The sequence below is a fragment of the Hippopotamus amphibius genome, chromosome 3 (assembly GCF_030028045.1).
Source record: "Hippopotamus amphibius kiboko isolate mHipAmp2 chromosome 3, mHipAmp2.hap2, whole genome shotgun sequence".
NCBI classification, from domain to species: Eukaryota; Metazoa; Chordata; class Mammalia; order Artiodactyla; family Hippopotamidae; genus Hippopotamus; species Hippopotamus amphibius.
This window is the reverse complement of record NC_080188.1, coordinates 138,149,062-138,215,629: the sequence shown is the minus strand read 5'-3', so window position 1 is coordinate 138,215,629 and position 66,568 is coordinate 138,149,062. Positions and strand designations below refer to the sequence as shown.

The following is a 66,568-nucleotide window of genomic DNA, read 5'->3' as shown; positions in this document are numbered from 1 at the left end:
AGACATTCCTGGGACATAGGACCTTCTGTTTTATTTTATTTTATTTTATTTTATTTTATTTTATTTTATATTGGAATATAGTTGATCAACAATGTTGTGATAGTTTCAGGTGTACAGCAAAGTGATTCAGTTATACATATACACGTATCTATTCTTTTTCCAATTCTTTTCCCGTTTAGGTTGTTACATAATATTGAGCAGAGTTCCCTGTACTATACAGTAGGTAGGAGCTTCTGAATTTTGGTTTTTGGTTTTTTTTAAGGGTATTTTATTTTCTTAAAATTTAAAAAAATTTTTTAAGAACTTTTATTGAGATACAGTTAGCATACAATAAACTGCATATATTTAGAGCATACAATTTGGTATTCTTTTTCTTATTACTAATGTATATATGGCAATCCCCATCTCCCAATTCATTCCCCCCCAACCCTCCCCACTTTCCCCACTTGGTGTCCATATGTTTGTTCTCTACATCTGTGCCTCTATTTCTGCCTCGCAAACTGGTTGATTTGTACCATTTTTCTATATTCGGCATATATGTGTTAATGTACGATATTTGTTTTTCTCTTTCTGACTCACTTCACTCTGTATGACAGTCTCTAGGTCCATCCATGTCTCGACAAATGTCCCAGTTTCATTCCTTTTTACAGCTGAGTAATATTCCATTGTATATATGTACCACATCTTTTTTATCCATTCATCTGTTGACGGGCATTTAGGTTGCTTCCATGTCCTGGCTATTGTAAACAGTGCTGCAGTGAACAGGACCTTCTGTTTTAAAACTGGGACAGTTCCAAGCAAACTGAGACAAACTGGTCTGCAGTATTTCTGACTGTCTCGTTTGCTTGTATACTCTCTTCCTCCCGGACCTGATTAGTAATTGTCTGGGAGTAAAGGCTTCCGGTCTGCTTCATGACTGTGTCTGTAGCATGTTATGGGGTGGGGTGGGGGTAGACCAGGAAGGGAAATATTATGCCTTGGAGTGTTTCAGCAATTGTGGCTAACACCCTTCTTTTATTGGCTTCGAAACCCTTCTTCTATTGGCTTCGAAACCCTTCTTCTGAGACAATTTCCCTTTGTATTACGAGGCAGCAACTTATTGTCCCAACATTACCGTGAGAAGCCCAGGACTTTGCCCACCTGCTAAGTGGAGGGAAAGCATGGGAGGTAACTGAGAAGGTGGAGAAGGTTCCTGTTGGGGCCTTTGGTGGAGTGGGTGGAGCAGGAGTCCTGTCCCACAGGAGAGCTCATCTGTCAGTCCTGCTGGCGGGGTGGAGCGTGGGGGCCAGGCTGGGCAGAGGTGGACAGGAAAGGTAAAACCACAGGGACCGAAGTCCGGGCTGAGCCAGAGGCTGTTGTCGCTTTAACCAGTCAGCCCAGACTGGTTAAAGTCGGGGGCCCACCAGCGCCAGGCCAGACTCGGGGCAGAGAGGAAGCAAGACAATGGAGGGGAAGATGCGGCCTGTGCTGTGGATGTTCTGTGCAGGTGAGTAGTGTCCAGGGGTGGGCAAGACAGGCGCTGAATGCTGAGGATCTCCCAGAGCACCCCCCGACCCCCCACCTGGGAGGGCCTCCAGTGACACAGCTGTATTCCTGCTGGGCAGAATGACACCTTCTGTCATTCAAAATGCGGGTTCCAGGCCAGCACCCAGAATCAGAGTGATTTTTATTCTCATACTAGGAAATAAAATTCCAGCCCATTTCTGGAATAAAGAACTCATAATACTCTCAAAACTATATTTTCTGATTCCAAATCAGATCGTTGGGTCAGATACAAGATCTGACAATTGGGACAAAAATATTTACAATCAGGGCTGTCCCAGAAAAGGCAGGATGTGAGGTTCCAGGATTTGTGTTCACGGCCTGAGATTTTCATCATTGCCTAAAATCAGAGAAAGAGGCAATGGAAACTGTGATAACATCTGTATCACATACAGGGAAACCGTGGCAGAGAGATGCTGCAACTTACCCAATATCGTTTACGGAGCAAGAGAAGACTCAAACCCTTCGTAAAACAACCAGTTAGAAAGGCCCTTTCCAAAGGCCAAAGCTCTTAGGTTTCCTGATACTCTGGTCCTGAAAACTAAAAACACAGGTAAACCCCATGGAAACCCCACAAAATAAAAACCAGACATTCATTGATTATAATGGTAGACTCCAAATTAAGTGCTAAGTAGCAAATCCTTGTGTGAGGACCCATAGTGTGTCCAAGGGTTAGGATGGAGGTCTTGGCATTGGAGTCCTGGGCACCGACAGGAAATAGGGTGAGCAAGGAATTTGAGAGATGGGGATTGGGGGGATTTTAGGAGTATCTTTAATTCAGTGTATTTGACCATGCTGAGAATCTCATCAGCTTGCAATTTATTTATTTATTTTAAAATTCAGCCACACTTTTTAAAAAAATTTTTTTCCTTCAGATCTTTATTGGAGTATAATTGCTTTACAATGTTGTGCAATTTCCGCTGTATAATAAAGTGAATCGGCTGTATTTATACATATGTCCCTATATCCCCTCCCTTTAGAGCTTCCCTCTCACCGTCCCTATCCCACTCCTCTAGGTCATCACCAAGCATCCAGTTAATCTCCCTGTGTTATGCAGCAGCTTCCCACTAGCTCTCTATTTTACATTTGGTAGTGTATATATGTCAATGTTACTCTCTCACTTTGTCCTAGCTTCCCATTCCCCATCCTGTGTCCTAAAGACCCTACTTTACATCTGCGTCTTTATCCTTGTCCTGCCACTAGGTTCATCAGTACCATTTTTTTTTCTTTTAGATTGCATACATATGTGTTAGCATATGATATTTGTTTTCCTCCTTCTGGTTTACTTCACTCTATATGACAGACTCTAGGTCCATCTACCTCACTACAAATAACTCAATTTCATTCCTTTTTATGTCAGCCATATTTTATTTGTTTTTTTTAAATTAATTAATTAATTTATTGGCTGTGTTGGGTCTTCGTTGCTGCACATGGGCTTTCTCTAGTTGCGGTGAGTGGGGGCTACTCTTCATTGTGATGCGTGGGCTCCTCATTGTGGTGGCTTCTCTCGTTGCAGAGCACGGGCTCTAGGTGCGCAGGCTTCAGTGGTTGTGACACACAGGCTCAATAGTTGTGGCTCATGGGCTTAGTTGTTCTGCAGCATGTGGGATCTTCCTGGAGCAGGGATTGAACCCGTGTCCCCTGCATTGGCAGGTGGATTCTTAACCACTGCGCCACCTAGGAAGTCCCTCAGCCACATTTTAAAACTAAAAATATTTTTTATTGAATGAAAGATTCTTTAAATTCTGTAGTGCTTTACAATTGTCAAAAGTTTCACACATATGATTTCATATAATTCCATAATAACCCTTTTTTCTCTCCTACCCCTATCTTGCCTCTCCCTTCTTCCCCCTCCCCACTGGTAACCACTAGTTTGTTCTCTGTATCTGTGAGTTTGCTTCTTTTTTGTTTTATTCACCTGTTTGTTGTATTTTTTAGATTCCACATATAAGTGATGTCATATAGTACTTGTCTTTCTCTGTGTCAGCTTGCAATTTAGAAATTGTTGTGGGCTTCAGGGATCTGGCAAGACTGGGTCATGTTGTCAAATCCAAGGCCACGTGCCCCACTCACAGTGAGGCCAAACAAAACGAAATGTTGGAGTTTGGAGCAGAGCAATGTTTATTGTGATGGCCATGCAAGGAGAACTGGCGACTCGTGCTTAAAAGACCCGAACTCCCCAGTGGGTTTCCGGGAAGCATTTTTAAAGGCAAGATGAGGAAGGGGAGTCACAAGGTGTGTGTAAGCTTGTGCACAGCTCTCGGATTGGCTGATGGTGTGGTAACAGGGCAGTGTTACAGGGGTTAACGTTGTCAGTCCTCAGGCTCCAGCAGGTCTGGGGGGCGGCATGCTCATGGTCACCACATACTTAATGTCTTCCATTTTGGGGGGGTTTTAGAAACTGTAAAATATCTCAGGAAATGTGCATCAGATACTGCTATCTAGGTACTTCAGGGTGGAACTAAACATTCTGTGACTGCCCTATGGCTGATTTACTATTTAAATTCTTACTGGTTCTCCTGGCCCAACTGCCATTTTTGCATTAATTCTTGATCCAGACCTTTGTGACTCTGGGGAGGCCTGGGAGACTACAGCTTTTCTACAAACAAGGGACAGGCAGGGGACGTGGGGAGAGGGGTCTGTCCTGGGAAGTCCCCATAGGGTCCTGCTTGGTTATAGGAGGAGGTGAAGAGTTATACCAGGAAACTTGGGAGCCCCAAGGCCTGGGAAGCAGAATGGAGGAGGGTCAAATTTAGAGCTCACTTTTCAGCTCCTACAGGCCAGCTGGCCTGCCAGCAGAGGGTGGTTCTCCCAGGGCCCCAGGCTCCCTCCTCCTCCCTCATCTCCCAAAACCCAATCTTGAGGCTCTTGGGTGGAGGGTAGCCCAGTGTTGCAGAAGGATTGGGGCAAACTCAGAGGCCCTGCTAGGAGGCCCATCTGACTGGGGCCGACAGGTCCTCCTCATCAGGTTCGAGGGCCTACTTTGTTCATTTCTTCATCCAAGCAGCTCTTTGCTGAGCACATAGTTTGTGCAGTCACCACAGGAGTGAGGGATCTGGAATGACTGCAGTCATAAGAGACCTGTCTCAGCCATCACATCCAGACTGGAAGGATGTGCTTCAAGCCCAGAGGGCAGGATGCTGAAGGGAAATGACCATCCTTTCTGGGTTGGGCCGGTGACCTCTGATCCTCTTCTCCAGAACCTAGAAGTCTCCCCCATGCCCCACCTCCTCCCCCACCCCCAGCACACACCGCTGCATTTGTGGTCTGGCTACAACCCAAAACCCATGCATGAATAAAAAGAAGGGATTTGAGCTCAGGGGAAAAAACCCAAAACAAAACGCACACCCAGCTTAGAATGAAAGGTGGCCTTAACTGTGAACTGCCTGGAGCAGTACATTTCTCCTCTTCCTGTGAGAAGGCATGTGACCCCTGGGTGAACTCATCCAGTGGAACCAGTTCTTGGGTTTGTGTTCAGACACAACGATAAAGTGTGTCTTCTACCCCTACCCGCTTCCCTCCACCTTCCTAGCCGGCCCTGCCTGGCACCATGGGCTCATCACCTTTGCCTCCATACTTTACACTAGGGGGAAGGGCTGGAGCAGTGGGGCCGGGGAGGCCGGGCTTGGTGGCTAGCTTGGGGCATATGTTTGCCAAATGGAAATATTTGGGGGTGAAATAGCTACTGCTGTGTACAAGTGAGCAATGAAGGCCTTCAAAGGTCAAACCGAAAAGCAGCGGGGTGGCCCTCCCCACCATGACTCAGGAGAGGATGCCGGAGGAAGACCAGGGAAATGAGGAAGGGTTTCCTGGAGCTTAAGTTGGGCTCCAGAGAATGTACTGGCTGTCCCCCTTCTTCCATTCTTTATGTGAACTTGCCCAGTAATAACTTAGATTTTGCTGATGTCCTGGGCAGAGTAATATAACAGAGTTGATGAAAATAGGCCCCAGGACTCATCAGACTTTGGGGAGTCAGAATATAATTGCATAAGGTCATAAGAAGGAGACTCAAACAGAAGGCGGTGCATTCAAGAATTTAAAAACAGTCCTTAAACTGACTAAGAGTCAGCCTGACCACTTCAAACAATGACAGGGACACAATACCTCTCCCTCCCTGCAAGACGCTCCCACACCCTCCTCCTCAGCCGTCACAGGCACTTGAGAAGGGCAGGCTCTCTTCCGTAACTGACTTCAGTGTGGGGCAAATTAGTTGACCTTGATAAATCTCAATTTCCTAATCTGTGAAATGGAGAGGGTAATCTATAATGTGTAAAAAGGCACATTGTATCTCCTATTCGGTTATTAGGGATAGTAGATGAGTTTGTCAATGCAAAGACCCTGGAACAGGGCTGCCACGTAAGAAGCATTCAGTAAATGCCAGTTATTATTATTATTGCTGTTGTTGTCAGCGTGGGCAAGTGTAAATTACAGGAAAGTAACTAGACTTTGCTGATCAAGGGTCTGATCACTCCGAGCTGGCAGAAATGTGCTAAGAGAATGAGAGTCACTGCGGATGAGGGATTTTGTTACCCCTCCCAAAGGCTGCTAGAGAAAACACTCCAACTTGTGTGCAAGACCAAGGCTCTGCCACTACGGGAATTTTTTCAGCCACCAGACTCCATGAAAGACGATGTGATGGGAGGTAGAGCTGCAAGAAAAGAGGTGGGTAAAGAGGATCCCACTGGTGGGGGGGAAATAGAGTCTCTGAGAAGCTCTGCCCAGAGTCATTAAAATCTTTGAGGACTTGATAAAAAACATAAACAGACAAACAAACAAAAAGAGCTCCATCTTCCTAGAACTAGAGGAAATCTTGAAGCTTAAATTAGAAAAACTTAGGAAAGTACTGCTTTTCACCGAGAAATAAGGGAATACATCATCCCAAAGTATTCCAGAGGACAAAATATATTTTTTTCTCCCCCATTTAAAAAAATTTCAGTAAGCTCATGGGTGCTTTATCCATGATGATTTTCTTCAGGAACTAAGTTTCCAAGTTCCTGTCTTTTTGAAGTTGACTGTGCCATTTTAGAATCCTTCCCCAGGGGCCTTCATCAGAGCCACAGTCCCCAGGAAGATAGTTTTCCCTACATGCCTTAGACTCGCCCACTCTGAAGGGCCCTGCTCCTGTTAGTCACGCAGGCTCGCGGAGCTCCCTGGGATTGTCCTGGTCAGAGTGTGGCATATCTGAGCCCGGTGTCATTTGCGTTTCTAAGTCCACTCGGTGACCTGGTCCAGGCTGTAAGGTTTACAGGGCTCAGCCTCAGACACGTACATCTGATAAAAATCAGATAAGAGAGTGGCCTCGTGCCCAGTTCATTCTGACCCTAGAGGGGCGAGAGCCAGAGTGGTGTCAGCCAGCAGGCGCACCACAAGATGGGCAGCCTGGTCTCTCATCTGCTCCGTGGTTGTGAGGCTTGTTGCCACACCCGTCCTTAGGGCGTGGCTCCCACGAGGCGCCTGAGCACCAGTCAGAAGCCAGTGCTCACAGGGAGGGCTCATGTGCCTGGGAAAGGACACTGTGTGCCTGTCAGAGATGAAATCAGGATTAAAACCCTCCAGCCTTGAAGGGGGAAGGATGTAATGAATGGTCAGACCAAGGGGGGTATGCCTGCAAGGGGGGAGGAGTGATGGTTTAGGGCAGTGGCTGGCAACCGAGACTGCCCATCAGAATCCCCTGGGGAGTAAAAGTACAAATGCCCAGCCTCCCCCAGATCCTCCCAAGCAGAATCCTGAGGGCCAGAATCTGGGCATCTGATTGTGAAAAGTTACCCAGGTGATTCTTGTTTTTTTTAAAAATTAATTTATTTATTGGCTGTGTTGGGTCTTTGTTGCTGCACGCAGGCTTTCTCTAGTTGCAGCAAGCCAGGGCTTCGGCTTCTCTTCCTTGTGGTGTGCAGGCTTCTCATTGCAGTGGCTTCTCTTGTTGCAGAGCATGGGCTCTAGGCTCGCAGGCTTCAGTAGTTGTGGCACGTGGGCTCAGTAGCTGTGGTGCAAAGGCTTAGTTGCTCCATGGCATGTGGGATCTTCCCAGACCACAGATCAACTGCACGTTCCCTGCACTGGCAGGCAGACTCTTAAGCACTGAGCAACGAGGGAAGTCCCTACCCAGGTAATTCGGATGTGAAAGTCTAGGTTCAGAGTTGCCTGTTGGACCTTGAGGAAAAATAGGTTTAATGAACAGCCATCCCTGTGACTAGGACTGACACTCTGAGTGTGACTTGCATCTCGGTTTTGCACCATCTCACCGCTTCCCTGAGTTAATGCCCAGCCTCTAAACTGGTGTCTTAACTTTTCACATTTTCACGTGCATAGAAGTCACCTGGGGATTTTGTCAAAATACAGACTGTTTCAGGAGGTCCAAGGTAGGGCCTGAGATTCTGGGTTTCTAACAAGCTCCCGAGTGATGCTGCTGGTGCTCCGGGGAATACAGCTCGAGAAACAAAGCTCCAGGGAGGACCTGACTCATGGACATGGGCGTTGTCCGCCTCTTGCCTTTTTGCCCTCTTGAGTCCCATCGCGGGGCTTCTTGGTAACCCAGCCACGCTGCTCACTGTGGTGCTGGTTAGCAGGAAGGAAGCCTGGTGGCAAGTGTGCCTGGCTCAGCAGGTGCCCCTACTCCTGGCAGTGCCTGACCCTGCTCATCCCGCCCTCCTTCCTTCCTGACACACTCTTTTCTGTCGGTTCCCATGATCCACCCTCGCCTGGTTCTCCTCCGACATTCCTGGCCCGACCCTCTTGGGTCTTCTTTGCAGCTTCAGGCTCCTCAGCCCACCATGAAATGTCAGCGCTCCTTCCACTCAGACCCTCTTCTATATCCACATCGACATTTTTAGTTGACACCCATTCTAGTTGACTCACAAAATTTCCGTCTTCAAACCCAACCTCTCTCTTGAGTGATAGACCCATAAATTCAACAGCCCACATGACTTTTCAGCTTAGATATCTCAGAATCATTTCAAACTCACAAGCTGAAAAACAAATTCATCATCTTTGTTCCCAAACCTGGGCATTTTTCAGTGATGTCATCAATAAATGACATCTCATCCATCCAGGAATGAAAGCCAGAAGCCTAGCAGGGATCTGTTACAGTTTTCTATTGCTATGTAATAAGCTACCCCCAAACTTAGTAGTAACTTAGTAACTGAAAACAATAATAATAAACATCTATTTTTCTCACAAATCTGCAGCTTGCATGGCGCTTGGCAGGCACAGCTTGTATCAGCTGGGGTGACTTGACTGGGGTTGGAAGACCCACTTCCAAGATGCTGGCTCACTGGCTGGCAAGTTGGTGCTAACTCCAGTTCCTCTCTTTGTGGACGTCTTCACAGGGAAGCTTGGGCTTCTTCACAGCATGGTGGCTAGATTCTAAGAGCAAACATCTAAAGGGACAGAAGGTAGAAGCTGCCAGTATCTTAAAGTCTGGGCCCAGATACTGACCCAGCATCTTTTACCATACTTGCACCATATGCTATTGATCAAGTAATCACAGAACCCAGACTCAAGGGAGGGGATATGAGTCTTATTAATTAATTAATTAATTAATTTTTAAATTTTTGTTGGGTGTAGTTGCTTTACAATGTTGTGTTAGTTTCAGATGTACTGCAAAGTGAATCTGTTATACATGTACATTTATCCACTCTTTTTTAGATTCTTTTCCCATATAGGCCATTACAGAGTATTGAGTAGAGTTCCCTGTGCTGTACAGCAGGTCCTTATTAGTTATCTATTTTATATATAGTAGTGTGTCTATATCAGTCCCAATCTTCCAGTTTATCCTTCTCCCACCCTTACTCCCTGATAACCAGAGGAGTTTCAAAGTATTTTGGGACCATATTTTGATACCATCATATCACCTTTGGCAGCTCCTTCTCCTTCAGCTACAAATTTGTCAGCACTACGTCCTGATAATTGTAGCCCTCCAACATCTCTTGAATCTGTTCACCTTTCTCTGTTTCCTCTGCCACCTCACTGAAGTAAGCCACCTCACTGACGTAAGCCACCTCTCCTAAGCTACTTCCATAGCCTCCAACTGGCCTTGTGAGCCTGTTTTAGCCCTTCTCCTATCTGCTGTCCACCCTGAAGCCAAAATGATCTTTTAAAATGAAATTATGACCATGTCGCTACCCCTGCTTAAAGCTCTTAAGTGATTTACCGTTACTATTAGGGTAAGACTCATATTGTGAGAATAGGTTCTCCCGAGTCATATTTAAGCTCTATAAACCACTGAAATGTTCCCCCACATCCCAATAGTTCAGCACCTAGACTGCCTCCTAAACCTTGAACATTACAAAAATGTTTGTCATATCACATCTTGCACTTCTTGGTCTGGAAAAATATTATCATCAGACCTACCTGTAGTGTCAGTACCTTCCTTTTTTCCTGTCTAACCTTGAAAGATCACAAATCCTTTCTCTCCATAAAGCCTTCCCAGATAAATTTGAGCCCCACTGATTTCTTCCTGGTTTGAATTTGAGGTCTCAACCACTTTTTTTTTTTCCATCTGTTATACTGCTGTTTAACTTTTCACCCACTTTGGGACCTGTTTTCCTAAGTGGCTTGGGGACAAGAACTACTGCTTATACTTTTTTTTTTCAATATGTGTTTGGTTTCCCACTGTCAAGTTATAACTTTCCAGTCCTCTTTTCCTCTCCAACTCTTTTCATTGAGCTCTTGCCTCAAATCTAAAACTGCCTTTAATCCAACTAGGGTATCCATCTTACCATGCATTCTCAGAGACTATTCTTGACCTTTAAATTGTGAGATTCTACAACATGTGCTAAACAAACAATTTAGGGTACAGATTCTTGCCCTTGGTTTTTTTTTTTTTGTTTGTTTGTTTGTTTTGCATGAGGGAGGCTGTACTTCCTGCTTATCTCCTTTATAACTTTCCTCTTCTCTTCTCAAAATCTAAGTTAACTATCTGGACAACTTCCCCAAACAAGGCTTCTTTCCAGCCAGCACCTGACCTTTAACCAGCCCCACTGCCTCCCCCCGGTGCCCATTTCTAAGCCCTCGTTCTCATCTCTAAGATGGGCTCCAAAATGCCCAGGGAAGGCCTCCCAAGTTCCCCTCCCACAAGGCCACCAGCGTCCTGGGGACCAGGGGAGGGCGGGCTAAAAGAGCATGGGCGCACGTAGGGGGACACTAAGGAGTGGGAAGGGCCGGAGAAGGGGGCCCGAAGAGGGTGGGTACCTTGATGCCCACGGCCGAGCCCACAGCCCCACCTCCGACCGGAGCCGAGACTGCCAGGTGCAGGAAGTGGGGGCCTCACGCCCAACATCAGAAACCGGAAGTGAGCGTTGCTGGGACACGGAGGTAGGGTGAAGGCCACTGGGGAGCGAGCCGTGTTTGGACCACGCGCTTTCTGCCTCCTTCATTTCCAAATAGGATTAAACTTACTAACTGTGCTGATGTTGAAAACAAATTGGCTCCTTATCCCTTTATGCTCAACACCAGGTTCCTTGGGCTGAAAGCAGTCATCATCCTCAAATTGTGGCAGCAAAAGTCGCATTGAGCAGGATGTTATCAACCAAATCAGGAAACTTGGACAAGAGACGGTGGCTGAGACCAGAATCCCATTTGTAGGGGCCCAGCCAACAAGTATAGTAACAACAGCCCTGCAAGCAACATAGCTATGGAATGTAAGCCTAACCTGGCTTCAGGCACCCGTGTTCCCAAGTCTCTGCTGTATGTTGTGCCCCAGAAAAACAATGGAAATGCACAGTAACTGAATATGCAGCTCATCAAATGCCAGACCCTAGAGGACTCTTGCTTCTTCCTGCTACCAGTGGGTTCTTCATTTTAATCCTAATTTAATTATAGAAAGATAGACATCAGTGATGTTCAAACTGACAAGTACATTTTGTCTCCCCACTTTGAGTGCTCACTCATTGGATGCAAGAAAGGACCCTCATACTCAAAAGAACTGCTTCAAATAAACCATAGATTGTAGATAGAGAAAAAAAAAAAAAAAGACTCAAATCGCTGTCACGGCCTATTAGACTTGGGCCCATCCCACATTTCTGGCCGCGCTGGGAGTGGTGTAACTTCGGAACTGTTTTGTAGGAGAGTCTTGAGGGGTGAAGTTTGGCAGATAGGGAAGTTTGTCCCAAACTACCCTGATGGCACACGTATGATGTTTGTACTTGGCCTCTGTGTTTGCTTGGAGTCACGATGGGGGGCTAAAGGATATCACACGGGGCAATCACACACCCCTACACCACCCCTTTGGTTCCATTGTTACACAATGGCCTGTTTCAGTTTCTGGAACACAGCCCACCTTCTCCTGTGCCCTGACCTCTGCACCGTGCTCTTCTCTCGCCTACTCGCCTCTTCCCCCATTTTGTTGTGGTTCCCTCTTGCTCATCCTCCATTGTCAACTCCAAAGGCCTTTCCTCAGGCCAACCTCTCCTCATCCCCAGATCCTCTATTATATCCTGTCATTGAATGTGTACCGGTTGTTGCTGTGCCGGCTTCCTACTTATCTCTGTGATTATTTACTGTCATTTGATTCATGCAGAGGATCAGACACCGTGAAAGCGGGGACTGTGTCGTTCTCTGCTTTGCCATTCTGTGCCCAGAGTCCAGCAGAGTCCCTGGAATGTGTGTGTCCAGCAGCCGTTTGCTGGGCGGGTTTAATGACCAAGTACCTACCCTTTGGAACCTCACCAGGCGGCAGGCTGGTTTGCTCTCAGTGTCTCCTACCCTGTCTCTCTTCCCTTCCTTCTTACTCCATCCCACTTCTCTCCAAGCCTCAACTTCCTAATCGCATTTGTTTCTATCAACATTTACTCATCCCGAGTCCCTTTCTAGGGATTGATGGGTGAGAGGGGTGAATTAAGGAAATGGATTTGCCCTGCAGGTTAAAGGGAGTCACTCACTGTGTCTTCCCTCCCTCCCAGACAGCACTTGTGTCTTAGCAGGGGCTTCAGCGCCTTCACTCAGCAGTGGCCATTTCAGTACTGAGACAGCCAGTGGAGGACATATGTAACTTGAGGTAAAGTTTAGTTGCTCTTCAAACCACCCCACCTTGGCAGCATTCAGGTTTCATCCCCACATCCTCTCTGCCTGCTGGGCTTGTCTCTGTTCCCAATTCACCCTGTCCCTGGAGCAGCTCTCTCTGCCCAGGGCACCAACTGTCACACTTGGAACCCGCCTGCTTCCTGAGGCACCTTCCTCCCCTGCCACCCAGTGACCTTTGGGCTGCTTCCTCGTTTTCTGCCCTGATGAATCAGGGAGGCCATAAACACCTGGCATAGGCAGAACATGGTGACAGACAGACGCTCCCACTTGGGACTGTCACAAAGTTCACTGGGAGAGGGGCATAAAATGTGGAGGGCAGGGCCTCCAGTTAGAGCTTGCGGCTCCACACTTGTCTGCCAACTTATCTCTTTCTGCACACATGGGAACAGGCGACTCTTGCTGTGGGCAAGGCTAGTCCTCCGCCTATGCCCCTACCCAACCAGCCGGGGGTCTTGCTCCATTTAGCTTCTGCTCTGTTTTCAGTCTCTTCCTTTCCAGGAGCTCCATCGCTATAACCTAGTAGCCTGCTCAAGTCTCTCCATCTTCCATCCCAGAGGGGATGAAAGAAACCTCCTCAAGATTTTTCATGGCCTCCTGGCTCCAGCTTTCCCATCTCCCTGTGTTAGGCGAGCTCCTTGACAAAATAGGCTGCCCTCACTTTACTTCCTAACTTCCTGCTTGACTAATAAACTGTAACATGCCTTTATGGTTACCAGGGTACCACATGTCTGTTTCAGAACATTCGGAAAATAAAAATACACAAAGAAGAAGCCCATCGTCCCAGAATCCAGAGATAAATGGTACTAATTCTGTATTTTGTGATTTTTTTTTCTGGAATTTGCTTCCTCTCTGTAACTATGTGGAAGTGGGATACTGTTGCATGTACAATTTTTCATCCGGCTTTACTCACTTATGTAAACAAGTTCAACACAGTGAATTGAATCCCTTGGGGGCTGTTTCAAATCCCACCTCCTCAATAAGCCTTTCCATTAAAATCCTTCTTCCAGGTTCTCATGCAGCCCCTCTCCTTCTCCCTTCACGCTTTACTCTTTTAACACTTGCGCTTAACACTTAATTAGGCTCTGTTAGGATGCTGGCTGACATTGCCCTCTAACTGCTTCCTGGGCAGGGACCGTGTCATGAACCACTCAGCCAACAAGGTCTTATTAGCACCTAGCTCGGTTGGAGCTGGCAAACGATGGGCACAAGAGAAGTCCGAGGCACAGACCCTGCTAGAAGGAGCTGCCACCTGACGAGGGGAGGCGGCCCTCACACACAGACCCACATGGACATGAGAACGACGTGTGCGTGAGATACACGTTCCCTGCAGTGTTTCAGCGAAGCCAGTAAGGGTTGGGGTGGTCCTGGTGGATTCCTGGAGGAAGTGGGGCATGAATACGTCTCTGATCATTTTCCCAGTGCCTTGCGCTAAAATAGGGCCTCAGGAAAAATTCACTAAATTGACCAGAATTTATAGATTCTTAAAGATTCCTGTTGAACAAAGAGTTCCACAAATGTCCACTGGGTTCTAACTCCCTCCCCACCTCTCCATCCCTCCTCCCCCAGCTGCTAGTCTGAGAGCCTACAGGAATCATTCCCACGTGGGGAGACAGTTCAAACCAACACACACATGCATGTATGAGCTGCACCCCCTTCCCTAGAGACCAGCACTTTCTTACTGTCAGAGCAGGTATCTAGCCCCGGGGCACAATGGGTCCCTTTGGGCCTCTGGCACCTCCTCCCTAACTAAGAATGTGGTTTCTCTGAGCAAATGGATTTTCCTAAGTGGAGGCATTACTGCCAGCTTCCCAAGGGTTCCCATAATGTGCTGTGTATGCCTCAAGCAGCCAGTTCCATCAAGCATTTCATTATCCTCCTTGGATGTATTGCTTTCTGGTTAGCTCTTAAGAAACGCTTTATTATCTTCTTAACAAACCTTAATTATTTACAAGCAATCCTGGAGGCTTCAAGCTGGGTCTTCACACCCCACCCACTTAGGGAGGTTAAATGACCTTTCCTGTTTCCATCTGGGGCCACTTGCAGACTTGGTGTCCCTTCTCTGCAGTTCCTCTAGTTCTTTATTCGATTTTTTTTTTTTTGACATTTTTTAGCAATGTGTAAGATAAGTTCTTCAACCAAGTTTCTCTGGTTGTAAATCCTACCCATCTTTTAAACTTAAGTACTCTAGAACTCATTCATTTTGCTGTCAAAGAGCACTTATTTGAGCATCTTCTATGTGTTGAGCACGTTGTTGAGCCTCGAGGGTATGAAAATGACAGAAACACAGTGTAGCAGAGGAGAAAGACATGACAATACAGAATGCTGACATAGTTCTTGCTTGTGTGCCAGGGTAAAGGCTGTGTGTGCTAAATATGTTGTCATCCAACCCTCACAACAACCTTGAGTTAGATGATATTATCCTCATTTTATAGTCAAGAAAACTGAGGCACAGAGAAGTTAATTGAATTGTGCAACGTTGCACAGCCAGGAAAGCTAAGAATGAGGATGCCAGCCTGGGCGGTTTGGCTCCAGCATTTGTGCTCTTGGCCACTCTGCCATACTGTGTAATAAACTTTCATGAGTGAGTACTAGGATGAAGGTCCTCGTAGGCAGTACTCGTGGCACAAAGGAGAGTAATCTACTGTTTGAGAGCCTTTGTACATTTTCTCTAGGATAATGTATGTGCTTAAAACTTCTTCCTCAGCAGATTTCTATAGTTCTGTGAGATTTTGATACTTTCCTTGCAGGTGAAATCACCTGCTCTTCCAATTTGTATACCCTTGGGAAGGTTAACACATCACTGAACTATTTGTTTTTAGCACCTTATGGTGAATTAGCTTATCAGACAGATGAGCTTCGTGGATTTCAGAAGAACTCAGCCTTGAGAAAAAAGGAGAGTGGGGAGGGAGGAGAAAAGAAAGAATATTTCTGGAGCATGAGGGACACAGCTGCTGGCAGCAACAGGATGGGAGAACTGCAACTACTGGGGATCGGGGGGTTCTGGGCAGCTGGAAAGCAGATATGCAATGTAGACCTGTACAAACAAGAAGAAAGGGAGGTTGTCGGAAGCCTCTAGAAATGAACTTCTCCATTTCCTAGTTTTCTGATCATGGATCAGATGTCCCACCTGGTACTTTTTTCTCATCTGCTGAGTAGGATGAAAAGATTCCACGGAATAGGAAAACGAGGGCCACAGAGCTAACGAACAGTAAGCCTATGGAAAGAGGAGAAAGGAACTGGGTTTATTACAGAACTGGGGGTGAGAAAGCTGGTGATTACAAACATCAGAAGCCTCAGAAGTATATGATGGGAAACTAAGAAATTAAGCCAGAGGTCTTTGTTGCCAGTAATGTCAGAACAGGAGGATACTGACTGAATCAGCGAGAAGGATTTAGATAAGCTATGCAGGATTCCCGGGATGGCTGTTGGCATGGTCTTAAATACAGGATAAATTCTCATCTAGGATTACGGAAAGTGTAGGTGTGCCTCAGGGCACAGGATCAGCTTTTAAAGATCTTTCTCAGGTTTATAAATAGCGTTTAAATAGTGCTCTATATTTGTTCAAGATTTTTTTCTTTTCTTTATGAGTTCTTTCTCATCCATTCATTTCAACCTCTTCCCTCACAAATTAACATGGAGTGACTTTAACTTGCTGGTGCAATGATCTCTAACATTGATCTATTCTTTAGTTATACTCATTAGTAATTATTATTCCTTTGTGATAGTTCACCCATGGTGACGGTGGGTGGTTATTTCTTGTGATTAACTTCTAACTAAGGATGTGCCCAACAAATGACTATGGGATGAGAAAGTGGAAGTTATTCAATATGAATATATATACATAGAGAGAGGATATATTGAACACACATACACACACGTGTATATAATGTAACTGTCATATATCGAGCACTGATTATGGGTCAGGAGTCATTCTAAACAAAGTACACATTTCATTTTACTTAATTTTCAAACAATCTATTTTTCAAGTGAGGACTGTGGCACTTGTAAGTAAGTAAAGGTTGTACATTTAGTAGATGAAGGAACTGGAATTCCAATGGAGGCATTCTAGCTCCTGGAGGCTGTGCATTTAAACTCAATGCTATGCTACTTCCTGAAGTGTCCATAGAGAAGTTGTGTATTAAACATGGACTGGTACGGGGGCGGGGGGGGGGTCCAAGATGGCCGCATAGAAAGACCCTGAGCTCACCTCCTCCCACAGACACACCAAGTCTACACCGACATACAGAGCAATTCCTCCTGGGGAAGATCTGAGGGCTGATTAAACAGCTGTTGCACATAGAAGGACAACACAGAAATGGGTGGGAAAGACAGAGATGCTGTATCCATGGGACCCCAACCCCCACCACAGCAACCAGTAAGGAGGGACATTGCTGACGGGCCCAAGTACGGACTTGCCCACCCTTGGGAAACACTATAAAAATCAGCAGTTTAAAGGGCACCCGGACTATGTGGGAAGGAAATGCATTCACTAGAGCTTCTGCCAAATGGGCCTCAGTCACACTGTAGTCCCAGGCCCACCTGGATGCAAGGGGTGGGGACACAGACCCTGCCTCTTGATGGAAGAGAGTCAGTATCACATGGCGAGAAGAATGCATTTAATGAGAGATGCTGATGTGGCCACACTCTTTTTCTCACCTTTTTTCTGATAAACTTATACAGAATAAATGCCTCTGGGAGTACCCTCTCTCTCTCTTTACCTTGACTTGATCTTATTCAGTAAATTTCTTACCACAGTTACGTGCTCCATAAATATTTGTTAAATAAATGAATAAATCATCATCATTACAACAAAAAAGATGGTGGGAAATATTTATCGAGAGCATTCTATGTGCCAGGCATGAGGCAAAGCATTTACACCTATTATCTCGTTCAGTTCTCCCAACTGCTCTGAAAGTATTATTGTTCCTTTGTATGGGTGAGACCTGAGGCTGAGAAAAGTTTTCACAGTGGGTAAGAGGTGGGGCTGAGGCTCAAAGCCAGGCTTGTATCCAGCACACAACGCACTTAACTTTGCTGAGGTGCTGCGGGACGGGTACAGGGTGAACCAAGGTACACGCGTTTGTCTTCACCCCAGGCCTGGAGGAGAACAGCTGTATGCTGTGGCCAAGACTGCAGTTGTCATGGTCTAAATGTGGTTGGAGGAGGAAGGGTGTCACTGGGCTTTCCCTCAGAAGTCCAGTGGACAGTGAGTGGGTGTGCCCATGTCACTTGCTTCCCACTTTCTTTCTAGTCTGGGTGACTGTCCATGCCATCTCTGTGGAAACCCCCAAGGATGTTCTTCGGGCTGCTCGGGGAAAGAGTGTCACCCTTCCATGCACGTACCAAACTGCCTCCCTCAACCGAGAAGGATTTATCCAATGGGACAAGCTTCTAAGGACTCATACGGTAAGGATCTTTAAAAAGTTGGAAGCATCATGAGTATGACCTGACCATGAGCTCTTGGAGGACAAGCACTACACAGCCTTTCAATAAATGCTAGACAGAATAGACCTAGTTAGTGCCCAGGCTGGGCTGGGTGGGGAAGGAGCAGTGAGTATTGGACCCAGGGAGGGCTGTATTGTGCCACCTCTAGTTTGAAAGAGTCACCTTCCCCAAAACATCTTTCTGTTGGCCAGTCTCAAGTGACCTAAACAGTATCACTTGAGTCAATGATTCCTTTTGATTAGCATAGAGCTCTCCCTTGAGGCCAAATTTTGTTATAGGTTTTTTTGTTTTTGTTTTTTCCTGTTTAGGTTCTTTTGAGGGAGTATGGGGAGATTTTATTTTATTTTCTATTTTGGAATAGATAGAATCCCATGGTTCAAAAATTAAAATATCATGAAAGTGTACATTGAGAAGTCTCCTTCCCATCCTTGCCCTTCTTGTCCCATCGACCCAGTTTCCACACCCTAATCCCTCTATCTCCCCATCCTCCCCAGCAAGGCTAATTTTCATTGGTACTAGTTCCTTGGGGGCAACATTCATTCTGATTGCTTGATATCTTTGCTGCAGTCATTCAGGGCTGTGAATATCACTTTGGGCTAAGATTTAGTTTCTTGCATTCCCTTCCAATGATTCTTTATGCCAATTAAAAAAAATGTGAATGTATATATTCACACACATGAAACTACATCTACTTTCCACCCTAGAATCCCAGTCTCCTATTCTCCTCAAGAAAGGCAACCATTATTATCAGATTTTGGGGTGGACATCTGTAGATGCTCCACACATATACCACGCACATACAAACATAGACATATATTTACATATACTCACATATACATATAAGAATATGTATGTTTGTATAAACTACATGCACACTGTCCTCCACTTGGCTTTTCTTCCTCTTAATATACCTCTTTCCATATGTCAGTACATTTATATCTATCTCATTCTTTTTAAATATTTGCATTAAGTATTTCATTTTACGAAAGCTCTATATGTACCAACAAAGGACGTTTGGTTTTTTCCCTATATTTTGTTGCACAAACAGTGCTGCAATAAATAGCCTTATATGCACGTCTCTAGGTATATATTTACAACCATTATTGTCATTAGTTATATATTTATATATAAGATAAATTATTAAAAATGGAAATTCTGGGTCAAAGGCTATGTGAATTTAACGTTTGGATAAATAATGTCAAATTGCTTTCATTGGATGTCAGACCTATGTTCACGTTCACCAAAAACAGTGCAGGCACCTGTTTCTCTAACTAAGGATTCTCAAACTATTTGATATTTGCCAATCTGATGAGTGAAAAAGTATCTCATTATTGATCAAATGTACATTTCTTTAACTGTAAGAAGAGGAACATCTATTCGTAAGTTTTTGGAGGAAGGTGGGGGCTGTGCCTTGCGGCATGTGGGGTCTTAGTTCCCCAACCAGGCATCGAACCTGCGCCCCCAGAGGTGGAAGTGTGGAGTCTTAACCACTGGACCTCCAGGGAAGTCCCTATTCATAAGTTTTAAAATGAGTTCTACTTTTAAAACGCAAACATGCCTGGCGTTAAATCCCCAGCTACTCAGAGTGAAAGCATTTAGCCTTTTCCCTGACAGAAAAGAAGGGGTGACAAGGACACCCAAGTCCTAGAGCAGCAGGGCCAATGAGGCACCTTATTGTCTGTTGCCCAAGGGACCCTGATGGGCCAGAGCACATGTCCTATCTGTTTCCAGAATCCCAGAAAAAAACCTAGAGAGGGCAGCTGCTGCCTTGAGCTTGCAGAAAATGAAGACACATCCTTTCAGCATCACATGTATTCAGGAAACCAGATGTTAGGTCTCTGGCAGGCACGTTTCTGAGTGCTGAGATAAATGCTAAAGATTTTTTGTGGGCTGGTGGGTCCCTTGCTTCCTAAGGGACTTGAGGCGATCCCCTTGAGAGCAAGCAAGGGTGCAGAGAAAGGGATTACACCTGTGCCCTCAAGGGGATTATTGTGACAGGTCTAGCAAGGGGCGGAGGGTGGCCTGGGGGGAGATCCAAGGAGGGGGAAGCCTTAGGATAGCTGTGATCAGGAGGAGGGCTGGGGCATGAAGAGTCCTTGGCAGAGCCAGTAGGTCAGAAAAGAGCTGAGCTGGGAAAGACCAGCATCCACAGTTGGGACCACAGCCCAAGACAGGTCCTCATCTCCCGCCTCGTTGCTCATCCCCTTCTCAGCCAAGCTTCCTGAGAGCTGCCTGCCCCCACCAGGGCTGTCACATGTGCTTGGGCAGATGATGCACTTGGGTACCCAGCCCAGGGGGCCTGATCGCCATTAGCTTGGCACAGATGCGTCTGTCCAACAACTAGAGTGCCTTTCCCTGATATGCATAAAGACCAAGCGCAGGCATCAGACCTGACACTGTCTCCACACTCTCTTCCCTACTCAGCATGGTCTACCTGGCTCCCCTAACACTCCACCAAAATCAGCAGCAACTTCTCTTATGTTACATTCAATGTGCTGGTTCAGTCCTCATCTTGTTTCATTTCTCCCTAGCTTTTCCGACTATCAACCACTTCTGGAATCTCCCTCCCTTGGCTTTCTGGTAGTCTTGTCTTGGCGTTCCCTTTTATCTCTCTGACCTCTCCCTGACCCTTTCCGAATGAAGTAACTTGGGGACTTGCCATTTCTCTACTCATTTACCTGAGGAGACGTCATCAAGCTCATATACTATCTACTATAACCCTCACAAAAATCCTATGATACAAGTGTTATTACCATTACCTCCGTTTTGTAGAAGAGGAAATGGACTCATAGAGAGGTCAAGCATTTTGCTCAAGGCCATACAACTAGTAAGTGGCAGAACTGGGATCTGAATGGAAGCAGTCTGGTTCGAAAGTAGTGGTCTTAGCTAGTACCATGTTCTGTTTGATAAATGAAGAGTATATCAATGAATACATAAATTCCCAAGGCAAGAGTCAGACAAATAAAGGGGGCTTGAAGCCAAGCATGGCTGCCCAGCACAATGCCTGCACATAGTAGGTGCTCAATAAATATTGGTTGCCCGAATGTTACAACTCCTCTCTTTTTCATTCCAAACCTACTAAACAGAAGAACTAAAGTGGAATGGGTAAGAGGTGCCAGAGGTTACAAAAGGTGAAAGCCTCACTTACTCACATGCGCTCCTCTGGTATGAACTGTTTACCTGCCTCAGGCTTTCAATATTTTCTATATATATGTATATACATATACACACACAAACAGTATAAGAGGAATCCACAAATGGACACCGTGTGTAGAGCTCTTTGTTCTGCGGGGTTGGTGTGTCCGCACATCCGGGCCTGGGAATGGTAGATGAGGTGAATCAGGAGAGTCTGGAGCATCACGCCAGGGCCTTAGGCTGAAGACCAAGTGTTGCTTCTTCCTCCTCCCAGGAAAGGGTGCTCATCTGGAATTTTTTGACCAAAAGCTACATCTACGGTAGACTTTATGAGAACCGCGCCAGCGTGTCGAGCAACGCCGAGCAGTCAGACGCCTCCATCACCATTGACCAGCTGACCATGGATGACAACGGCACCTACGAGTGCTCCGTCTCGCTGATGTCAGATCTGGAGGGCATCTCCAAGTCGCGCATCCGCCTCTTGGTCCTCGGTGAGTGTCTCCTTCTCCTTCCTGGGGTGGTAGAAAGAGGCTGGGGGAGAGGGGGTGCAAGGAGGAGGGCACCCTAGTGGCAAGATAAAGCCAGGGAGCGATGCCTGACCAGGAGCTGAGACCCCTCCCCTCACCCAGTCTGTGTGTGGGGTGGGTGGGTGCTGCTCCTCCCCCTGGAACCAAACACTATTCTGTCGGGGCAGACAGCTCCCCAGGGCCAAAGTCAAGGCTGATTTGGAGAGGTCCCTGGGGGTCAGGCTTGGAGATGCTGTTCCTGCTCTGTCCAGTGCTCTCTCCTTCACATCAACTTCTCTCTTTTTCATTCCAAACTTACTAAACAGAAGAAAAAGGGAAATCTCAGATCCCACTGTAAAGACTCTCACTGCCTTGCTTTGATGCTGGGGCCAAATCATGACTCATATAGGTCAGGCGTCTTTCCCAGCCCTAAATTCAGCTAGTAAGTAGAAGCTTTTCACACCACCATCTCCCCACCCCTCAGCTCCAACATACCATTGATCAGGTTCTACTGCCTCTGAAATATGTCCCATGATAACATTCTTTCTACACAAATAGCTTATTATTGGAGTTTATAGTCTTGGGATGATTGGAACAGTCACCTACTTTCAGTATCTTCATTTTATAGATGAGGCCCGGAGAAAGTAGACACCTGACTCAAGGTCAAACAGTTATTGGAAAAACTTTAGTGAGGACCCAGCCTGTGTTCACTCTCAGAAATGGGACACTCTACCCCGGGAGGTAGCAATACTTTAAACCAAAGCAATGGATCATGTTTCCTTCGTGTGTGGGTGGGTGCATGTGCGCGCGTGTGCACGTGTGTGTGTGTGTGTGTGTATTCTTTCACTGTGTTGCCCTTGTTTCTTTTGGATAGATTTTTTTAAATTAATTAATTTACTGGCTGTGTTGGGTCTTCTTTGCTGCACCTGGGCTTTCTCTAGTTGTGGAGAGTGGGGGGCTACTCTTCATTGCGATATGTGGGCTTCTCATTTCAGTGGCTTCTCTGGTTGTAGAGCACGGGCACTAAGCACGCAGGCTTCAGTAATTGTGGCTCGCGGGCTCTAGAGCACAGGCTCAGTAGTCGTGGCACGTGGGCTTAGTTGCTCTGCGGCATGTGGGATCTTCCCGGACCAGGGATTGAACCCATGTTCTCTGCATTGGCAGGCAGGTTCTTAACTGCTGCGTCACCAGGGAAGTCCCTGGATAGGTTCTTAAAGGTAAGATTTTCATTACTCAACATCATTAGGCATCAAGGAAATACAAATTTAAAAAAAGGAGGATTTCTAGGTCGAGGACTATGCCTTCATTAAATGTTACTCCACACCGGCAAATTACTTTCCCCCAAGCTGCTTACAACAGCCATGAGCATTACGTGATCGTGCCTGTTTTCTTATAGTTTTACTGAGTATTATCAATCTTTTTAATTTTTATAAATTTTGTTAATTTGCCAGGTGAGAAATGAAATCAGTTCAGTCCAAATCTAAATTTTAATCTAGCATCCAATAAGCTTCACACCTCTCCTTAACTTGGCGCTGACCCCCTAAGGCTAGGGGACCCGCAGCGGAATAAGGGCTGGGTCTGTTTCCTTACTCTCCTTAGTTCACCTCCTCCCAGCCCCACTTCTGGCTCCCCTGAGCTCACGGCCGAGGGAGAGGAGTGGTAAAGGGAGAAAGGGAAGGCCATGTTCACCTAGCCGGGCCACTTACCATTTTCTCATGACTATCCCATAATCCCAATCATAGCAGACATCCCACTACTGCTTATTGTGTGGAGTGCACTGGTGGATTCTTCAGCACCTCCCAGGGATCCACCTGACAAAGGTGGTGTGCGCACCTGTTGGCTGGACTCTCACATCCTCCATCCTTTTCCACCCTCCCCTCCTTATGGCAACTCGCTCCTGCTCTCTGCTGAAGGGCTCCCCTTCATCCAGCAAGCAGCTCTCTGGGACCGAGTCCCTTCTGTATGACAAGCATCAGCCTCCACTGTTACCCTGCTAAACCTCGCCCCTGGGAGGGCAGACCCCTCTCACTGCTGCACATTCCTCACCTTGCTACTGCAGTCTGCTCCAGCCAGCTTTTCTGGGCAAAGGGTCAGAGATCCCTCAGGTGGGTCCTCAGATATGCAGGGACCTCTTTAAAGCCCTCTATCATCACACTCCAGGAGGAGCACTGTAGGAACTTCCTGAGGTCTGTCACTCAGCAAGCCTCAGCCAGGAGTGAGAGATGTAGCTCTCGGCAGCAGACAACCCCATTCTCCATGTGGGAATCTCTTGGTTCCTCCCTGGCTAGGCCTGAGCTGAGGGGAAATAGCGCCTTTCCTTCCCCTAAGAGAAGGGGGAGGGACTGCTCATAGATCCCTATTCCTGAGAATCTCCTTTAAAGAAATCTCCTCCCAGATGAATCTCTAGCCTTCTGGGTGAGGGTAACTGTTAATCAGAGGGTTTGCTCTTGGGAAGGTCACTGGGATGTTTCTCGCGCCTCTCCTCAGTCTTGAGGACACTTACCATTCAGAGCCTCAACCTGAAGGTTTTAGTGGAAATTCTGAGACACAGGAGAAGTCCCCTCTGTATCCTGTTGATGTTTTCTCTTATAGATTTGGGGTCTTTCGTCTTGCACAAGGTCTCTTGCACTACCACCTTTGAGGTTGTAAAAATGAACTTAATGTTCTTTTCTTATGTCTGTATATCTTATTTTTTGTCCTTAGATTTTGTTTTATCTGGAATTTATTTTTGAACATAGGATTCTAAAGGTCTTTGTTTTCTTCCAAATGGATAGCCAATTACATCAACATCATTTATTATATCAAAGAAACAACTATTTTCCCGCTGGAATCCCAGCTTTGTCACATATTAAGCTCTTACATATACATAGCTGTTTTTTACTCATTTTGTTTACTTTCCTTTTGATTATTCCTATGTCAATATCATGTGATTTTGATTACAGTATGTGTGTAGTCAGTGCTAAGATTCACAGATATACAGACACATGGACACAAAGACACACACACACACACACACAGATATGTATTTAGAATTATCAGTATTTGTGTAGATGGCTTTTAAGATCTGGCACTGTGTAATACCTTCTTACTAAACTTTTCCAAAAATTTTTGTCAGTTTTTACACATTTATTCTTTCATGTTAATTTTAAAATCACTTTGCTTAGTTAAAAAAAGTAGGTTGGAATTATATTCAATTTACATATTAATTTGCAAAGGAGTGACATTTTCATGATATTAAGGAAGATGGTATATCAGATTTTCTGACCTTCAAAATTGGTAACTCTCTAATGATAGAAATCCAGACTTTCTGTGGCCAAATGAGGATTAATGTGTTTACTCAGTTGTATAGGAGGAGGGCAGGAAACTGCACTCATTCCATGTAACCAAATACCCAACCACTCTGTGTCTTCCTGCTCTGAAAACCAAAGGGATCCCTCTTAAATGGAGGGAAAACTACCATCGACTTGCAATGACCTTTGCCTGTATAGAGTTGCTATAGATGACACCAAATTCACAGTCACAGCTACTATCATTTATTGAGGGCCTGCTATGTGCCAGGCATCTCACTAAGTGCTTTATGGATATGATCTCATTTCATCTTTGCAATACATCTATGAAAGTAGGTATTAACACATATTTAGCAGAAGGGAACAGTGAGGCTCGAGAGGTTAAACGACCACTAGAAAGTGTCTGAGCTTTGATGGAAACAGGGCTGCCCAAATCCAAAGCCCTTCACTATCCCATCCTGGGGAAAGCCTGCCATTCCCAACCAGCAATCCTTCCAATTCTGGATGATTCCCAAACTCTTCTAGGTTTACTTAACAGGGTACCCTCTCTTTCACTCTATGGCAGATGTAAGCTTGCCAGTATGTTTTATCACGTCACAGCATTAACTTGTGGTTTTACCTAATTGAGCCCATGCCAACGAAATAAAGTTTGGAGGGGCAGAACAGTGCCAGCCCTGGATGTGTCCATTGCCCTCACTTGTCCACAGGACACGCCCATTGTGGAAACACCATTCATTGAAAACTGGGATTCTATAACCGCTCTTCCACATGGAAGGTCTCAGCTTAAGGTCTGGGACACTGAAGCCCGGCCACCTTATGAGCACATGGATGTTTATTTCATGGTTTTCATGGGGAGCTCTGATGGTGTTAGAGCTTTAGGAACATCTTCCCCCAATCTCATGGACAAGGCTGACACCATCACACTTTAATCTTATAGCATATTTACAGCTGTGTTTTAGTTGCCCCAGACTAGGTGGGTGGAGTGCCATGATGTGTTTTTCTACAGGCTCCATTTAATCAGGGGGCCTGCCTATTTGCGGAGGGAGGGCTCCTTATGTCAAAATCTGGAATGCACAGAAGGTTGTTAGAAAGGAGACTATTTCCGTTCTGCTGTTCTGTTCTTGTTCCCCTGCTACAACAACCTTAGCCCAAACACAAATAAACAAATAGCTGTGTTTGGTGATCCCTTGCCTCTTTAAAAAGTACTCATTAAAAAAAGAAGAAGAAATAAAAAAAGAAAAATATTCACCTATATCACTGGGTTTTATATTTCTCCATGTATTCTTCCAGCTCCCATCCACATGCTTATTTATGTACATAACTGAATCTGCAGCTTAACCAATTGGCACTTTTCTCTTTTCATTCCACATCACCTAACATTTCCTGCTGTCTTAGCACTTACTGCTTTTTAAGCGTCATGCCACTCTAGTAAGCGGATGCAGCGTCCCCCTGTCCCTGGACTGGACACTCAGGCTGTTTCCAGTTTAAGCTATTATAATTAAGGTTGCAGCAAACCGTTCTGTGTGCATAGGACTTAATTTTATTTGCATTAGCTCCTGGGAAAGATATTACCCAGCCAGGAAAATGAACATTTTCCTCCTGTTTCTCTCCTGCACTCCCTCCCGCCCCGCCCTCCCCCCCCCACCCCGGTTGCCCTGATTCACCTGCAACTGAGTTCCTCACTTTGCCCCACCGGGGCCTTCTCCTTCTCCGGCTAATTCTGCCTCCTGGCTTCCCTTAAATAGCTCCCATTTTCTTCCGGCAGAGAGCTGGTTGGGGAAGGCAGCAGGAACCCCTTCAGGTGTGAACATCCCAATTTCCCCTCCCCTCTCAGAGCCAGCTACATTTTAAGAGAGGAATTAGTGAACTCGAAGGGCAAAGGCTACAAGTTTAATCTGAGGTTATGCACCTCGGTGAAAAGAATGTTTTGCTTTAAAAAAGATAATTTCTTACTATATGTTAAGAAACCCAGTGAAAATCTTTTTTTAAAAAGTTTTCTTTCCAAATGGCATTGCTTCTGGGCTAATTTTAGGCAGAAGGGCTTTAATTACATTGGCCGCCCACTCGGGCTGCGCGACCTCACAGTAAACTGAGGCGAACGCGGAGCTTCCGGACCGACGGGGAGCACGCGCCGTCTTGGGCACCGCGGGGAAACCACCTGGCCCGGGGACCGGGGACCTGGCACCTGGCGCAGCTGTGCAGGATCGGGCGTCTCCCCGGCCTCTGGCGCCCCCTGCCGTCTGCGACGGGAGTTGCAGGCTTTGGAGAGGCCTCGGAACCCACCTGGTCCCCCGCTCCCTCCCATCACTCCGCCCTCCATAAATATTCAGGTAGTATCTACATTCCGTTTGGGAGGGGGGACGCGCCAACAGAGCATCCGAGATCTATCAATACAAGAGTCCCCGTGGGTCTCACATCCCCCGCAGCGGGTGGAAGGGCTGTTTGAACTAGATCTGTCTCATTCAAGGTCCTAGATGTTCTTGATGGTGGGGGCTGAGGAAGGGAGCTTCAGGGAGGGGTCTGGACGGAATGAGGACTGGGGTTGCCTAGGATGAGGTGAGCCAGGAAGGCTGTTTGGGGGCTGAGATTAAGGGCCCAGGGAAAGTACTCTGACATGTTCCTCTGTAGGGTGGGTCTCTTAGGGGATGGTTGGTCCCTTGTTTGCCATTACCTCTAGTGCTGCCTCGGAGTGCATTAAGGATTTGCTTTTAATAATTTTCCCTCAGCAAATGGTGGTATAAGAAAGCTAGTCTTGGGACTTGCCTGGTGGTCCAGTGGCTAAGACCCCCCAATGCAAGGGGCTCGGGTTGGATCCCTGGTCAGAGAGCTAGATCCTACATGCCACAACTAAGAGTTTGCATCCCGCAACTAGCGTGCCGCAACTAAGACCTGGTGTAGCCAAATAAATCAATACATAAATATTAAAAACAAACAAAAGAAAAAAAAACACAAAACATTCTGCCCACTGGCAAATGGCAGCCATTGGCATTAAACAAACAAAACAGCTAGTCTTCGGATGTGTTTAGCATGCTTTTTTTATGCTTCTCTAGATGCTCATTTGCCCCAGTCCCTTCCCTCTCCTTTTTGGCTTGTAGGACAAAGAAACCTGGTCTTGGAAAGGCCGGGCTACCAGTCATGCACACTTAGCATGACTCCGAGTCAATGTGAGACTTCGAAGGTGGTATTGTATTTGTGTCCAGCTATCTTTTTGTGGAATAAAGGCTTAGCCTCCTGGTAAAGGCATACCTGGGAAAAAAGGGTGACAGTTTTGATTGGTGAGGAGGGATGTTCCTGGACCTGTGGAGAGCTCAAGAGATAAAGCTTGGCTCAGCAACCCTGACCTGGTTCAGTTCTCCTTGGAAGTGATGCTCACTTTCTCTGTCCCCCAGGTACCTGGTTGCTGGGCCAACAGGGGAGACAGGAGGGCTGCTTGTGAGAGTGCCCTGCGGGTAGCAGCCTCTCCCTCCCCAGGCTGCTTCAGCCCTGAGGGTCTGGGCATGGGTACCTGAGTCCTGCTCTTGAATCTGGGGCCTTTTAGGTTTCAGTACTGTCTGATTGGGGATGGCATTAGGAAATGCCTCTGATTTGCCCCCTGCTCACCGTATGCCTGGCTGGCCCTCACTAAGACAGCAGGAGATGTGGAGCACATCCAGCAACCACCCACCTGTGTCAGAGATGGGCTGTGGGGCTAGAGGGGAGAGATGCGTGCTGGATAGCGTCTCACAGCAACTCTTGGCCAAACAGAGATTGGAATTCATCCTCCGTGCCCAATGACCATGCACCTGTGCAGTCTGGATTGTAGAAAGGGCAGCACTATTTACTGGGACAAGCAAACCATCCAAGGGGGCACATAAAGAAAGAAACAGAGGGGACAGGCCTGCCACTGGGGAATTCCAGTAATAGTCCTCTCCACTGGGTGTCCTCCTCTTCCCACCTGCAAGGACACAACCTGAAGTCTCAGGCATACTTGATGCTTCTTGCCTCAGGACCTTTGCATAGGCTGCTCCCTTCGCTCCCTTTGCCTGGAGTGTCCTCCCCTCTCTTTCTCTGACCACCGCCCCCCAACCCCCAACCACGTCTGCTTTTGGCTTTGTGATTGGCTCAGTGTCCCTTGTCGTGTCTTTCCTGTCCCAGCATCCTTACCTTCTGCCTGGACCTTGTTTGATTCCTTCCCATGTTTGATTACTTGCCTTTTGCCCCCACTGGACTCCTTGAACACAAAAATTCACTATGTCATCCCCATGCCCACCAGTGACAGGCATACAGTAGGTGCCCAATATGTTTTGTAGAATAAACCACTCTACACAGTGCTAAGAGACCCTGGCTTAAGGTCTTCAGGAATTCTGGGAGCTCAGGTTAGGCTTGTGAGTTGAGGGTGGCCAGTTGGTTTTGGTATTTCCTTTCTATGGGCTTCCCAGTTCTTGTGTCTGTCCCCTTCTGTCCCCTCCATCCCCTCAGCCCTCATTCTCTACCCTGGACATAATCCTGCTGCCGCCAGGGGTCTCTCCTACCACCCAGTCACTTGTGGCAATTGCATTTTATCAGCAAGGTACAGGAAGAGGGTAATGCTTAGCTGAAGGGAACATTCTTAAGAAGTTAGCACTGAAAGGCTTCAGAAAGAGAGGCTTTCATCGAGACCAAGGGTAGGCAAACTACAGCCAAATCCAGCCTGCAGATGGTTTTATATGGCCTGTGGGCTAAGGATGGTTTCCACATTTCTCTGCCTGTAAACAAACAAGGCAGTGTGTGTGTGGGTGTGTTTGGGGTGGGGGAGTGGCTATCACCAAGCCCCAACGAATTCATGGCTTCTCTTTGGCTCCTCCCCCTACGCAGTGCCACCCTCCAAGCCAGACTGCGGCATCGAGGGAGACACTGTGATTGGCAACAACATCCAGCTGACCTGCCAATCAAAGGAGGGCTCCCCAGCCCCTGAGTACAGCTGGAAGAGTTATGATGTCTCGCACAAGGAGCGTCAAGTCGCACCAGGTAACAGGGTCACCAAGGTGCAGCTGATTGGTTAGTGTTGCCAGGGGAGACCCCGCGCTGACCAATCAGATCCCCCTGAAGGCTGCCCCTTTCTCTCCATCCTGCATTTGGCACTGCAATATCTTGGGCCATCTCTCTAAGCAGCATTTTCCAGCAATAGTGCCTGCCTCATAGGTTGTTGTGAGAAATAATAATGTAGTAAGTGTTAACTTGTTTTCTTTATTCCCCATAACTGAATTCTCTTGAGTAAGCATGTATCGATAACCAGCCAGTACAAAAGCATTGGGTGGGATTTTAGTTTTGATTATGATTATGTCCTAAAGTATACATTTAAGGCCTCAAGTCTAACTCTGGCTCCACTTAAGGGTGGGGAATTTCCTATTCCCATCCCCTGCCCAGGCAGGTCCATCTCAGACTCCCCTGATCCACACCCCCCAGCTTCCCCCATTTTATGGTCTCACCCAACTACAGGATCGGGTCTGCTGTAAGGGTCCCACATTCTCAGGGAAGGAAATGGTAGGTTCTGCTATGGTTGCCAGGAGACTGGTTTTGTACCAGGGAAGCTTGGTATTTGACCTTTGGATCAGGAAACAAACTGAAAAAAAAAAAAAAAAAAAAAAGAGCTGTATAAACATCCCACTGTCATTATCTTGGAGCCAACTGATGTGGGAAAACCCTGGTGGAATCCCGGGACCCCTGGGCCCCCCAGCTGCCTGGCCAGCAGCACACACTGCTCCTGAAGATCAAGAAAGACAAGGCCTGGAAGGTCCCATTGGATTAACTCCCAGGAGGACTTTCTCTCCAGTGTGGGTGGAAAGGAAGCGGGAGGCAGAGCAGTGGGTGTAGACAATGGTTCTGAGGAGATGGGGCGGGAGACTGAACCCTACCGGGTGAATGCACAGACAGGGGCTTGGGTCAAACCAGGGTGAACTTCACCACTCTTCTGTTCATTTGTTTGGGGGGCAAAACAGGACTTCTTAAAAGTAAGAGGAGAATTAGTAGAACCCACTCTATCGAATGTAAAATAGATGTATTGTGGATTTTGACAAGCTTCTGGTTTTGTTTACATATTTCTGGTTGGCAAGTTTTTGCTGAGTGTGTCACAACCACGTGGCAGCTTTCCTCAGGCTGTACGGCCTCCCCTCTCTGGCCTGTGAACAGCCCAGGGACTCCAGCGATGGTTGCAGAAGTTCAGCCGTGGACACTCGTTGGTTTGACCTTCCAGGAAAGTGCATATAGGTAGGCCCAAAGCTGAAGTTTACAAGGTGGGGAATGTTGCAACAGTGTGTATGCAGTGCTGCTGGAACCCAGAGGATGCATAAAAGGGTCAAAGTAGGTTTCTCCAAGGAGAGGGCACTTGAGCTGCCAGGAGAGCATGGCACGGGCTTGAATCCTGGCTCTGCCACTTAGCTGTGTGACCTTGGCAAATTACTTAACCTCTCTGTGCCTTTATTTGTACATCTACAAAATGGGCATAAAACTAGTATTTACTTCATAGGGATGTTGTGAAGATTAAATAAAAGTACATATAAAATACTGAGACCAGTGCCTGGTAGAATTATGAGCTGTTACCTGAGCTGGGTCCTGAAGGATGAGTAGGCTAAGCATGGAGAACTGAACAGGAACCATGCATGCAGGAAGGATGGGAGGTGCTACTGTAAGAAAAGCCACAATGAGAGATCGTGCAGGGCCTGTGAATTGGGCTAGGGAGGCTGGCCTCTGCCCTGCAGGACATGGGCGTCCCACTCACAGCTCTCCTGCCTCCATCAGGAAAGACTCCTCTGCTTGTTAGAAGCCAAAGCTTAGTTTTTCAGTGATCCAAAAGAGGAGAAACCTGAGGGCATGAAAGGAGGTTAAAGGGAGATACACTTAGTTACTGTGGAAAAGATTTATCCTGCTTCTAGATAGGATTTACTCAGAGTCAGAACTGGGACCTGGGAGTGACCCAAAAAAGCATGGTTAATGGTAATAATAACACAAGCTTGCATCTGGATGGTGCTGTGATGTGGGGGTGGTTCTCAAAGCCTTTGGCTCCACCCTGCCGCACCCAGCCCTAGAGAGTCTTTTGGGTCTTTTTCTTCCGTGGGTCAGTCCAAACCCATTTCTGACTTTTAAAACATTTTAAAAGTCCACAGTGGGCAATTTGGGGAGCAGAGCTCTACATCTAAACCCTCCTACATCTAAAGACAGAATTCTCGACATTAGAAATTGCTTCCTTTGACTTGTGGAGGCAAGCCAGCAGTAAAGAGAACAGGGAATCTGGAATCAGCAACAAGGATCTGAGGCCTGAATTCCCCACTTTGTAGCTTAGGTCACTCACAACCTCTCTGACCCTTGGTATCTTCATCTGAAAAACTGGAACTATCATTATACTGTCTTCCTGAAAGGCTAGAAAAAGAGTAAGAGGAGATCACATATGGAATAGCTCTGAACATCCTTGTAAACCCTGTCCCAGTCAGCTGAGCTTCATCCACGGAAGGAATAGGAATCCAGATATCAAGGAAGGAGGGAGGGGGGCTAGAGCACTTTAGGGGAGGATGTTCTGAAGGTGGGCATGCGCCCTGCTTCCAGCAGCCAGGAAAGATCTTGAAGGCAGCCCGAGCTTGTTGACAAAACATGGGATCAGGGGGTGGGGTGGGGAGCAGGAAAGTTAAAGATTGTCAGTTTGACATCAGTGTCTCTGGAGGGAAACCTCTCCCCAGCTGGAGCAGAAGGAATGTGGGAGCCCTACTGTCCTGTGCATTCCCCATCTTGACCACAAGGTGTCACCACTGCAGCAGAGAGATTCATTTAACCAGATTTCTGGAACTATTGGGTCCTTTCCAAAAGAAAAAAGGGCTTGGGAGCCCCAAATCAGAATCAAAGCAGGTCTTGTGGCCATGTGTGTGCACTGGTTAATCCAAGAGTAGCTTCTCATATCCATTGTTTGTTTTGAGAAACTGGGAAAGGAGAGTGCTGACTCTGGCCTAGGGTGACACTTGTTCCCCTACCTTAAACAAGGCCAGGAGCTCTAAACTGGGCTCTGATAAATGGAAAAGGCCTGGAGAGAGTCTGAGGTCTCCTGCCCTCTATCTGTCTGCAATGTGCTGTGTACATTTAACACACAGACCGAGTTTCATACTCTAAGATAATGGGACTCTGATCAGAGCTATACACCCCTGAAACAAGCCCAAGGTCATAGAGCATTTCCCAGAATGCTCTTGTTTTCCTTCAAGATGCCTCTTAAAAATATAAAACTCCAATTGATTTAGAAAACGAGACCATTAATACCATAACCCGTTGTTGGTGACGCCCAGTGCTCATTAGCATCTCAGAAGCTCGAACTCAGTGATTTCTAAACCTGCTTTGGGCGTAGAGCCCTTTCTCAGAACTGTATATTAGCATCACCTGTAAGCAGTATTCCAGAAAATGCACCAAGGTATGGAATTCTAGGATAGAATGGGTAGCATTTTATAGAGAATGAGTATCCAGAGAATCGCATGCTGGGTGTCAAGGGAAGAATCTGAAGAACGTGTATGTGAAAAGATTGGAAGAAAATAACCTCAAATCAAAGAGCTGTTATTTCCTGCTGGTGATATTATGGCAGATTTTTATTTTATTCTCTGCTCTTCTTAGAGGCTTTCCCTGACCCTTCAGGTGAGATTAAGGTCAAATCGCACTTCCATTTTGAACTCTAAACACCCCGTAATCCCCATTGTTTCATGTCTGTCTTCCCCTATATACTGCAAAAGCCAAGAGGACAGGGACCCTTGTCATCTTGTTTTGAGCTGATGTGATGAGCATATAAAGATTAGACTGAATTGAAGTAATGGGTTTATGTCATAAATTCTTGTATAATTTATATATTTGTAATGAGCATGTGTAATATATGTGTAAATTCTTATACTGAGCATCCATTACTTTTATATTATAATTTTTTCTTTCCTGTTTAAAAATTTTCATTATATATTATAGTTTATTTACAGTGTTGGGTTAGTTTCATGTGTACAGCAAAGTGATTCAGTTTCACATGTACATATATCTATTCTTTTTTAGATTCTTTTTCCATTTAGGTTATTACAGAATATTGAGTAGAGTTCCCTGTGCTATGCAGTAGGTCCTTGTTTATTATCTATTTTATATATAGTAGTGTGTATATGTTAATCTCAAACTCCTCATTTATCCGCCCCCCCCCAACCTTTCCCCTTTGGTAACCATAAGTTTTTCAAAATCTGTAAGTCTGTTTTGTATATAAGTTCATTTGTATCATTTTTTAAGATTCCATATATGTGATGTCATATACTATTTGTCTTTCTCTGACTTACTTTACTTAGTATGATAATTTCTAGGTTCATCCATGTTACTGCAAATGACATTATTTCATTCTTTTTTATGACTAATATTCCATTGTATATATGTACAACATCCTCTTTATCCATTCATCTGTTGATGGACATTTAGGTTGCTTCCATGTTTTGGGCTATTGGAAATGGTACTGCAATGGACACTGGGGTGCATATATCATTTCAAAGTATGGTTTTCTCCAGATATATGCCCAGGAATGGGATTGCTGGGTCATATGGTAGCTCTATCTTTACTTTTTTAAGGAAGCGCCGTACTTTTCTCCATAGTGGCTGTACCAATTTACATTCCCACCAACAGTGTAGGAGGGTTTCTTTTTCTCCACAGCCTCTTCAGCACGTATTGTTTGTAGAATTTTTGATGATAGCCATTCTAACTGGTGTGAGGTGATAACTCTTTGTAGCTATGATTTACATTTCTCTGATAATTAACAATATGGAACACCTTTTCATGTGTTTGTTGGCTATACATGTGTCTTCTTTGGAGGAATGTCTATTTAGATCTTCTGCCAATTTTTTTGATTGTGTTGTGTGTTTTTTGACATTTACCTGTATGAGCTGTTTATGTATTTTAGAGATTAATCTCTTGTCAGTTGCATCATTTACAAATATTTTCTCCCATTCCGTGGGTTGTCTTTTCATCTTGTTGATGGTTTCCTTTACTGTGCAAAAGCTTTTAAGTTTAATTAGGTCCCATTTGTTTATTTTTGTTTTTATTTTCATTAAGGTGGATCCAAAAAGATATTTCTGTGATTAATGTCAAAGAGAGTTCTGCCTATGTTTTCCTCTAAGAGTTTTATAGTATTCAGTATTACATTGAAGTCTTTAATCCATTTTGAGTTTATTTTTGTGTATGGTGTTAGAGAATGTTCTAATTTCATTCTTTTACATGTGGCTGTCTAGTTTTCCCAGCACCACCTATTGAAGAGATTGTCTTTTCTCCTTTGTCTTAGATTAATTGAGCATATATGAGTGGGTTTATTTCTGGGTTTTCTATCCTGTTCCATTGATCTATAAGTCTGTCTTTGTGCCAGTACCATACTGTTTTGATTACTGTAGCTTTGTAGTAGAAAATCATGGAGCCTGATTCCTCCAGCTCTGTTTTTCATTCTGAGGATTGCTTTGGCTATTTGGGATCTTTTGTGTTTCCACACAAATTTTAAGATTTTTTTGTTCTAGATCTGCAAAAAATACTATTGATAATTTGATAGGCATTGCATTGACTCTGTAGATTGCTTGGGGAGTATAGTTATTTTGACCATATTGATTCTTCCAATCCAGGAACATGATATATTTTTTCATCTGTTTGTGTCATCTTTGATTTTTTCATCAGTGTCTTACAGTTTTCAGAGTACAGATATTTTTCCTCCTTAGGTAGGTTTATTCCTAGATATTTTATTCTTTTTTTTTGTTCCTTAATTTCTCTTTCTGATCTTTTGTTATTAGTGTATAGAAATGCAACAGATTTCTGTATTAATTTTGTATACTGCAACTTTACCTAATTCATTGATGAGCTCTAGTATTTTTCTGGTAGTATCTTTAGGCTTTTCCATGTATGGTATCTTGTCATCTGAAAACAGTGAAAGTTTTACTTCTTTTCCAGTTTGGATTCCTTTTCTTCCCTGATTGACATGGTAAGGACTTCCAAATCTTTGTTAAATAAAAGTGGCGAGAGTGGAAATCCTTGTCTTGTTCCTGATCTTAGAGGGAATGCTTTCAGCTCTTCACTGTTGAGTATGATGTTAGCTGTGGGTTTGTCATATATGGCCTTTATTATGTTGAAGTAGGTTCCCTCTGTGCCCATTTCTGAAGAGTTTTTATCATAAATTGGTGTTGAATTTTTCAAAAGCTTCTTCTGCATCTATTGAGATGATCATATAGTTTTTATTCTTGTTAAAGTGGTGTATCACACAGGTTGATTTGTGGATATTGAAAAATCCTTGCATCCCTAGATAAATCCCACTTGATCATAGTGTATGATCCTTTTAATGTATTGTTGGCTTTGGTTTGCTAGTATTTTGTTGAGGATTTTTGTGTCTGTGTTCATCAGTGATATTGGTGTGTAATTTTCTTTTTTTGTGGTATCTTTGTCTGGTTTTGGTATCAGGGTGATGGTGGCCTCATAGAATGAGTTTGGGAGTGTTCCTTCCTCTGTCATTTTTGGAAGAGTTTCAGAAGAGTAGGTGTTAACTATTCTCTAAACGTTTGATAGAACTTGCCTGTGAAGCCCTTTGGCCCTGGATTTTGGATTGTTGAGAGTTTTTAAATCATAGTTTTAATTTCAGTGCTTGTGATTGGTCTATTCATATTTTCTATTTCTTCCTGGTTCAGTCTTGGCAGATTGTGCCTTTTGAAGAATTTGTCCATTTCTTCTCAGTTGTCCATTTTATTGACATATAGTTCTTATAGTAGTCTCTTATGATCCTTTGTATTTCTGTGGTGTTGCTTGTAACTTCTTTTTCATTTCTAATTTTATCTATTTGAGCTGTCTTCCTTTTTTCTTTTTTTTAAATTAATTAATTTATTTTTGGCTGCATTGGGCCTCTGTTGCTGTGCACTGGTTTTCTCTAGTTGAGGCGAGTGGGGGCTACTCTTTGTTGTGGTGTGCAGGCTTCTCATTGTGGCGGCTTCTCTTGTGGAGCATGAGCTCTAGGTGCATGGGCTTCAGTAGTTGTAGCATGCAGGCTCAGTAGTTGTGGCTCATGGGCTCTAGAAAGCAGGCTCAGTAATTGTGGCACACAGGCTTAGTTGCTCTGTGGCATGTGGGGTCTTCCCAGACCAGGGCTCAAACCCGTGTCCCCTGCATTGGCAGGCAGATTCTTAACCTATGCACCCCCAGGGAAGTCCCCCTCTCCCTTTTTTCTTGATGAGTCTGGCTAAAGGTTTATTAATTTTGTTTATCTTTTCAAAGAACCAGGTTTTAATTTCATTGATCTTTTCTATTGTTTTCTTTGTCTCTATTTCATTTATTTCTGCTCTTATCTTTATGATTTCTTTCCTTCTACTAACTTTAGGTTTTGTTCATTCTTCTTTCTCTAGTTGCTTTAGGTATAAGGTTAGGTTGTTTATTTGAAATTTTTCATGCTTCCTAAGGTAAAATTGTATTGCTATAAACTTCCCTCTTGGAACTGCTTTTGCTGCGTCCCATAGGTTTTGAATCATCATGTTTTCATTTTCCCTTGTCTCTAGGTATTTTTTGATTTCCTCTTTGATTTCCTCACTGATCCATTGGTTGTTTACTAGCATATTGTTTAGCCTCCATGTGTTTTTGCTTTTTTAAAGTTTTTTCTTGTAGTTGATTTCTAATCTCATAATGTTGTGGACGGAAAAGATGCTTAATATGGTTTCAATTTTCTTTTTCTCAAGGCTATCTTTGTGGCCCAGCATGTGATCTATCCTGGAGAATGTTCCTTGTGCACTTGAGAAGAACATGTATTCTGTTGCTTTTGGATAGAATGCTCTATAAATGTCAATTAAGCCTGTCTGGTCTAATGTTTCATTTAAGGTCTGTGTTTCCTTATTGACTTTCTGCCTGCATGATCTGTCCACTGATGTGTGATTTTAAAGTCCCCCACTATAATTGTGTTGCTGTCGATTTCTCTTTTTATGGTTGTTAACTTTTGTCTTATATATTGAGGGGTTCCTATGTTGGGTGGATATATATTTACAATTGTTAGAGCTCCTTCTTGGATTGATCCCTTGATCATTATGTAGTATCCTTCTTTGTCTCTTGTAACAGTCTATTTTGTCTGATATGAGTATGGCTACTTCAGCTTTCTTTTGATTTCCATTTGCATGGAATACCTTTTTCCATCCCCTCACTTTCAGTCTGTATGTGTCTCTAGATGTGAAGCGGGTCTCTTGTGGACAGCATATATATGGGTCTTGTTTTTGTATCCATTCAGCCAGTCTGTGTCTTTTGGTTGGAGCATTTAATTTGTTTATGTTTAAGGTATTTATCGATATGTATGTTCTTATTGCCATTTTGTTAATTGTTTTGGATTTGTTTTTGTAGGTCCTTTTCTCCCTAAGTCTTTTGTTCTCTTCTCTTGTGACTTGATCACTAACTTTAGTGTTATGTTTGGATTCCTTTTTCTTTTTTGTGTATGTATCTATTGTAGATTTTCAGTTTGTGGTTATCAAGAGGTTTTTTTTTTAAAGGTTTTTTGTTTTTGTTTTTTTTGATGTGGACCATTTCTGAAATCTTCATTGAATTTGTCACAACAATGCCTTTGTTCTATGCCTTGGCCTTTTGGCCACAAGTCATGTGGGATCCCAGCTCCCCCACTAGGGGCCAAACCCACACCCCCTGCATTGGAAGGCAAAGTCCCAACTACTGGATTGCCAGGGAAGTCCCTATCATGAGGTTTTGATATAGCAGACTATATCTATATCTATATATACACAAGATTGTTTTCAGTTGCTGGTCTTTTGATTTCAAATGCATTGCAATATCCTACATTTGTACTCTCCTCACAATTGCTGGTTTTGATATCATATTTGCATGTGGATGATTTCCTACCTTTACTGTATGTTTGCTAGTGAGCTTTCCCATTTATAATTTTTGTTTCTAGTTATGGTCTTTTCTTTTCCACCTAGAGAAGCTCCTTCTGGAATTTGTTGTAAAGCTGGTTTTGTGGTGCTGATTTCTCTTAGCTTTTGCTTGTCTGTAAAGATTTGTATTTCTCTGTTGAATCTGCACAAGAGTCTTGCTGGGTAGAGTATTCTTGTTTATAGGTTTTTCCCTTTCATCACTTTAAATATATTGTGCCACTCCCTTCTGGCCTGCAGAGTTTCAGCTGAAAAATCAGCTGAAAATCTTATGGAGATTCCCTTGTATGTTATCTGTTGCTCTTCCCTTGTTGCTTTTAATGTTTTCTTATTGTCTTTAATTTTTTTGTCAGTTTGATTAATATGTGTCATGGTGTGTTCCATCTTGGGTTTATCCTGTATGGGGCTCTCTGCACTTCCTGGACTTGGGTGACTATTTCCTTTCCCATTTTAGGGTAGTATTCAGCTATTATCTCTTCAAATATTTTTTTCTGGTCCTTTCTCTCTCTCTTCACCTTCTGGGACCCCTCTAATGAAAATGTTGGTGTATTTAATGTTGTCCCAGAGGTCTCTTTTTTAAAATTATTTACTTATTTTTATTTTTTTATAGTTGAAGTGGGGTTAAGAAAGGTGTTTATTTTTAAATTTTTAAATTAATTAATTGATTAATTTTATTGGCTGTGTTGGGTCTTAATTTCTGCATGCAGGCTTTCTCTAGTTGCAGTGAGTGGGGGCTACTCTTCATTGTGGTGTGTGGGCTTCTCATTGCCATGGCTTCTCTTGTTGCAGAGCATGGGTTCTAGAAGTGCAGGCTTCAATAGTTGTGTCACATGGGCTCAGGAGTTGTGGCGCACAGGCTTAGTTGCTCTGTGGCATGTGGAATCTTCCCAGACCAGGGATCGAACCCATGTCCCCTGCATTGGCAGGTGGATTCTTAACCACTATGCTGCCAGGGAAGTCCGGTCCCAAAGGTCTCTTAAACTGTCCTCATTTTTTTCTTTCTTTTTTCTTTATTCTGTTTCATGGCAGAGATTCCCACCATTCTGTCTTCCAGCTCGCTTGCACATTCTTCTGCCTCATTTATTCTGTTATTAATTCCTTCTAGTGTATTTTTCATTTCAGTTATTGTATTATTCACCTCCGTTTGTTCTGTATATCTTCTAGTTCTTTGTTAATCATTTCTTATATCTTCTTGGTCTGTGCCTCCATTCTTTTTCTGAGATTTTGGATCATCTTTACTCTCATTACTCTGAATTGTTTTTGCGATAGATTGCCTATCTGAACTTCACTTAGCTGTTCTTCTGGGGTTTTATCTTGTTTGTTTGTCTGAAACATATTCCTTTGCTGTCTCATTTTGTCTAACTCTCTGTGATTGCAGTTTCCATTCCCTAGGATGCAGGGTTGTAGTTCTTTTTGCTTCTGGTGTCTGCCCCCTGGTGGGTAAGGATGTTCTAAAGGCTTGTGCAGGCTTCCTGGTGGGTGGGACTGGTTCCTGTCCACTGGTGAGTGGCACTGGGTCTTGTCTCTCTGGTGAACAAGGCTGTATCAAGGGGTGTGTTTAGAGGTGGCTGTGAGTTCAGAAAGACTTTAGGCAGCCTATATGCTGTTGGGTGGGGCTGGGTCTTGGTGACAAAATAGTGACCTCCAGGAGAGCTCACACCAATAAGTACTCTCTTGTACCTCTGCCACCAGTGTCCTTGTCCCCACAGTGAGCCACAGCCACCATGCACCTTCCCGGGAGACCCCATGCCCACCCCAAGACCAGCAGGTATGTCTGCCCCAGGCGCCTATGAAATCATTGCTTTTTCCCTGGGTCCCAGTTTGCCCAAGATCTGTGTGCACCTGCCAAGAGTGGCATTTCTGTTTCCCCCAGTCCTATGGACTTCCTGAAATCACACCCCTCTGGCCTTCAAAGCCAAGAGTTCTGGGGGCTCTGCCTCTTGATGCCAGACCCCCAGGCTGGGAAGCCTGATGTGGGGCTCAGAACTAACGCCTGTTGGAGAACCTTGTCTTATTGTGGCTTCTTCTTTGTCTTTGGTTGTAGAATATCTTTTTTGGTAGGTTCCAGTCTTTTGTGTTGATGGTTATTCAGGGGTTAGTTGTGATTTTCATGTTTTCATGAGAGAAGTTGAGCTCAAGTCCTTTTACTCCTCCATCTTGTCTCCAACCAGAAGCCCAATTTCTTTCATATCACAGGTTCCAATATGTGGAGAAGCACACCTTTGGGTGTGTCTTCTCAGACCAATTCCCATAAAACAGAAGTCTGTACTGGGCAGTTCCACAGATGTAACAGTGTAAGATTTGTTTGTTGGTCACCCCATCAAATGTGGAATTTTGTTCACCAAGTTTCTTGGTTAGGGAGCCCTCATCTTGAAAATAAATGATGTGTTTTTGTACAATGCTAGACTTTAAAATCACACAGCCTGTTCCTGCAGGCGGCACTGCAGGACACCTGGATCCACATCCTCCTCTGTGGGGTGCTTTTGGCAACAGCAAAAGGGCAATTACTCATAAACTGTGTTTCTTCTTTATCTATGATCTGGAAGGTCCTGGAATGCTCTTCCTCCTTATCATCCTCTCTGTTCTATTTTCTATAATTTTTAAAAATTAAGTTGTCAACTGCTCCAGGGAGTTCTAGGCCTAAAATGGAAGTTTTGTTACTGTTTTGTGTCATTTCGTAATTTTGTGACCTTGGGCAAGTCACTTGACTTCTCTAAGCCTCCAGTACCTCTGTGACATTGAAGATCGAAATACTTGTTCCATCTACCATACAAGATTGTTGGAAGAATCAGAGGACATCATATTTGAAAAAGTGTACTGAGTAGCATGTCCAGATAAGAGCAACCCACACTGAGATACAATCTTGCAACAGAGTAGAATTGGGCAGAGAAGGGATTGGACACCAGGTGAGCTGGCAAGAGGTAAAGCTGGAGTGATTTCCAAGGTCCAATCTGTAATGTCACATCCATATTAAGAAATCTGGACTTGTTATTGAAGATGATGGGCTGCCTCTGTAATGTCTGAACAGGGCAGTGGCTGGATCCTACATGCAATTTAGAACATCTCCCTGGATGGAGTGTAACCACCTGGTGACAGTGGGGTAGGCAGGCTCTGCAGCAAATTAGAGGACAAAGGTTTTGAACCTTTCTCTTAAAATAGCAGTTATGACAGAGAATCTTTGAGGACAGGACATAAAAATTTGTCTAAGCATAAAGCTCTTCCTTTCAAGGTGAAGAAATTCATAGGATCATAGATTTAGCAGGAAGGTTTTTCATGAGGCCATCTGGACCATTGTCCTGAATTCAGGAGGATCAAGTGCTTTCCCTCACACTTCCAGATGAGATAGCTATGGCTCACAGAAGTTAAATGGCTACCTAAGTGGTGGAAGATGAAGAGGAAGAGTCAAGACAGCGTGCCTCCTCCCTGCCTCACCACACACACACACACACACACACACACACACATGCACACCACATACAAATACCACATCCATTCACACACATCACTCTTGGCAGAGCAATCCAGAGGTCAGAGTTCTTGAAGTTCTAAAGCCTTCTTTCATGAGTCCAAGCTAATGAATTCTGTTTCTGAAGATTATAAAAGTGGTTATAATCATATCATCTAATTATAAAGCATTTCCATATACTATATAATGTATATTATGTTTCCTGAGGACTTACTATACACCAGGCATTTGGTTGTGGGCATTTTATGTTTACAATTACCCTGTGAGGCAGGCACTATTATTATTTTATTTATAAATAAAGAAACAGGTTCAATAAAGATAAGTCCCTTGCCCAAAGTCACAAAGTTAATAAGTGGCAGAACCAGGCTTCAAACCCAGGGTGCCTGCCTGAATTCTAGGCACTTCAAAATTGTGCAGCCTGCCTGGTTTAATCATCCTGCTGCCCTAGAGGCAGATATTTTCTCCATGTTACAGATGCGGCTTGGACACGTTCAGTGGCAGTGCTTGTATCTACCTAGGGTTTCCCTAGCATTTCTGCTCTACTCTGGTGGCCCATCTCCTCAGCCTGACTCTTCTTCCTTCCCAGTCACAGGACAGGTCTTCTCTCTGAAGAACATCTCCACAGAAATGTCGGGTTACTACATCTGTACCTCCAGCAATGACGTGGGGACGGAGTCCTGCAACATCACTGTGGCTGTCAGACCTCGTAAGAGCAGCTTGGGGAGGAAGGGAGGAAGGGAGGATGACTGCCAGAAGGGGACTGGCTGGTGGGCCAAAGAGTCAGCTGACAGGGACCAACATGGAGGTGAACTGGGCAGCCTCTTTGGGGTTTCCCTTTGGCAGGGTGGCTGAGGTGATGGCCAGATGCTCCTGTCCCAGGCTCCCCTTATCTGGAGGCCAGTCCAGTTCCTTTGATTTCTTGGAAATAGCACCTATGACTGGCTTCTGGAGACTTGCTTAGTCCTGCCTGCCCTTAGGGTCGCTCAGTGGGCAGGGAGGAAGTGCCCAGACTGGGCTGCTACAGGGTCTGGACCCCATCCTTTTGGGATGGGATACCCTGATGATCTTAGGGATGAACTAGAGTAGGAGCCATCATGACTGACACTCGAGGGCTTTTTTGGAGCCTGTTAGCTCCAAATCTGTTGGCCATCTGTCCTTGTCTACACTTCCATCCTGAGGCGTATCCCCCTTGTCTGGTCACATTCCCATGAGGCCGCGCCTTTCATGGAGTGCTACCAGAAGCTGGCAGCGCGGGACCCTGGACTGGGAGGAGGACTGGGGCTGCTCAGAGCCTGGGAGGGACCATCTCCTGCATCCCAGACACCGGCTGCTAGGGTTCCTCATCCCTGGCGTGCTCACCACCCGGAGCCTTGGCTGGTGTTGGGTGCTTGCACTGGGGACTGGCGTTGGGGCTCAGGACGTGTGGCTCTGTCTCTTGCAGCCTCCATGAACGTGGCCCTGTACGCGGGCATCGCGGGGGGCGTGGCCGCGGCGCTTATTATCATCGGCATTATTGTCTACTGCTGCTGCTGCCGGGAGACCCGCAAGGCCGAGGACACCGAGGTCGCGCGGCCGTGAGTGTCCGGGGCAGCCTGTTGGCAAGGGTCTGAGCACATTGAGAAGATGCGCGCCAGCCTCTTCCACTCGTAACACCCAAGGGGCAGTTGGTAACAGTAAAAATAACTTTTATCAGCCCCATTTTACCAGACTTTTATCAGACTCATTTACTGAGAAAAGAGTAAATGAGTCTCCCAAACCCTAAAGTGGTACTGCAGTCCGGGACTTGACTCCGAGGTCCGTGAGTCTCCAGTCTCTGATCTCAGGGTGGGGCTCCTGCGGGTGCCCAGGGCCGGGCGGGGGGGAGCGGGCCTCTGCCACAAGCCATTCCCTCCTCCCCTGGGGGAGCCAGCCTGTTCCCGTAATGACCTCAGCTCAAGGCCGGGCCACCCTGCTTCCACTCTGAGCCAGCCCTTCAGCCCAGTGTCCCTTTGCAGCTGGATGGGTGGGGGTTGGGGATCTGAGGGCTGTCGCATGGGGAGCAGTAGGCCCAGCTCCCTCAGGTCTGAGTGAGTGAGGGCAAACCCTTCCCCTCTGTCCTCACTGCCTGCAGGAATCGGGCGGCCTACCGGGAGCCACCAGAGCAGCTGACAGAGCTTTCCAGAAGACAGGAAGAGGAGGGCCAGGATGACTATAGGCAGGAAGACCAGAGGGACCCCGGCCAAGAGTCCCCTGACCAGGCTGGCCGATGACCGGGGCCTGCTGCAGGCTGGGGTCGGGGGGAGGACTCGGGGGCATCCCCCTGCCTCCACGCCTCTCCTCTCCTTTCTGAGCCCCACTTTTCTGACCCTTCGTCCCAGTCACTGATGGGCTGTTTCTTCCCGCTTGTTGGCAGCTGGGGGACTTAGCCAAGGAGGTCTCACTTGTGACTGACCCTGCCAAGGCCCTCACCTTCGAAGCCACAGCATGCTCCACCTCCCCGTGGCACTCCTGCTCCCCGGAGGCGATGCCAGCCTCAGGAGGGTGCAAGTTTCCCTCCCCACCTGTGTGCCCAGCACCCAGGGGGACAACGCCCAGCTGAGGTTTTGTGTACATTTTTGTTGAATGAATGAAAGAATAAATGAGGACATAAAGGAGTCCCTTTATTTCCCAACTTTGGTGCTTTGGACTCACGTTGGCCTGGCCTCAAGCTCCCTTTCCAGCCACATCTCTCACAGATTTCCTGAACATTTCAGATGCTCCCTGCAAGGGCCACCCCAGGTCCCACTGCCCACTCCCTCATGGGGCTTTGCTTTCTCTGTTTGGCGGGGAACGCCCACATAGCTCCCATCTCTGTCTGTCAAATCCTACCTATCCCTCCAGGCCCATCACAAATCCATCCTAATCTCCCACACAGATGGGGACAATCTCCTTACTTTGTCCCACACCCGTCACGAGCCACACGGCACAGCTGTCTGAGCGTGTCTCTCCTGTGTTACAGCATTAGCTCCTGGGGCAGGGCCTGGGCCTCACTCCCTCTGCTTTCCCCGGAGCCCTTGCAGCCTGCAGCCTTCCTAGCGGGTGCTCAATCCAGCTTACTTTGGGAAACTGCTTTGATAGGCTGGGCCTTCCCCTCTGTGATCTCCCTGATAGGATTGTAGACACAGATGACTCCCACTCAAACCCACTTGCTAGTTTCCTGATTTAAGTTGGAGATGATTTAAATGAACACACACCCACAGGAGCACACACACAGGAGCTAGTTTGCAGCTGGTCCTGGATTCTCCGGTCATGGTGATTCCTCTCAAGACCAGAGTAACTGCTTTGCCCACCTCTGATTCCTGATACTTAACCCCCGCCCTGACCTTGCCCGTTCCTGGCTCTGGCTCGGCTGGGCTGCGGGCTCTGCTTTGCTGGCTGGGCTGTCTTGCTGCCCCTCCCACAGCCTCTCCCCATTGGTTGATTATTTCTTCTGTGCCTAAGAGCTCCGGCAGTGTCCTGGCTGCTTGGGTCTTGTGACCCAGTGGCTGGTCTCACCCAAATGCAATTTACTAGTAAATAAACATTGTCATTTTTTTTCTGGATGATTTGAAAAGTAATTCTGTAAATCTGTTGTCCATCTGTGATGTTTAAAAATATACTTTTTATATATTTTGTTAAATTCTTTGCTTCATTCAACATGCTGTCAGTGATAAAATTGTCAGTGGAAATTCTTATTTCTTTTTAAAGGTGGGTTTTATTCACACCAAGGTAGAGCTTATGTCAACTGACCGTAGGCCTCTTGGGCTTCCTAGCAGAGGTCAGGTGAGGTGACGGAGTCGAGTGAGGGGAACCGAGGGTCATATCCTGTGAGTCCCATTGGTTGTGGCCATAGTGGGGTCCGGCCATGTCCCTAATGGTTGCTGGGGATGGGACAGAGCCCTGCTTGGTTACGGAAGAATATTCCAGGTGCCTGCAGTATCAGGAAGAGCACGCAGGCCTGGGACTCAGTGCTTATGCTTCAGGGAAGATGGTGGAGAGGCTCCTGCCAGTTATACCCCAAAGAGCTCCCCTCCTGCGGGGGAGGGAGCAGCCCCACCCACACCCCACCGCAGCTGTCAGAGACCTGGTGACTCCTCCTCCCCAAGCAGCTTGCCCCACAGTTGATGTTCAGTCCTGCCACCTCTCCTGCCACATGTTCCAGGCCCTCTCCTCCATGTCCTTTCCTGTGGTGCCCTAGGGTCCCCGCATTGCAGCACCAGTCCCACAGTACTGTCATGACCACAGCCTGTGTCTGCCTAGGCCTGTGAGATTCGTGAGAGTAGGCACTGAATCCTACTCACGGCCTGGCACATGTGGACACAAAACTTGATACACGGTTGTTGAATGAATAATGCTTCATGTCGCTATATCCTGCCCAAGGCCATCTCCTAGTCCTTTAGATATGTCGGGTGCCTTCCAGCACTCCTGGAGCAAGGTTCCACACGCACGTTGTTGAGGTAGCTCGCTGTAGAAGGGAGGCGGCCACCTCCCCCAGTCCTGGCCCGGCTCACCTCTCTGCTCGGGAAGGGCTCTGAAGTTTCACCCACCTTAGCTCCAGGCTTGGTTAAGAAAACGAGGGAAACTGGGACCCACTGCATTCATTCAGCAAACAATGTTTTGTGAGCACCTACTACGTGCCAAGCTCGTGCTGGCTGCATGGGATATAAAGGCCACTATGACATCAGTACACAGGAGGAGCTACGATCTAATGAAGGTGACAAGCAGGAATGTGATTATGTGGGATGGAGAAGATGGCACAAGAATACGACGGGGGGCCTGAGTAACTCAGCCTGAGGGGCTCGGGGACATTTCACAGAGGAGGTGACATGTGGGCTGCATCATGAAGGAAAATGAGAAATTTTACAAGTAGAAAAGGGGATGCTGACCCCTTTGTCCTCCTTTTCAGGTCTCTCTTACTCGGGTCTCAAATCACATTATCGGTTAGTGAGACTACACTCTCCTGCTGAATTGATTTCAATCCAGAAAGTCAATCAGAATCAGATTATTGTAGGTTCTCTTACAGTCAACGTTAGCCCAGAAGTACAGCCTCCTTCCCAGTTCAGGGTTTCAAGAAGAGAGACCAAGGCAACGACTGGCTGAGGGAAGATTGTTTGCTAGATGCTTGTTAGGCACTTGAGACAGTTTTTCATGCAATCCTCACTTGCACTTTCAAATATTAAGGCATATGGCAAGGTCAGGCATGTGTATTACCCAAAGAAGGACTCTGGCTGCCCAGAGGGGTCCCTGCCAGTAATACATACCTTGATAAATTAGCCACAATTCAGGGTCTTGTTCTCAAGTTGTTTTTGTGTACACTGACAGAGCATTGGCTTTCAAAGGCAGAGTCACGTTAACCAGCCTCATAGAGCCTGATGTACAATACTAACAGCAAATTTAGATAGCACGTGCTCTAAGCCAGCCACTGTTTCTAGCACTTTCCCCACAACATCTCATAGTCCTCACTGCAACTCTACAAGTCCTATTATTATTCCCATTTTACAGATGAGGAAGCTGAGGTACAGTGAATTTTAGCATTCTGAATAAACACAGAATGTCAATTTGCTATTTACAGCTGTTAAATAGAATGGACTTCTGTCCACATGACCCAGGCATTCCCACCCTGTGGGCACCATGCCCTCAGTTGCTTACTGGGCATGGAATCAGAAAAAGGGAAGTTAGTTGTCTTCAAGGAGCCCCCATCCTCTATAGCAGTGTGTACAACCAGGTTTCATGCCATCTGTGGGGATTCTAAAATCTTCTCTGGCCTTGACCCTATCCTGGAGGTTCTGGTTTAGGGCCCTGGGTATCTGCGGAGGTGATGCCTGGTCCCTGCTGGAAAACGCAGTTCCCCAGTAAAGGCCTCTTCAAGGACACTTGGCTACTGGATTTTGAGTTTACTCACTGAGATCACCTCTCCTCTGGCCAGTTTCCAGAAAGATTTGTCTACTGTCTCTGTTTTATGGGTGAGGAAACTGAGGCTCAGTGAGATAATGTCATCCGAGTTAACATAGCAGGTCAGCACCAGAATAAGGATTAGACTCCATTCTGTCTGATTCTGAAGACCACACTCTTCTCGTTGACTGTATTTCCTTCTGACCCCATGTGTATGTACAGGGTGACTGAATGGGAAAAAAGTGGGAGTGGAGACAGAGGGGGTTTTGTTTGTTTGTTTTAAATTTGGCAGTTACCTACTATAAAACAAACATTTCAGATATAACATTATATGTGCATTTCTAGAAAACCTTACAATCTGCAAAATCACAAGCTAAAAATAATAGGACTTAAAAGAATATTAGGATCAGAAGCAGACCAATAAAGCTTTGTAACCTCATCACTTTTAAACATTAACAATCTTAGTGAAAATACAATCCATGCTGTTAGTACAAGTATCATAGTTATCAACCTCAAACCCTTAAGCCCCACGGGCATTCAGTTCTACAGAGACCTCATCAAAATTAAAAATGATCCAGGCAATTCATCTGACCATCGAGTTGGGGAGGGTCTCTCTTTTAAAAACTTGATTTTTATCACGTGTTGGTTTTGGGCTATGTGCTTATCTTTGTACTTGAGTTTTGTTGTTAGTACAGTTGACCCTTGAACAACATGGGTTTGAATTGCACAGGTCCACTTACATGCAGATTTTTTTTCAAAAAGGAACTGGAAAAATATTTGGAAATCTGCAACAATGTGAAAAACTCGCAGACAAACCACACAGCCTAGAAATATTGAAAAAATTAAGAAAATGATAGGTATATCATGACTGCATAAAGGATAAGTAGGTACTAATCTATTTTATCATTTGCTCTCATAAAATACGCACAAATATATTCCAGAAAGATAAAATTTATCAAAACACACACACACACAGACTGTACATGGTGCCACACCCTGTAGAGGAAAATGTAAACAAGTGTCATGATAGAGTATTAAATCATAACTGCACAAAGTTAACTGTGGTACATACTGCACTAATCTATATAACCCCACAGCCACCTCCTGCTGCTACTGTGATGAGCTCAAGTGTCGCGAGTGTCCACTATGCTGTGTGAAGCTAATCAGCTAATCATCATCAGGTTTCTCTCTCCAGGAAATTGCGTGTCACAGTAAAAAGTGATCTCGAGGTTCTTGTGTATTTTCTATAGTGTTTAGTGCAATACTGTAGACCTGGAATAACACCACGGGACCCATACGAAGTGTCCCTAGTGATGCTGGAAGTGCACCCAAGAAGCAGAGAAAAGTCACGACGTTACAGGGAAAGTTGAATGGCTTGAGATGTGCTGTAGATTGAGGTCTGCAGCTGCAGAATCCAGCATAAGGACCATTGTAAAAAAAAGAAAAGGAAACTCATGAAGCGATTGCTGCAGCTACTCCAGCAGGCTTGAAAATCTTGCACTTTTTGTGCAACATTTTTTAATCTAGGATTGAAAGTGCAGCTTTTATGTGTGTGCAGGATTGCTATAAGAAAGGCATCCCAGTAGACTCTAATGTGATTTGAGAAAAAGTGAAGTCATTATTTGATATCATAAAGCAAAAAGAAGGTGAAGGATCTAAAACTGGAGAATTTAGTACCAGCAAAGGATGGTTTGATAATTTTAGAAAGACGTTTGGCTTAAAAAAATATCAAGATAACAAGAGAAGCAGCTTCTGCTGACCAAGAGGCAGCATATGAGTCCCCAGGTGCCATTGAGAAAATCACTGAGGAGAAAGGAAATCTGCCTGAACAGGTTTTTAATGCAGATGGAAGTGCCCTAGTCTGGAAAAAAATTCCACAAAGGACATTTATTAGTAAGGAAGAGAAGTGAGCACCAGGATTTAAAGTAGGAAGGGATAGGCTAGGTCTACTCGTTTGTGCAAAAGTAGAGGGGTTTACAATAAGGACTGCCCTTATCTATAAAGCTGCTAAACCCCCAGCCTTGAAGGGAAAAGATAAACACCAGCTGCCAGTCTTTTGATTGTACAAGAAGAAGATCTGGACAATGAGAACCCTTTTTCTGGATTGATTCCTTCGATGCTTTGTCCCTGAAATCAGGAAGTACCTTGACCGGTAAGGGACCACCTTTTAAAGTTCTTTTGATGTTGGACAATACCCCTGGCCACCCAGTATCCCATGATTTCAACACGAGGCATCGATGTGCTCTATGGAAATGATTGTCAGTGCTATGAAAGAGAACCCCAACAGAGAGAACATCATGAAAATCTGGGAGGATTACACCATTGAAGATGACATCGTTGTTGTAGAAAAAGCCATGAAAGCCATTGAGCCTGAAACAATAAATTCCTGCTGGAGAAGACCTTGTTCAGATGTTGTGTGTGACTTCACAGAATTTACGACAGATCCTATCAAGGAAATCATAAAAGAGATTGTAGGTATGGCAAAAAAAAAAAAAAGGTGGGGAGTGAAGGTTTTCCAGATTAAGGTCTTGGAGAAATTCAAGAGCTAACAGACTCCATACCAGAGAAATTTAAAGGATTGGCATACCACATAGAAACATTTTTAGAGAAATGAGAAAGCAAAAGAGTCAGACAGAAATTACCATGTATTTTTATAAAGTTACACCAAATGTGCCTGTCTCTCCAGCCTCCACTTCCACCTCCTCCACCTCTTCTTCCTCTTCCCCCACCTCTTCTTCCTCTTCCCCCTCCTCTTCCCCCTCCTCTTCAGCCCACACAGTGTGAAGATGACAAAGATGTAGACTTTTATGATGATTCACCTTCCCTTAGTGTATAGCAAATAATCATTATGCCTTACTGTTAAGAGATTTATCTGCTGTGTATGTGTGTGTGTGTTCGTGTGAAAATCTAAAAACTGCACAGCAAGAGCTGTGTGAGAAGCTATTGTGTCTTCATCAGCGTCTAAGTGTCCATCACGTGGAACATGGTGTGTAAGACTTGTACCGAAGTGGGTAGCCCATCCTTACTTAGGCATAAGGTGAGTGATATTTACAGTGACATAAAATTAATAGTGTTAGTTTTCTTACTGTTTTCTAACTTTGTTTTCAAAGAATTACATTACCATGTAGTATGCTCTCTCATAATTGGAGAAACTGCCTATCAGCCTATCATCACAGGTAAGTGGGTTTTTAAAAAACTGTAACAATATTTCCAATAGTGTATTATGCATTTGACTGTAATATTGGATGCCATAAACATTTTATAATGATTCACCCATTAGTGTATAGGCTAGGCTACCATGAAGCAATTGTAAACATTACACTAGCTATAGTAAAGCAATCATATTGCTGCTTCTTTATTATCAATGCATGATTCATTACACTTATAAATAAATATGAATTTCTTTTTCACATTGTCTTTTCATTTTTGATATCTGGTGTTAGTGACATGTATGTAAACATCTACAGTGTTTTGTATCATATAAGATGATGTTGATATAGGTACTGACAGACAGATGATTTATCTTGTAAACAGACAGTGTAAACTTATGGTATTAAGAAATACAGTACAGTACTGTAAATGTATTTTCTCTTCCATATGATTTTCTGAATAATATTTTCTTTTCTTTAGCTTACTGTATTGCAAGAATACAGTATATGATACATATACAAAATATGTGTTAATTAACTGTATTATTAGTAAGGCTTCCAGTCAACAGTAGGCTATTAGTAGTTTTTAGGGCGTTAAAAATTATATGCAGATTTTTTGACTGCACAGAAATCAGACCCCTACCCCTATGTTGTTCAAGGGTCAACTGTATATGGATATACCTGCTTTTGCCAGTTGTGGAAAAGGGCCAGAATATATTGCAGGGTGGTGTGTACCGTAGCCGATCTTTAAAAAAAGATTTTTTTTTTTTTTCTAAATAACACAAGGGAAGTGTCTTTTGTATTAACCAGTTTAAGCCAAGTTATGCTGTGGTAACTACATAAAATATCATTGGCTCACAAGAACAAAGGGTTATTTCTTGCTTATATAACATGCCATCTCAGGTCAGCTCAGCCTTGCTCCACATCTTCTGCATTCTGGGTCCCAAGCTGAAGATCAACCTGTAATAGGGAAGATCCTTTGTATTCCATTACATGTTAATCACTAAAGGGATATTGCCTATAAATTTAAATTATACATAACAACCCATCTCTGGGAGCTCTGCTTCCCAGGTAATGAGAATTAAGCTAAAATACCTTTGTTTAGTTCACAGGAAACATCCTGACCAGGCCCACCTGTGCTGACTGCAGGGAGGAGGAAATTAACACATCCCCTTCCCGAGGCTGACGGGAACCAGGAAATGTTTGACTTTACTCCCTCCCCTGTTAGTATAAAGGAAGCCTGAGTTCTAACTGAGGCAAAACAGTTCTTTGGGGTATGAGTCTACTATCTTCTTGGTCTGCTGGCTTTCTGAATAAAGTTGCTATTCCTTGCCCCAACAACTCATCTCTTGATTTATTGGCCTGTCATGTGGTGAGGAGTACAAGCTTGGACTCCATAGCAAGTGTAGGCACAGCCCAGCAGGAGCCTTGCTACTTGTGGCTGGCCACCCTGGTTGGGAAATTTTCAGGTAAGGCCCTAGCAGCTGCTAGGACCTCTTGTCCTGGGGATCTTCCCTTCAAAATTCCCGGAAGCAGCACTGGCTGCCCCAGCACTTGGCAGTTGGAGCAAGGAATCAACATTTGGCAGCAGACAAGCTCCACACAGTAGGGTAAGTAGCTCTGGTGTTTACAGCTGGAAACTTTATTTCCTCTACATTTGGGGCTTTTTCTCTGGAATAAGCTTTTTTTTTTTTTTTTTTTTGCATTTGAGTGGGATACTCTGTTGGAGAGAGGAAAGAGTTTTTGCACTTTTACCTGCTTTGTGAACTGATTCCTTGTTTTCTTTGAATGCTAGCATTTGTGTGTGAAGTTTTTGTCTTGAATTTGTCTTTTAAAATGGGGAATATTGCAACTATCCCTAAAGTCCTCTAAGGCGCATTTTGGATAAGTGATCTGATTACAGCCATGAACCCATGGGTGAGAGCAAGATAATATTTTATTGTAACAATATGTGGCCACAGCACCTGTTAAGATTTCCACAAAGGGTTTAGCAGCATTATTTAGGGACCCTGTGCACCATGTACTGTTACAGTTGCTGTTAATTAATGTCGTTTATGGTCTTCTGTGTCATTGGTATATATAAAACCCCAAGACCCAACTTGAGGGTTTATTTAGGATTTTCTGTGTCTTTTGGTTTGTTCATTTCATTTTGTTTTGTACTGTTTCTCCATTTGTAGCCAAATCAGTTCTGTGATATTTTAAACTTTTACTGATGTCAAATGGAGAAAAGGGACAGGAGTCAAAAAAAAAAAAAAGTTGTCTATTCTTGTCCAAGAGTGGGACGTTCTCAGGAGGAAGAGAAAGTTTCCACTTGGTTCCTGAAATCACCAAAAGCTACAAATAGAAATAGAAGTGTATTTTCCATAAATATTAATGAAAAGGGTTTAGTCATCTGGACAGGTGACCTTGCTTTGTCCTATCTGCCAGAAATGCAATTTGAATACAATTTCTTTTGTAACTGATGGGGTTTTATATTGTCGTACCTGATTCATGGCTGAAATTTCGGAATAAGGACTATGAGGTTTCTGTGTCTGTACGTATTATAGATGTGTGGTATTGCCAAAACTAACTTGTAAAAGCACTATTTAATTGGTTTAAAGGAAATTAAGTGCTTATATAAATACGCAAAAAAAAAAAAAAAAAAAAAAACTGGCCAGAATGAATTTCAGTTTCGTGTGATCTAGGAAATATTTAGTATTGAATTAATATCTGGTATTAAAGTTAGCTTAATCTTGTTGGTTTGATTAATACAGACATGTCTTTAGAATCATCAGCATTAAGTATAGTACTTTTATTTACCTAAGTTTACTAGACATCAAATAAGATCTTACTCCTGTTACAAAGTTTGTCAGCAAGAAAAATAACAATATGACAAAGCTTTTAAGTAAATAAGACAGAGGTAAATGAGGTAAATTTAGGTAAACTCTGTAGGAATAATTATGCTTTGGGAATGGCTATGTAAGATAGCATCTCCATTGGACTTCCCTGGTGGTTTAGTGGTTAAGACTTTGATTCCCAAGGCAGGGGGTGTGAGTTCAATCCCTGGTCAGGGAGTTAAGATCCCACATGCCTCATGGCCAAAAAACCAAAACATAAAACAGAAGCAATATTGTAACAAATTCAATAAAGAGTTAAAGTCTTTAAAAAATGTTCCACATCAAAAAAATCTTACAAAAATCTGGGGACACTATTTTATTTTTTTAACTTGAAACTAAACTAAGTTAAATGAAGAGAATTCATTGACTATCTGGGTTTCAAATAGGTTAAAATATTAGAACATTAATTGCTGGGCAGGTCTAAGTTTACCTACCTTTGCCTTCTTAGGAGAGGAAGAGTAAAGCATAAGTTTGTCAATCAGGAAATGCTGGTATGACAAACATTTTACAATTAATTGCTTCTTGGTTTTCGCTAGGGATTAAAGTTTTAAGGTTAAGAGTTATAAGGGAAACATTTCAGTATGCAAAGACGTAGGATGTGTGTTTTCAGCAAAGAAGGTATGAGGAATGAAAATGCATCTTGTTAAAAGGAAAAAGGCGATATGGTCAAGATTGGCTAAGATAAGATTGAACTTAATTAAGAAAATGAATGTTAAAGATGAAGTGGTACAAAACCTGAATCTGGTTCTCTAAAAGGACAAAGTTTCCTTAAAATACCGAACTGCTTTTGGGAATTGTGTGAGTTTAAGTGATCTGTATTTGAGATCTTACTATCACTGGTTAAAACTTTTTGATATTCTGACAAACTTCCCCAAAATCAAATTCTGAGTGAGGTTCATTTGACCTCTAGCTAACTTTGAGGTTTTCCAAAGGGTCCCTGGAACACCTCAAACTCTTTGTTTTCTCTCCATATCAGAGAGAGGAATACTAAACTAACTGGGCTTATTTGGTATGTTAAATTACACAGGAAGCACTGACAAATGTGGTGATAAAGCTTTTTGGTTTGTATCATATGGGTAAACATTATTAATGTACACATTCTGGACATTATGTGGAACTCCTAAAATTCTGGTGTATGCTGGTAGATGATATCAGTCATAATTTTAGTAATTATCTTAAATTGTTGTCACAGCAGTAACTAAGTTTCTTTTCAATTGCATTGTAATCCTGATTGGCTAATGACAAAGCAGAATGGTTAGAGATGATCAATTGCTATTTATGGCTTTACAGCGGCTTTTGAATGACTCTATAGCTATTCTGTGAATAAGTGGGGAAGAATGATAAAATCCTTTATGTGCAAGCACTTGTGCTCTTATTATATCAGGGAGGAAAAGAAAAGAGAATGAGAGGATATGTTGCTTCAAACCTTAACTCCTTCCAGCTGAGCTAGGTGTCCCACCTGTTCTGGCTGTCATGCCAATATATCCACTCCTTCTTCCACCTTCCATTCCTTTCCACCTTCCATTCCTTTCCACCTTCCATTCCTTTCCACCTTCCATTCCAGCCCCAATTCCTGACGCTGGGGCTCAGGACTTCCCCTCCTTCTAGGGATCGATTAGAAAATCCTGTGTTAGTTTCTGAGCCACAGGGACTTGGTCTGGTATCACCATCTAAAAACCAGTGGGGCACTCAATTTGGGCCAGGAGCCACTCCCAGGGCAGGGCAATTTCAGTTACTGTTATCTCACGTAGGGGGCTAAATGCAAATAACCAGTCAGCTGGGTTTATACTTTAATTGGAACGATCACAACCCTCCTTTATAGGGGTAATCCGCTACACCTGAAACCCACTTGGTAGTATCCGCAGATGAACCAAATTGGGACCCCAATGATGGAGGAATGCCTGAATTAGAGCAGTACTTGTTAGTGCATCTTGGCAGGGCTTTGAAAAGGGGAACCAAAGCAAAAGTTTGAACAAGACTCAAGAAATTTGTCAAAAAATAAAATAAGAACCGCAGGAAAGGAGACAGAACTTCCCTCCCACCCCACTCCTTGAGGTCTACGGAAAGGTAAGACCGAAAGCGTATGCTCACAACACCCCAGGGAAGGCCAAACACACATGGCCAATAAGAATCCCATTAAAAAGGGACGCTGGGACACCTAATCTAAAACAGCATCCTTTGAAGCAAGAGGATCACTTCTCCCACAGATTGACTTGTTAGGATACCAGACAGTTTATTCCTGGTAGATGATATCAGTCATAATTTTAGTAATTATCTAAGTTGTTGTTATGTCACAGCACTAACAAAGTGGAGACTGGAATCCTCCAACCTGGCATGGTGGTCACCTGTGCTCCAGTCAACATTACAACAGAAGTAAAGTCTGTTGAAATGCACCATGAAGCTTTCAGTAAAGCCCTTTCTGGGGACAATGTGGGCTTCAATGTCAAGAACGTCTGTCAAAGATGTTCGTCATGGAAATGTGGCTGGTGACAGCAAAAATGACCCGCTGATGGAAGCAGCTGGCTTCACAGCTCAAGGGATTATCTTGAACCATCCAGGCCAAATCAGTGCTGGATATGCACCTGTGCTGGACTGTCACACAGCTCACATTGCTTGCAAGTCTGCTGGGATGAAGGAGAAGATTGATCATTGTTCTGGGAAAAAGCTGGAAGATGGCCCCAAATTCTTGAAACCTGGTGATGTTACCATTGCTGATACGGTTCCTGGCAAGCCCACCTGTGTTTGAGAGCTTCTCTGACTATTCCCCTCTGGGTCATTTTGCTGTTGATGACATGACAGACAGCTGCTGGGGGTGTCATCAAAGCAGTAGACAAGAAGGCAGTGGGAACTTGCAAGGTCACCAAGTCTTTCCAGAAAGCTCAGAAGGCTATATGAATGTTATCCTCAATACCTGCCACCCAGTCTTAATTAGGGGTAGAAGAATGGTGTCAGAATAGTTTGTCTCAATTGTCTCAATTGGCCATTTAAGTTGTAGTAAGACTAGTTAATGATAACAATGCATCATAAAACCTTCAGAAGGGGAGGAGAATGTCTTGTGGACCATTTGTTCTGTATGTGGCAGTTTTAAGTTATTAGTTTTAAAATTAGTATCTTCTAATGAGTTAAAACCCTTCTTAAGGAAATTATCCCCTGATTTGGATTAAGGTATTGAAACCACATTTATCCTGGAGACTACAATCAATAGGAAAAACTGAGAAAATGAATACTAATTTAACTGGGGATAAGGCCTTGCCAGTGGCTACAGATCAGTGGTTCCCAGAAACAGGCTTAAATTAAGCCCCTTTGCAATATTGTACGGTAGGACATTCCAGGTGTCTGCCCAGGTGAGAGAATCTATAAATACTCTAAAAGACCTAGCACTTGCCAATTATGTTAAAACTTTGGGCACTACGCCAACCTCTGTTCATGAGTTTGCCTCCAACAGGTTTGCCTATCCAACTGAAGTAGATGGTAATTTCATTGTAGCTGGAGAAGAGTCAACCAATTTGTTTAAGCTGTCCAAATAAATAGTACAGGAATTTCGTATACGTACTGGAAACTGGAAACAAAATCCCAAGTTCAATTACAAATTTGACAAAGAGCTAAGGAGTTTCATCAGGTTCAAATATTTGTAGGTTAAAAAAAAAACTAAGGATTCTAAGGAATATTCATCACCTCTCAAAGTAGCCAGAGCAGTCTTCCTCCCTTTTCCCAGAAGATTGTGGCAGGGACATTGACAGTGGGGAATTGTAATAAGGAAGAATCTTTGTTTTCTATTACAAGTTAATCACTGAAGGGATGTTGCCTATAAGCTTAAATTATACATAACAGCCCATCTCTGGGAACCCTTCCTCCCAGGTAATAAGCCCTAAGCTAAAATACCTTTGTTTAGCTTATAGGAAACATCCTGACCAGGCCCACCTGTGAATGACTGTGGAGAGGAAGAAATTAACACACCCCTTCCAGAGGCTGACTAGAACTAGAAAATGTTTGACTTTAACTCCCTCCCCTTTTAGTATAAAAGAAGCCTGAGTTCTAACTTGGGCAAGATGGTTCTTGGGGACATAAGTCCACCAACTTCTCAGTCTGCTGGCCTTCTGAATAAAGTCACTATCCTCTCCCCCAACAACTTGTCTCTTGATTTATTGGCCTGTCATGCGGTGAGCAATATGAGCTTGGACTTGGTAACAAACCCAGCTCTTGGGACAATTCTGGTCTCAGGGCAAAGGGAAAAGAAAAATGAGAGACTCGCAAGATGACTCAAAGCTTCTTAGAGGCACTGTCCCTTCTGCTCCTATTTCATTGTCCAGAACCAATCACATGTCATAGGGCAGGGGCTTGTCCTCCTCCTCAGGGAAAGGCAGTGAAGATACTGAGCCATCATACCATCTACTCCACCTTCACAGTCCCTTCCCCTGTATGCAGTTTCCCCATACAGCTTAACATAAAGGAAAGTGGATCAATTCTTAAAATCACTTAACTTGAAGCTACTTCTTTAATGAAAGGAAGCCACTTGTGCAGAATATTTAGCTTCTTTATTAAGTCCATCATATATTGCTTAGCCTTTGTCTTTCATTGTGGGAAACTAGTTCTTTATTGCTGGAAAAGCCATCACCTCCCCAAGGCCTGAAAGGACCAGGGGAGAGAAGGGGGTGAGCCCTTCCAGAACCCAGCAAGAGCTAGAGGCACAGAGGCGGGATTTCCAGCAGTTGGTGGAATCATGGAGAGATGCTGTGGCCAGAAGAATGGTGCCAATGCAAGGAGTGGGCAGAGAAGGAAACACCATGGCCAATTTCTCCTCCCACTCTCCCATCCTGCCCACTTCTCATTGGCAGAACCCAAGTAGAAGCTAGATGGCAAGGGACCAGGCTGTGCCCTCCTGGAGTACAAAGTAAGGAAGAAAGGGAAAGAGAATGGAGGTGGGGAAAAGGAGGAAAGTGCACATGAAGCATAACCAACACAGCTGCCTTCACCTATACCCAGCAGGGACTATTCTGCTTTTACCAGGAACTAGATCTCTTCATCCTCCTCAGCTTCACCCCTGCACCTGCTTAAGGGGGTGGAGAGAGACTCATTCTGCCTTCTAAAAGAGTTAAATCTCATTCAGAGGTGACCCCGTCTACATTTCAAAAAAAAGGCATTTCAGAGATACTCATATTGTATTCTGAAGGCCTAAAGAACCAGCACCATTCCATGTCTTTCCAGTTCCAGAAAACGGAGGATTGATTCCACCTATGGCTGGTCCTGCAACCATGTCAGAGGTGGCTGGGGGAGGCTATAGGGTGGCACATATGTATATGGCAAACATAGATAGGAAGGTGGTGTGATTCTGCAGTACCTCTCCACTAGACCTTTTCCCCTTACAATATTTTCCTTGAAATAATTTCAAACGTAGAAAAAACATATGAGTATAATATAAAAGACTTTTCCTGAACCACTTAGAATAAATTGCCCACACAATGTCCCATCAACCTATGTAGGTATGTTTAATGTACATTTTCTTCCTGTAAGGATATTCTCCTGCCTAACTACAATATAGCCATCAAAATCAGGAAATCAGCATCAGTATGCTCAGACCTCATTCACGTTTCACCAGCTTCCCCAGGATTGTCCGTTTGAGATAGAAGACTCTAGTTCAGACTTACTCATTGCATTTAGTTATGTATAATTAGTCTCCTTCAGTCTTGAACAATTCCTCAGTCTTTCCTTGATTGTCATGACTTTGACACTTCTGATGACTACAAGCTGGTTATTTTGTAGAATGCCTCTCAGTTTGGGTTTGTCTGATGTTTCTTCATGATTAAACTCATGTCTTTGACAAGAATATCACAGAAACAAAGCTGTGTTCTCTTTGCATCCTATTAGGTGGCACAGGATTTCAATTTTCCTGTTACTGATGATGTTAACTTTGATCACGGGATAAAGGTGGTGTCCAAAGTTTTCCCACTCTAAAGTTACCTGTTTTCACAGTGAAAATTCAGACTCCAATTTTCTTTCATTTATTTCCTTATTTGATCAATTTCCCTGCATGTGACCAATGTCCCTTTATTGCCATAGGTTTCTCGCCCATGTGGATACCCTTCTAACTCTGCCTATGCAATTAAAAGTGTTTTCTTGAGAGGTTTTTAGAGACTATGGAAACATCCCATTTCTCATTAAACTTCTAGTTTATTCATCAATTTATTAAGTTCCTATGGACTCCTGCATTTCTATTTTACACCCTGGGGTAGGACCCATTGCTACCATTATTTATTTTGACATTTAAATTGGCCCAGATTTGGTAGTGGGAGCCCCTCTCAGCAGCGAAAAGATCTAGTGAATGAAATATATTTCTTCCACACACACATTATCCTCTACGTTACTTCTATACTTATTTCTATATTCATCTCTCTATACTGAAGACCGTTAGTTCACACCAGTGCCTCCAATTCTAATCCAACACACCACATGGTTCATTTACATTTTCTCCCTTTCCATATTGGTATATTCCTTCTCCAGCAGTGAAAATTGAGACTCCAATTTTCTTTCATTTATTTCCTTATTTGATCAATTTCCCTGCATGTGACCAATCTCCCTTTACTGCCATAGGTTTCTCACCCATGTGGATACCCTTCTAACTCTGCCTATGCTCTCGCTTCCCTGTTTGGGAGACTAAGTTGTTTATGAATGTTTTCTCATATATTGCTTCCAGAAGCATTGTAGTTTCAGCTTACACATTTAAATATTTGATTCATCTCGTATTAATATACGAGTGTGTTAAGAGGTAGGGGCTGAAGTTTAAGTTTGTTGAAATGTTTATCCAATTGTTCTGGCACCATTTATTGAAAAGACTTTTCTTCCCCTCCTTGCCTTGGTACCTTTGCAAAAAAATTAACTGACCATGTATGTCTAGGTCTATTTCTGGACTCTGTACTTTCCTGTCAATCTATTTGTCTATTTTTATGCCAATACTACTCTGTCTTAATTAGCACAGGTTTATAGGAGGCCTTGAAATCAGAGTCCTCTAGAACCTAGTACTTCTTCAAGATTGTTCTGGCTATTCTGGATCCTTTAACCTTCCTATATAAACTTGAGAATCAACTTTTACACATAAAATAAGTGGTTGTAACTCTGATTAGGCTTGTACTGAATCAATAAATTAAGTTGGGGAGAACTAACATCTTAACATTATTGAGTCTTCCAATTTATGAGCATAATATATCTCTCCTAATATTTAGGTCTCTTTAATTCCTCTCAGCATTGTTTTGCAGTTTTCAGTGTAGAGATTTTGCAAGTATTTTGTTAAATTTAAAAGTGTTTTGGGCTTCCCTGGTGGCAGAGTGGTTAAGAATCCACCTGCCAATGCAGGGAACATGGGTTTGAGACCTGGTCCCGGAAGATCCCACATGCTGTGGAGCAACTAAGCCCGTGCACCACAACCACTGATCCTGCAGTCTAGAGCCCACAAGACACAGGTACTGAGCCTGCGAGCTGCAAATACTGAAGCCCGTGTGCCTAGAGCCTGTGATCTGCAACAAGAGAAGCTACTGCAATAAGTCCATGCACTGCAACAAAGAGTAGCTCCCGCTTGCCACAACTAGAGAAAGCTCGCGTGCAGCAACAAAGACCCAACACAGCCATAAAATAAAATAAAATAGATAAATTTTTTAAAAAGTGTTTTATGTTTTTATGCTATTATAAATGGAGCTGGTTTTTAAATTTCTGTCAGTTTTGCTTAATTTATTTTGAAGCTTGGTTATTAGGCGTATACTTTTAAAATAATTATCTTCCTATTGAATTGACTTTTTGTCAACAGGAAGAAATGTCCCTATTTATCTCTGGTAACTTGAAGTTTATGTTGACTGATATTAACATGACAAAACTTTCATGTTTACCATGAAGATCATGGTATATCTTTTTTCATTTCTTTATGCTCAACTTATCTGTGCCATTGATTGTATTTAAAGCAGATTTAAAAAAAAAATCTGGTATGACAGTATTTACCTCTTAATTGGTAAGTTATTTCATTTGTATTTAATGTAATTATTGATTTGTTTTAAATCTATCCTTTTGCTATTTGCTTTCTATTTGTTTTGTTTAGTTTTTTATTCTTACAATTCTTCTTTCCTGCCTTCTCTGGGTTACTGGAATATTTAAAAATATTCCATTTGAATTCCTCTGTTGAATTAGAGATAATGCATATAAAAGTGCCCATGACATATAGTATGCACTCAACAAATTATTAGTTATACTTTAGTTTTTCTCTTAGGAAAATGGGATCTGATATATTAATCTCACACTAAGAGCCTGGAGAACATCTGACTGAAAAGGCAGCTGTTTTAGATCATATAAAAAGCATGTGATATCTCTTGGCACTTGGAGTACCCCTGTACAGAAGCTCCTGATGGGAGTGTGGAAACCCATGGGTCAGGGATCTTTCTTTTTCCAAATGTGAGAGAAGTTTGGAGACAATTTCCCATAGCAAATTCAAGGAAAGCTTGAATTTGCTATGGGAAATTTCCCACTTTCTGGGGAGTTTTTATCATAAATTGGTGCTGAATTTTGTCAAAAGCTTTTTATGCATCTATTGAGATGATCATATGGTTTTTATTCTTCAGTTTGTTAATGTGGTGTAACACTGATTGATTTGTGGATATTAAAGAATTCTTGTAACCCTGGGATAAATCCCACTTGATCTTGGTATATGATCCTTTTAATATTTAGTTGGATTCGATTTGCTAGTATTTTGTTGAGGATTTTGCCTCTATGTTCATCAGTGATGTTGGCCTTTAATTTTCTTTTTTTGTGGTATCTCTGTCTGGTTTTGGTATCAGGATGATGGTGGCCTCATAGAATGAGTTTGGGAGTGTTGCTTCCTCTGCAATTTTTTGGAACAGTTTCAGAAGGATAGGTGTTAACTCTTCTCTAAATGTTTGATAGAATTCATCTGTGAAGCCATCTGGTCCTGAACTTTTGTTGGGAGTTTTTAAATCACAGTTTCAATTTTTATGCTTGTAATTGGTCTCTTAATATTTTCTATTTCTCCCTGGTTCAGTCTTGGGAGGTTGTAGCTTTCTAAGAATTTGTCCATTTCTTCTACATTGTCCATTTTATTGGCAATTGCTGGTTGTAGTATTCGTTTATGATCCTTTATATTTCTATGGTGCCTACTGTAACTTTTCCTTTTTCATTTCTAATTTTATTGATATGAGCTCTCTCCCTTTTTTTCTTGATGAGTCTAGCTAAAGGTTCATCAATTTTGTTTATCTTTTCAAAGAATCAGCATTTGGTTTCATTGATCTTTTCTATTGTTTTCTTCATTTCTATTTCATTTACTTCTGCTCTGATCTTAATGATTTCTTTCCTTCTACTAACTTTAGGTTTTGTTTGTTATTCTTTCTCTAGTTGCTTCAGGTGTAAAGTTAGATTGTTTATTTGAGATTTTTCTTGTTTCCTGAGATAACATTGCATTGCTATACACTTCCCTCTTAACTGCTTTTGCTGCATCCCACAGGTTTTGGATCATTATGTTTTCATTTTCATTTGTCTCTAAGTATTTTCTATTTCCTCTTTGATTTCCTCAGTGATCAATTTGTTGTTTAGTAGCATATTGTTTAGCCTCCATGTTTTCTTGGCTTTTTACAGTTTTTTTCTTGTAGTTGATTTCTAATCTCCAAGTGTTGTGGTTGGGAAAGATGCTTGATATGATTTCACTTTTCTTAAATTTATTGAGGCTTACTTTGTGGCCCAGCAGGTGATCTCTCCTGGATAATGTTCCATGTGCACTTGAGAAGAATGTGTATTCTGCTGCTTTTGTATAGAATGCTCTATAAATATCAATTAAGCCGATCTGGTCTAATGTGTCATTTAAGGCCTGTGTTTCCTTATTGATTTTCTGTCTGCATGATCTGTCCCTTGATGTAAGTGGGGTGTAAAATTTCCCCACTATTATTGTGTTACAGTCAATGTCTCCTTTTATGACTGTTAGTATTTGCCTTATATATTAAGGTGATCCTATGTTGGGTGCATATATATTTACAATTGTTATATCTTCTTCTTGGATTGATCCCTTGATCATCATGTAATGTCCTTCTTTGTCTCTTGTAACAATCTTTATTTTAAAGTCTATTTTGTCTGATATGAGCATTGCTACTTCAGCTTTCTTTTGATTTCCATTTGCATGGAATACCTTTTTCCATCCCCTCACTTTTAGTCTGTATGTGTCCCTAGAGCTGAAGTGGGTCACTTGTAGATAGCATATACTCAGGTCTTATTTTTGGATCCATTCAGCCAGTGTATATCTTTTGGTTGGATGATTTGATCCACTTATCTTTAAGGTAATTTTTCACATGTATATTCTTGTTGCCATTTTGTTAGCTGTTTTGGAATTGGTTTTTTAGGTCTTTTTTTCCCTCTTCCTCTTTTATTCTCTTCTCTTGTGGATTAATCACTAACTTTAGTGTTGTGTTTGGATTCCCTTTTCTTTTTTGTGTTTGTATCCATTGTAGATTTTTGGTTTGTGGTTACCTTGAGTTTCTGATATAGCAGTCTATATATAATCAAGATTGTTTTAAGTTGCTGGTCTTTTAATTTCAAATGCATTTCCAATATCCTGCATTTGTGCTCTCCTCTTCTCACAATTGGTGGTTTTGATATCATATTTGTGTGTGGATGTTCTCCTACATTTACTGTATGTTTACCTTTACCAGTGAGCTTTCTCATTTGTAATTTTCTTGTTTCTAGTTGCAGTCTTTTCTTTTCCACCTAGAGAAGTTCCTCCTAGAATTTGTTGTAAGGCTGGTTTGGTGGTGCTGAATTCTCTTAGCTTTTGCTTGTCTGTAAAGCTTTTGATTTCTCCATCAAATCTGAACAAGAGCCTTGCTGGGTAGAGTATTCTTGGTTGTAGGTTTTTCCCTTTCATTACTTTGAATATATCATGCCACTCTCTTCTGGCCTGCAGAGTTTCTGCTGAAAAAATCAGCTGAAAACCTTACAGGGATTCCCTTGTATGTTATTTGTTGCATTTCCCTTGTTGATTTCAATATTTTCTTTGTCTTTAATTTTTGTCAGTTTGATTACTATGTGTCTTGGTGTGTTCCTCCTTGGATTTATCCTGCATGGGACTCTGGGCTTCCTGGACTTGGTTGACTGCTTCCTTTCCCATTTTAGGGAAGTTTTCAGCTATTATCTCTTCAGATATTTTCTCTGGCCCTTTCTCTCTCTCTTCTCCTTCTGGGACCCCTATAATGTGAATGTTGGTACATTTAACGTTGTCCCAGAGGTCTCTTAACTGTTCTCATTTCTTTTCGTTCTTTTTTCTTTATTCTGTTCCATGATAGTGATTTTCACCATTCTGTCTTTCAGATCACTTGTCTGTTCTTCTGCCTTGCTTATTCTGTTATTGTTTCCTTCTAGTGTATTTTTCATTTCAGTTATTTTATTGCTCATCTCTCTTTGTTCTTTACATCTTCTAGCTCTTTGTTAATTATTTCTTGTATCTTCTTGGTCTGTGCCTCCATTCTTTTTCCAAGACTTTGGATCATCTTTACTCTGAATTCTTTTTGGGTAGATCGCCTATCTGCACTTCTCTTAGTTGTGTTCTTGGGATTTTATCTTGTTCCTTTGTCTGAAATATATTCCTTTGCCATCTAATTTTGTCTAACTTTCTGTGATTGCAGTTTCCATTCCCTAGGCTGCAGGGTTATCGTTCCTTTCAGTTCTGGTGTCTGCCTCCTAGTGGGTGAGAATGTTCTAGAGGCTTGTTCAGGTTTCCTAATGGGAAGGAAAGGTTCCTACCCACCAGTGGATAGAGCTGGGTCTTTTCCCTCTTATGAGCGAGGCTGTGTCAAGGGTGTGTTTAGAGGTGGCTGTAGGCTCAGGAAGACTTTAGGCAGCCTGTCCCCTGATAATGCAGGGCTGTGTTCTCACCCTGTCAGTTGTTTGGTCTGAGGCATCCCAGCACTGGAGCCTACAGGCTGTTGGATGGGACCAGGTCTTGGTGACAAAATGGTGACCTCCAGGAGAGCTCATGCCAATGGGTACTCCCTTGTACCTCTGCCCCCAGTGTCCTTGTCCCCACAGTGAACCATAGCTGCCCCCCACTTCCCCAAGAGACCTTCCAAATCCAGCAGGTTTGTCTGGCCCAGGCCCCTATGAAGTCACTGCTTTTTCCCTGGGTACTGTTGTGCATGAGACTTTGTGTGCACCCTCCAAGGGTGGTGTTTGTTTCCCCCAGTCCTGTGGAGTTCCTGTGATCAAGCCCCACTAGCCTTCAAAGCCAAATGCTCTGTGCACTCCACCCCCATGCTGGGGAGCCTGATGTGGGGCTCAGAACTCTCACTCCTGTGGAAGAATTTCTGTGATATAATTATTTTCTAGTTTGTGGGGTGCCTGCCCAG

General features: G+C 43.8%; 1 protein-coding gene and 1 pseudogene across 1 annotated transcript; both read left to right on the top strand.

Annotated features, from left to right (window-relative positions):
* The first annotated feature begins 10,662 nt into the window (after nt 1–10,662).
* Nucleotides 10,663–44,526, top strand: GPA33 (glycoprotein A33). Its single transcript, XM_057727193.1, has 7 exons — nt 10,663–10,831; nt 17,813–17,967; nt 21,416–21,632; nt 29,768–29,920; nt 42,864–42,983; nt 43,719–43,851; nt 44,388–44,526. The coding sequence occupies exons 1-7, from the start codon at nt 10,663–10,665 to the stop codon at nt 44,524–44,526; spliced, it is 1,086 nt and encodes a 361-aa protein (XP_057583176.1).
* A 5,877-nt stretch (nt 44,527–50,403) lies between these two features.
* Nucleotides 50,404–57,086, top strand: LOC130848805 (elongation factor 1-alpha 1-like; annotated as a pseudogene).
* Nucleotides 57,087–66,568: the final 9,482 nt, after the last annotated feature.

Bases quoted from the DNA above. Each gene is read 5' to 3' on its own strand.
- GPA33 (XM_057727193.1), top strand. From the start codon at position 10,663: ATGGGCGCACGTAGGGGGACACTAAGGAGTGGGAAGGGCCGGAGAAGG. The intron at 10,832-17,812 runs GTGAGCGTTGCT...CTTTCTTTCTAG, and splicing joins CCCAACATCAGAAACCGGAA to TCTGGGTGACTGTCCATGCC. The intron at 42,984-43,718 runs GTAAGAGCAGCT...TGTCTCTTGCAG, and splicing joins CACTGTGGCTGTCAGACCTC to CCTCCATGAACGTGGCCCTG.